The sequence below is a fragment of the Helianthus annuus genome, chromosome 5, assembly GCF_002127325.2.
Source record: "Helianthus annuus cultivar XRQ/B chromosome 5, HanXRQr2.0-SUNRISE, whole genome shotgun sequence".
NCBI classification, from domain to species: Eukaryota; Viridiplantae; Streptophyta; class Magnoliopsida; order Asterales; family Asteraceae; genus Helianthus; species Helianthus annuus.
The window spans coordinates 165,897,817-165,969,905 of NC_035437.2; the positions used below are offsets into that span (position 1 = coordinate 165,897,817).

Below are 72,089 nucleotides of genomic sequence, written 5' to 3' on the forward strand. Positions count from 1 at the left end.
ATTGAGCATGAATATGTGTTAGAATCATCATATGGAACATGTGTTGTGTATGATTTTGATTAATTTCATGTTTAGAAGTAAAACCCATTTGGGATGATGAAGGGAGTGAATCACCATGTCCAATAATTGTGTAAATTGTGATTTAGTATGTTGTATGTGATGAATTATTTTAGATAAGTTGATTAGGACATGAATTAAATGGATGTGTAGTTGAATTTGATGAATGAAGAATACAACATGGAGGATCATGCATGAATGGGTTGTACATTGTACTAAGATAGTGGTACGCACAGCAAGTGTTTGATGAAATGCCTAGGTGAGCTTAATAGAGGAAATTGTATGTAAGTAAAAGATGAATATATGTGGGATGTGAAAATGATGTATTTGATAGTAAACTAACATGAGAAGTGTGTTTGGATATTGTTCGTGTGGATATTATGTTGAAATGATGTTGGGTTAGCTTAGTATGGGTTAAAGCGTTAGTTGTGAAAATATGAGAATGCTAGCGTGGGTGGAATGGATTATGTATGTATATGTGTATATGTATACAAGTAAGTGATCATGTAGTTGTAGATGTCATACAATATGAGGTTATGTCGTAAGTTATATGTTAAACCGTTGACTTCTGGAAGTCAATTATGCGTCTACATATAAGAAGCATGACTTGAATTGTTGTCGTACAGGTAGGTTCATAGGAAGTCGTATGGTACGTGTTATGTTAATACGCATTATTTGAGATGACATGATGAATTACGTTAGTTTGAAAGGATATGAAATTGATTATATGTCTCATGCTTGTTAGTTGTGACTAAAGGAAGTCAAATGTGAAATATGCGGTTGATATGATCATTAACATGTACAATGATGTATGCTAATGAAAATGTAATTTGGTGACATGAAAGTATAGGAGTCATGTCAAGACGGACTCAAGCATGAAAGGCTAACGGGTCAAGAGGAGGCAAGGAATCGGATACGAACCCGGATGCACAAGGTAAGTGATTTCCGTAATCACTTCGTAGTACAAGTAAGTAATAAAGTGTTGTAATGAATTAAATATGATGTTTGAGGTCAAATATGTGTTAAAGTCTTTCGTCGTAAATGATGGGTTTAAGGTTGACCAAAATGCCCATGATGGGTATTTTGGGGTAAACGAACTTAAAAGTGGTTTAGAAGCAAGTTATTCGATTAGAGTAATGTTTTGGACAAGTATGGAAGTGGGGATGATGGTTTGGTCAGTCATAGACCAATTAATGCGCGAATACCCTTAACGGGTCAAATAGTTAGAAAATAGTTAAGTCGAATGTATGTAAGTTAAGGATTTCCGTAATCCGGAGGTAAGATTTTAAGTTCATATGATAGAATGTGAATTTACAAGCATGTAGGAAGAAACGGGAGGTCAAACGGGTAAACGGTTCAAAAGTTACGTGCGTTTTAGTGCGTACGGACGACGAAACGAACCTGCAGAAAACTGCAAAAACTAGAGGGCGTCGCCGACGGGTAGGGGGCCTAAATGTGGGATCCTAAAGAATATGTAGTAATATGGTACCCAAGGGTGGGATCCTAAAGAATATGTAGTAATATGGTACCCAAGGGTGGGATCCTAAAGAATATGTAGTAATATGGTACCCAAAGGTGGGATCCTAAAGAATATGTAGTAATATGGTACCCAAAGGTGGGATCCTAAAGAATATGTAGTAATATGGTACCCAAAGGTGGGATCCTAAAGAATATGTAGTAATATGGTACCCAAAGGTGGGATCCTAAAGAATATGTAGTAATATGGTACCCAAAGGTGGGATCCTAAAGAATATGTAGTAATATGGTACCCAAAGGTGGGATCCTAAAGAATATGTAGTAATATGGTACCCAAAGGTGGGATCCTAAAGAATATGTAGTAATATGGTACCCAAAGGTGGGATCCTAAAGAATATGTAGTAATATGGTACCCAAAGGTGGGATCCTAAAGAATATGTAGTAATATGGTACCCAAGGGTGGGATCCTAAAGAATATGTAGTAATATGGTACCCAAGGGTGGGATCCTAAAGAATATGTAGTAATATGGTACCCAAGGGTGGGATCCTAAAGAATATGTAGTAATATGGTACCCAAAGGTGGGATCCTAAAGAATATGTAGTAATATGGTACCCAAAGGTGGGATCCTAAAGAATATGTAGTAATATGGTACCCAAAGGTGGGATCCTAAAGAATATGTAGTAATATGGTACCCAAGGGTGGGATCCTAAAGAATATGTAGTAATATGGTACCTAAATGTGGGATTCTAAGTTAAGAATTTCCTTAAGTAGATACATATGAAGGTATGTATGTATGTATGTATGTGTGAATATAAGTGGTATGTATGAATGAATGTATGTATGTATGTATGTAGGTATGCACGTATGTAGGAACGTACGTATGAATGTAGGTACGTAGGTTTGTAAGTAGTTATGTGTGAACGGATGCACATATGTAAGTATGTATGAAAGTATATACGCATGTATTCAATGAAATTGAGTATTGACGATAATAATAGTGTGCCTTGTGAACGAAGTGTAACGCAGGTACAATGAGAAAGTCTCACCACGGAATGTACGATCAGATGGAAAGCTGGGATGTAAAGAATTAACGGAACAAGAAGTAAACGTGAATAAATCTTGTATGTTTATAATGCGTACTAATGTTATGAATTTAATGTGGTGAGCGCAGGTAGTACGAGTCATGAGGATCATCAAGGAACAGAGATCGAGGATCGAGTCACTAGTGAGATTGTACGGGAATGTTGATGTATATAATGTAGTAAACATAAGCTATGTTTTTACTTAGTAAATAAGTCGATTGATGGATTTATGTGAAAGAGTTATGTTAAAGTTAATTTTTAAATAAGTTAAGGTGTTTATAATGAAAGAAAGTTTATGGCTTGAACTTCCGCTGCGACTTTTAGTCAAATACGTATTAGGGTCTTACAAGTTGGTATCAGAGCCCTGGTTTGAGGGAATCAAGTACGAGAAGGTAGGTACTTGAACTCAAACCTATGTGCTCTTGTGATAAGGAACCTGTACAATCCATGACTCGATCAAGATCCAAAGGTAGAAATGGAATGAAAACGTGTATGTATGTATTCATATGAAGAAGCTAACGGTTTGCTATGTGCAAGGTAAGCTTAAAAGTTTGGAGAGGATGATCCGTGAATGCAGTCTAAGGTGGATGCTAAGGCAGGCAAGGATGCGAATGGACAGACGGACCCCAGGTACACAATGTTGACATGTATGGGTACCGTTGTTAAAAGAAAAAGGAAGAAGTCTCCTTGGGAGGGTAAGTACTAAACGGAAGACAACAATATTGTCTTGGTAAAATTGTAAAAATGTAGCACGAACTGAGACCCACTAATGCGGACATAAGGCGATGATTACCTGAAGGCACGGAATTAGTATGTGAATTGCGCACCTGGCCAGTACGCAAGAAGCATATGACGTTCGTGAGACCGTGGTAATTATCGCAGGTATATCTGTAGAATTGGGTAGCAGGTGGGCGTGCGGGTGAAGTGGGTAGTAAGGCTCTCGGGAAATTGAGAGTACTATGTAGGAATGAAATGCAGAAAATGATATGTTTGAATCTGTGAGACGGATTCAGCACATGTAATGAATGAAAGATGTGAATGGGTAATGTAAATGAAATGTTTGAATCCGCGAAAAGGATTCAAAGCACGAAAGGAAGAAAATGTATGAATAGTATGTGTGGAACCGCTAGACGGATTCGAAACATGAAAGCAATGAAAGGCATGAATGTGACGTTTGAGTTCGCGGGACGGATTTAAAATATAAAAAGGGATGAAATTAATCCACATCACAATGTGTCGACAGTTTGACCATGGTTGTGTCAAACGAGTCATACGGGTAAATGTAAAGTAATAAACAAAAGAATGATCGTAATGGGCATGCAAACCTAAATTTTAAAGCGAAAGAAAGAAGTTCGAACAAGTTATGTGTTAAATATGTTAGTAATGGACTCTTAGGAGTCATAATGAATGACGGGCTACGACCTGGACAATGATTTAAATACGAACAGGTAAGTTTTGTTAAGAATACCGAAATGATGTAATGAATGTCTATGCAAGTAAGCATGAATGGAAAGAAGTACGAAGAGTACCTCAATACATCTATGGTAAGTAAGAAATGACAGCCTGACCTGGAAAGGGTCAAACTGCAAAGGTTGATGAAATGAGGAACCAGAATAAAAGAATTGCATGTAAGGAATGAAATGCGGAATGTGTTAAAGTTTGTACGTAGGACGTTGAAAAAGGAAATATAGGTGAGTAATCACCTAGTATAATGAATGCTTGAATGAAATGTGCTAACCGCAAAAATTGTAGATTATAATGTTAGGAACTCTTGATGTGATGAAACCAAACGAATTGGTGGAAGGATGTGCACGGGCGAAAGCGCATTACGCGGATGAATGGAATCTAGCCTGGTATGACTAGTACTCGTGAAGAATGCGGATCGATCTGGGTTGCAGATCGTCGATGGATGATATGAGATGAGGTCAGTAAAAAGTTTAACTTATGTTAGATAAGTATGAATTGGTTAATTGGGTACGACCTACGAAATGAATGATTGAATGGGTATGGTATAATATGGGAAGTTTGATTTTTTTTATTTTATTTTAGCTGACTATAGAAGAGTAGAATGAGCTAACTATGGAGTTAAGCATGTAGGTGTAACTATGAAGTAGTAGTTTTGTTGAGATAACAAAACAAGGACTGAATGCTATATGATGTATATGAATAGAATGTAAATCTTAAAAGATGAGATGGAGACATTAAGTCTTTTATAATCGGGTCAATGAAATGAGGATGGTAGGTGAAAGTATGGTATGAAAAGTATAGACTTGTTAGAAAGAAGTCGGTAAGGTGAATAATATATGAGTAAAGAATGGATAGTTTACCTATTATTATGATGTACCTATCAAATTAAGCATAGAAGAGGTATGTGTAAATGATGAATTTAGATCGCATAGTCAACAAGATGATATGAAATTTGAAATAAACAGGAAGGAATGTTATTATTAGGATGTTAGAATTGTTTCAAGCGAACAAAATATATGGCACATGATATACGAATATTATAATGATGAATGAACCTTTAGTTAAGAAGTATGTTAGAAGCTAGCATTTTTAGTGAAAGCGACACTAATAATAGCTCTGGGGCGGGTTCTTGAAGATATAAGATTGTCAATGAGATGGGCTGGTGGTCGTGTCGATGAACTGAAAGACAAGGTGATTAGTATCAAACGAAAGTGAGGAAGGTAACTAGTGTTCGATGGAAAATGAGAAAGGTTTCGGGGACGAAACCTCATTTAAGGGGGGTAGACTTGTAACACCCCAAAAACCCGAATTTTTATATTCGTTAAATGTTATAATATGGCACATCAAGAAATAAATAACTAGGTTATTTAACCTAGTTAAAAGTATGGTAGAAGCAATTAAAGGATGAGTGTTGTGCCAATTATGAATAAGAGAGAACATGAGGGACTAAGATTGCCAAACTTGAATCTGAGTTTAATTAAAACAAAAAAAAATCTCAGACACACTAGGTGTGTGCGTGAGATCGATCAGGAGGAGGAGGAAATGGGTGTAAACCCTAGTTCACAAGCAAGCTTCAAATTGACAAGGAGATTAGGCTCAAATCCGATGCATGAACTCGTTTTCTTGACAATCTATCCCTCGCAAGCATGTGGTAAGTTGTAATTTGTGATTTAATAATCTTGCTATGAAGTGGGTTATGATCAATCCACGAAATTGTATGAGATTGAGCATGAATATGTGTTAGAATCATCATATGGAACATGTGTTGTGTATGATTTTGATTAATTTCATGTTTAGAAGTAAAACCCATTTGGGATGATGAAGGGAGTGAATCACCATGTCCAATAATTGTGTAAATTGTGATTTAGTATGTTGTATGTGATGAATTATTTTAGATAAGTTGATTAGGACATGAATTAAATGGATGTGTAGTTGAATTTGATGAATGAAGAATACAACATGGAGGATCATGCATGAATGGGTTGTACATTGTACTAAGATAGTGGTACGCACACCAAGTGTTTGATGAAATGCCTAGGTGAGCTTAATAGAGGAAATTGTATGTAAGTAAAAGATGAATATATGTGGGATGTGAAAATGATGTATTTGATAGTAAACTAACATGAGAAGTGTGTTTGGATATTGTTCGTGTGGATATTATGTTGAAATGATGTTGGGTTAGCTTAGTATGGGTTAAAGCGTTAGTTGTGAAAATATGAGAATGCTAGCGTGGGTGGAATGGATTATGTATGTATATGTGTATATGTATACAAGTAAGTGATCATGTAGTTGTAGATGTCATACAATATGAGGTTATGTCGTAAGTTATATGTTAAACCGTTGACTTCTGGAAGTCAATTATGCGTCTACATATAAGAAGCATGACTTGAATTGTTGTCGTACAGGTAGGTTCATAGGAAGTCGTATGGTACGTGTTATGTTAATACGCATTATTTGAGATGACATGATGAATTACGTTAGTTTGAAAGGATATGAAATTGATTATATGTCTCATGCTTGTTAGTTGTGACTAAAGGAAGTCAAATGTGAAATATGCGGTTGATATGATCATTAACATGTACAATGATGTATGCTAATGAAAATGTAATTTGGTGACATGAAAGTATAGGAGTCATGTCAAGACGGACTCAAGCATGAAAGGCTAACGGGTCAAGAGGAGGCAAGGAATCGGATACGAACCCGGATGCACAAGGTAAGTGATTTCCGTAATCACTTCGTAGTACAAGTAAGTAATAAAGTGTTGTAATGAATTAAATATGATGTTTGAGGTCAAATATGTGTTAAAGTCTTTCGTCGTAAATGATGGGTTTAAGGTTGACCAAAATGCCCATGATGGGTATTTTGGGGTAAACGAACTTAAAAGTGGTTTAGAAGCAAGTTATTCGATTAGAGTAATGTTTTGGACAAGTATGGAAGTGGGGATGATGGTTTGGTCAGTCATAGACCAATTAATGCGCGAATACCCTTAACGGGTCAAATAGTTAGAAAATAGTTAAGTCGAATGTATGTAAGTTAAGGATTTCCGTAATCCGGAGGTAAGATTTTAAGTTCATATGATAGAATGTGAATTTACAAGCATGTAGGAAGAAACGGGAGGTCAAACGGGTAAACGGTTCAAAAGTTACGTGCGTTTTAGTGCGTACGGACGACGAAACGAACCTGCAGAAAACTGCAAAAACTAGAGGGCGTCGCCGACGGGTAGGGGGCCTAAATGTGGGATCCTAAAGAATATGTAGTAATATGGTACCCAAGGGTGGGATCCTAAAGAATATGTAGTAATATGGTACCCAAGGGTGGGATCCTAAAGAATATGTAGTAATATGGTACCCAAAGGTGGGATCCTAAAGAATATGTAGTAATATGGTACCCAAAGGTGGGATCCTAAAGAATATGTAGTAATATGGTACCCAAAGGTGGGATCCTAAAGAATATGTAGTAATATGGTACCCAAAGGTGGGATCCTAAAGAATATGTAGTAATATGGTACCCAAAGGTGGGATCCTAAAGAATATGTAGTAATATGGTACCCAAAGGTGGGATCCTAAAGAATATGTAGTAATATGGTACCCAAAGGTGGGATCCTAAAGAATATGTAGTAATATGGTACCCAAAGGTGGGATCCTAAAGAATATGTAGTAATATGGTACCCAAGGGTGGGATCCTAAAGAATATGTAGTAATATGGTACCCAAGGGTGGGATCCTAAAGAATATGTAGTAATATGGTACCCAAAGGTGGGATCCTAAAGAATATGTAGTAATATGGTACCCAAAGGTGGGATCCTAAAGAATATGTAGTAATATGGTACCCAAAGGTGGGATCCTAAAGAATATGTAGTAATATGGTACCCAAAGGTGGGATCCTAAAGAATATGTAGTAATATGGTACCCAAGGGTGGGATCCTAAAGAATATGTAGTAATATGGTACCTAAATGTGGGATTCTAAGTTAAGAATTTCCTTAAGTAGATACATATGAAGGTATGTATGTATGTATGTATGTGTGAATATAAGTGGTATGTATGAATGAATGTATGTATGTATGTATGTAGGTATGCACGTATGTAGGAACGTACGTATGAATGTAGGTACGTAGGTTTGTAAGTAGTTATGTGTGAACGGATGCACATATGTAAGTATGTATGAAAGTATATACGCATGTATTCAATGAAATTGAGTATTGACGATAATAATAGTGTGCCTTGTGAACGAAGTGTAACGCAGGTACAATGAGAAAGTCTCACCACGGAATGTACGATCAGATGGAAAGCTGGGATGTAAAGAATTAACGGAACAAGAAGTAAACGTGAATAAATCTTGTATGTTTATAATGCGTACTAATGTTATGAATTTAATGTGGTGAGCGCAGGTAGTACGAGTCATGAGGATCATCAAGGAACAGAGATCGAGGATCGAGTCACTAGTGAGATTGTACGGGAACGTTGATGTATATAATGTAGTAAACATAAGCTATGTTTTTACTTAGTAAATAAGTCGATTGATGGATTTATGTGAAAGAGTTATGTTAAAGTTAATTTTTAAATAAGTTAAGGTGTTTATAATGAAAGAAAGTTTATGGCTTGAACTTCCGCTGCGACTTTTAGTCAAATACGTATTAGGGTCTTACAAAAAGAATCTTTTGTAAGAATTTGTACTGGGAAGTTTAGTCCCAAAGAAATGAATGACAAACGGACAAATAACTTGTCCCCTTTTGACAAAGATGGCAGGCATTATATCTAGGCAAACGTACCTAGAAATATCATAAGCCTAAACAACAAACAAACATACGTGTACAAGGTATATCAAACATACCAAAAGCCCGGCCGTGGGGCAAAATAGGGTCTAGCTAACCCAAAAGAAACGGACAAATAAGCCAAAAACATAATCTCACATTATAAGCTTGTCCAGCGATTGGCCTCGAACAGACAATCCTGGTTTGACGAACAAACCATAAGTACGATACACTTCTGTAAACAAATTACAAAAAAAAAGTTCCTCTTTATTTATTTACTTGCAAAATATGTACACAAAGGGAAGCCTTACTGACTTTGGCAAAGACCACTAACATACAAGGCAACAAACATAACAAACTTAACAAAAAAAAAAAAAGACCAAAGCATAGCTTCCTGCAAAACAGCCCAAAGATCCTCAGGGAAGCACCAACTTGATCCTCGGCCAAGGTCCTTGCAGCACGGAAAGACACAACAAGGAAACAAGCAAAAGACAAGATAGCAGCATACAGCCATAGGTTATACGATTAAATATCTAGAAGAACCCCAACACAAAGGTTCTTCTTCCAAAATACCAAGAGTCTAAAGTATCCCAGAGTAAGCAAGATTATCCAGATTACAACCATATCGAAAGATGCTAATGTTCAGAAACTACTGGGGATCACCCTCAGACAAAGATGGTGGACACGAAGGACCGGCGGAGGAAAACAGGGCTTTCAATTCATTAATTGATATCATGGGATGCTCCAGGATCTTCTTAAGAATGGCCGGGGTCTCACTCCCAAACTCCTTGTCCAGCTTGGATAGTCTCTTCTTTGCTTTGGAGTTGTAAAGCGGAGTCTCTTTTCTGCCCAGACCCTGAGCAGAGTAAATATAGCCATCCTTCAGCCCAGCCTGATAGCCAACATCCCGGTACGCCCTATACACTTCCTCCAAACCACTTTTAAATTCCTCTGACTGAGAAACGGCAATAAGGAAGGCCCCGAAACCTTCAGTAATTAACCAGTGTTTCTCCTTAGCCAACTGCTGGTTATCATCAGAGGTTATCCCATAGTTGGCATACATAGTATTCAATTGCTCCTGGGAAACGGAGCCAACTTCCTTCAGATGTTTTAACTCAGTAACCAACTCTTTTTTCTCCTCCACCAACGCCGCCATCTCCTTTTCCCAAGCTTGTTCCTTTCGCTCCAATAAGGCTCCAGCCCCCTGGGAAAGAAACATCATAAAAGCCCAAAAAACAGTTGGAAAATAAAACAAAAAAAAAAGAGAGGGGGGGGGGGGGGAGAAGCTATGTACCTTCTCCTTCCGCAACTTTCTCTTAGCCTCGACCACTCGGCATCTAAGTTCGACAGCAACCAACTGGGAGGTCTTGAGCTCGCCCTTGAGTCTTTCATTCGCCCTCCTTAAATCGTCAATCCGCTGCAGCATGCCAGCACCCCTGAAAAAGCTCTCACAAAGAGACATGCTATACTGATCCTCAAAAAGATCATCCCTCAAAGCAGAATTCACGAACTTATGGGAGGGAGGAACATCATGACTAAGAAAGTCCCTAGCAGCCTCAGGAGATCCTATCACCTAAGAATGAGTTACTTTCCATTTAGGGACGTAGGTGAAAGGGATAGCATCAGCAAACAGAGGAGCCAAAGGGGACCGATAAGCAGGACCCTCAGGTTGAGTGGGTTTACTGGTCCCCGTAGCATGAAGAGGTGAGAGTTCAAAGGCTGAGGAAAAACGAGCCATGTCTACTTCTGGAGTCTTATCCCGAACACGGAAAGAGGAGGGACCAATGGGGATCTCTATGGGATCATGAGAACTCCCCTGCACAAAAAGAAAAAGAACATAAAAAACAAAACGAAGGTAGGGCAAATAGGTAAGAGGAAAAAGGAACTCACCAACAAAGGTGCACTCACAAGACTTAAAGACCTCAGGTGTTTGGACAAAGAACCCTTGACCCCAACAAGGGGAAGATCGGAAGCAGCCTTCGATGAAGGAGGGGGTTTCTGTCCACTGGCGCTCCGGAGCCTTTGCCGGATATCACGAGGGATAGGGGCTGGCTCGGGACTTACAGCTTTCCTCTTACGAACTAAACGAACCTCCAGAGCTCCATCATCACTTTGATCAGAATGCTTAACAGGGGCGGGATCAGGGGAACTCTCCTCCCTATCAGAGGAGGTTCCCTCACCCCCCTCCATAGCAACGGAGCCCCCCGCCTGGGCAGACCCCCCGGTAACCTGCATCCCTACACTCCGGTTTAAACCCGGATCAACCTCATCACCAACCACAAACTTGACGTCCTTAGAATCTCCCTGAAGCAATCTCCACAAAGTCAACTCTGCATAAGGAAAACGCTAAAGATGACTACACGAATGCCAAGGCACAAAGGTAAATAACAGCAAATCCGGAATAAAAAGATACCTTTTTTTTGCCGAAAAAGGCCTGAGACGAACTGGGTAGGAAGGGCTCAATCCCCCCATGGCCAAGATCCCCTCGGAAAAAGTAAAAGCCCTCGTTGGGTTTTCATACATGCGTTTCCACTGAATGGTCTCGGTAGCAGACAAGGTGGGAACAACATCTTCAATAACGGCCTCAGCATCTCTTGGCAATGGAGACTCTGACATCATGGCAGCAGAGACAAAAATGAACCTACTCTTCCAATCCTTCGGGTAAGTGGAGGTTGGCATAAAGGAGTAACAGGGTTTCGACACACTATTCTGTCGCTTGGGAAAAGTAAACCAATCTTCGTCAAAGATTAGTTTATAGAACATGCAGAACAAAGGGACAGAGGGCTCGCCAGAAACGGCTGCACAAGACAACTCAAAGTGTACCACTCTCATAAACCCCGAGGGATGCAATTGAGAGAAATGAACCCCGAAGTGGTGAAGCAAAGCAACTTTGAAAGATGAAATAGGATACCGGACTCCGCAAAAGGAAAACGCCAATGTATAGAGAGGAATTCTGTCCGGCGTACACTCAGCCGGTTCGTTGGGGCCCGGTAAGGTGGGAGAAAACCGCTCGGGAATGTTGTATGTCTCGATAAAAGACTTTAAGTCCTTCGCTGTCAAAACCGATCTAATTGCAGAACGACCGGAACGACTCATATTTAGAAAAGAAGCGGTGCTCGGAGAAGTGTGGGGGAAAGAAAGAAAAAAGCAGAGGAAATGGGGAAGAAATTTTGAAAGAAATGGGGATATTTAAAAAGAAGTAACTGAAAAAGTGAGTAACCGTCACATCACACGTCCTTTCGAAATTCAAAAAGGGAACACGTGTATTTAAGAGGTTAAACCCCCGCCACTAGTTTCCGGCGGAATGATGGGTTTCATGAAAAGAAGGGATAATTAATGGTTGGCCAGAAACGGGCCTACACTCGTAACTCAAGTTAATTAAACTCCCTCTTGAACAGTTACGATTCAGCCCCGGATCATGAGCCTTGGGTCTCAGAACCAGTGACTAAAGATGACTTGACGACGGGCCAATGGGAAAGCCCATTTTACCCGCTTTGGGCTATCTCTGTAGGCCCAACAGGAAATAAGCCCATCGGTGGCTTACCTTGCCCACTAAGGCTCTCCCTTTACAAAACGAGCGGGAAACTAGAACCAGAGAGGACAGGCCACATTTAATGCTCGATTGGAAAAGGATCTTTGGCTAGAAGTCGTACTTCCCAACCGGAAACAATTAATGAAGCTGTCATCTTACCGTTGGGGGTCAGACACGTGTCTGAGCCCCCTGAAGACTCCTAAGATCTGTTGGATTACCTTAAACAAAATATCTCACATGCAGGATAGGGTCATATGCTTATATAAGAAGAAGAAAACGGTAATGAGGGGCATCTGAGGTATCACATTAAAGGCTATCTCATTTATTCCGACAAATATTCTATTACATTAAACACACACATATATTTATTGGATTCACACCTTAGAGGAAACATTCTGGTGATCACACTCATCGGAATAGGCTCCTCTCACTCTTCGGCAAGTTTACTTATTCTCACGCCGGAGCTTGATCACGAATCCCTCTCCGGGGCCCTCCATGACGAGGCTAACGGTTTGTTCTTTTGTAGCAACGAAGATAGGGATATCTTGACGTCAGCGAAGATCCATTGAACGTCAGCCGAGATTTGGGTATTCGACAGTAATGATTGGGACTATGACCATTAAAGTGGCAAAAAAACGTTGGACGAAACCTAACTCAAACACTATATAATAATAAATATTATATATCTGTTAAAAATAAATATTGTATATAACTAAATGGCCTTAAATGTAACATAAATATTTTGCACATGTATAAGCCTCCGTAACATATTAAATCTAGTTTAGAAGAGTAAGGGGTTGTTTGTTTACCTCTTAATGAGCTCTTAATGGTTCAGACCTCTTACTGGTTTCGTACTTAATGGTTCAGACTGTTTGTTTCGGGAGTAGAAGTTTCAGACATTTGCCTCTGAATGGTTAAGCATTATACTGAGTCTAAATGGTTAATACCTCTAATCTGAATTGGTCAGACATTTTCATCTGAACGGTTAAGCATTATACCGGCTCTTAATGGTTCATACCTCTTACTGATTCAACACTTAATAGTTCAGAACTCTTACTAGTTCAACACTTAATCATTTAGAAGTTGCCAAAAAGCCCCTGGGTGTATTTTATATTTGTAAAAATCAAAATAAGTGTTCAGTTTTCTATTGAAAAAACAAAAAAAAAAGATTCACACGCCCACTTATGTTGACTCATAATTTATATACATAGTTTATTTTATATTTTACTCTATAATTTAATATATTCTGAAAATAAAGATTAAAATAAGTGTACAGTTTTTTATTTTAAAAAATAGATTGACATGCCGATTTACGTTGACAGATAATTTATATACATAATTTATTTTATTTTTTTACTCAATTAAATATTATGAAAATCATATCCTAAGTCTAGAAATGATAATCCAGGTTAACAAATTTTTTTTAACAGCAAATTTGGATCACTGACGGACCACTAGAATATTATCGTGTCATCAGCGAAACCATCCGATCATATCCATCTCCACTAGGCACAATGCCTACACACTGATTTAGGAGGAAACCCAATAAATATGGGAAAAACCCCCTTGTGGGAATCAAACTCAGGACCTATTGGTTCCAAAATCTTATCCCACCCCCAAAATGTCACTAGACTATAAAGCCATGGGCATAACACATTAAACTGATGAATGACACATGTCTTACGTATTTATTCATGTAAAAAAACATTAACCCTAATCTGAATACAACTGAATCCATGTAACCCAAACACATCCCGGGTACTTATCTAAAAGAGTCAAATTGGTTTAACGAATTGTAATAGTGATGTAACAAATGGTTATAAACAATTTCACGGATTAAACTCAAAATTATAAATTTTCATTTTTTAAAAATTTAAGCTGATTGATGATTCAACTCGTGTAATTAAACGGGTAACAAATCCATCACATGTTTGTTAAACATGATAAAAATATCAAATCCTACGTAATTATTCTTTTATCACCATAGTGGGGTCCGTTTGATGTGGCTGGGAACACAACACTTAGTTGGTGATTTTAAGGGTGCGCACATGGCGATTCGATTCGGTTTTAAGCCATAACCATAACTATAACCAAACCCAAACTTTCGATACGGTTTAGTTTTGAACCGACATATGAACCAAGTAAAAATTAAAACTAAACAGGCCAAAGGACCCATCGACACTACTAAACAAAGCCGCAAAGAAACTTTGTTGAGTTACCTACTCTATTTACAAGGGTTTTCCTTGGCAATGCTTATTCACTTTAGCGACGTGGAACAAAATGTATTTGACAGTTCTAGCTAGGGGTGCAAACGAGCCGAGCCGAGCCCGAGCTTGACCAGGCTCGAGCTCGAGCTCGATTAACTTATGAGAGCTCGGGCTCGAGCTCGGCTCGATTCGGGCTTTGTTTTCAAGGCTCGAGCTCGGCTCATTTGTATTTTCTCAAGCTCGAGCTCGGCTCGGGCTCGGCTCGTTTATTATCTATTAATTAATATATTAAATAAAAATAATATAAATAATAGACTTTTTAGGCTCGCGAGCTCGATAAGTGAAGCTCGGGCTGGGGCTCGTTTACTAAATAAGCTTATTTTTAGGTTCGAGGTGGACTTGTAAACAAGTTTGAATAAGCCCGGCTCGTTTACACTAAGGCTCGATAAGGCTCGGCGAGCCTAACGAGCTTCACATGCGAGGCTCGAGCTCGGGCTCGATAAACAAACGAGCTTTATTTTAGGCTCAAGCTCGGCTCGGGCTCGATAAGGCTCGGCTCTTTTCGAGCTTTTTCTCGAGTCGATCTCGAGTAGCTCGCGAGCCGCTTGGCTCGTTTGCACCTCTAGGTCTAGCTTTATAAACTCTAATATATAGGTTAAGTAGAATGATAGAAGGGTAATTTCACCCTCATTTAAAGACACGAAACTCCCTTAAGTGTCTGAAAATTGTGATAAAGTTACTTTTTCCCCTAATGAGTTGATTCATAAAGTAGTATAAATATAAGAAACTAACACCCTTATCCTTATCTTCACCTCACTTCAATTAAATTTTTTAACGGTAGCTGTTAGGACGGAACCAAATTACAACAGAGAGACAGATAAATGGGTAACAAACTACGCTAAAACCCCCTTTTTTAAATGAAAAAGAAAACTGTTCCTATTGAAAGAAAACAAATACATTTAAGAAATACATTCAGTATTGTTGAGTTACTGTGCACGACCCGCTGAACGGTTAAATAGTTAAATGTTAACAAATACATTTAAGAATAAACCTGCACAAACATGAAACATATATTTAATCATTTCGAAAGAAAAAACATATAAATTTTATTTTCTATACAATTTAATTAATGTGATGGAATCAATTCACCTTCTTTATAAATGTCATATTTATGAAGTTTCACACCAATCTGATCTACTGGGCCATGCGGCCCAGATTACAACACAAAGTATATACGGTGCATGTTAGCAACTCCTACATCCAGATCACGTTAGCCAAAACACACACCGATACACATCGACATCGTCAATTCGTCATTACGTAAGGTGGACTCTTCTTTCGGGTTTTCGATAATTCTATTGGCCCGGTCAAATCATTGAACAAAAATCCAATCTTTTCTTCTTCTTTAAAACCCCTTCAATTTTCAAGATTCTTATTCTTCTTGAAGCAATGGCGAAAATAGGGTTATTTGATCTTGAAAAACACTTTTCTTTCTATGGGGCGTATCATAGCAACCCAGTGAATATCTTTATCCATATGTTGTTTGTTTGGCCCATTTTGTTCACATCTCTTGTGATTCTGTATTTCACACCCACTTTGGTTCATGTTTCTTTACCAAACAACTTGGTTTTGAACTATGGGTTCTTGTTTACTCTGATTTATGCTGGGTTTTATGTCTGTTTGGATGTGAAAGCTGGTTCTTTAGCTGGTTTGATGTGCTTTGTTTGTTGGGTGTTTGGGAGTTTTCTTGCTCAGCATTTGGGATTCTCTCTTGCTTGGAAGGTAAAAGTTTGTATTTTTGGTGTTCTTTGATTTGCTTATTGTTCAGGTTATTGTGAATTTGAGGTTTTTAAATAGGATTGAAGCTTATTTAGGTGAAGTTTTAATTTGGGTCAGTTATAGTTATGTGTTTTTTTTAATATATTATTATGCATTTTTCTTGAAAGTTCATATTTGTGGTGTTCTTTTCATTGATTATCAGCTTATTGTGAATTTGAGGTTTTTTAAATAGGATTGAAGGTTATTTAGCTGAACTGTTAATTTGGGTCAATCATAGTTATGTGTTTTTATTCTTGAAAAAAAAATCATAATTTTGGTGTTTTTTATTGATTATTAATTTATTATGCAATTTATTGTGAATTTGAGTTTTTTAAATAGGATTGAAGCTTATTTAAGTGAAGTTTCAATTTGGGTCAATTTTAGTTGTGTGTTTTTTTTATATATATTATTATGCAGTTTTTCTTGAAAAGTTCATATTTTTGGTGTTCTTTGATTTGATTATTATTCAGTTTATGGTGAATTTGAGGTATTTTAAATAGGATTGAAGGTTATTTAGGTGAACTGTTAATTTGGGTCAATCATAGTTATGTGTTTTTTACTATATTATTATGCAGTTTCTCTTGAAAAAAATCATAATTTTGGTGTTTTTTTATTGATTATTAATTTATTATATGCAATTTATTGTGAATTTGAGTTTTTTAAATAGGATTGAAGCTTATTTAAGTGAAGTTTCAATTTGGGTCAATTTTAGTTATGTGTTTTTTTTAATATATTATTATGCAGTTTTTCTTGAAAAGTTCATATTTTTGGTGTTCTTTAATTTGATATTAATTCAGTTTATGGTGAATTTGAGGTTTTTAAATAGGATTGAAGGTTATTTAGGTGAACTTTTATTTTGGGTCAGTTATAGTTATGTTTTTTTTTTTTTTTTGAAAAGTGAACTTCATTAAAACACACTTTCGACAATGTATTTTTACGCAGTTTTTCTTGAATTTGAGGTTTATAAGTAGGATTAAAGATCATTTAGTTTAAGACTCAAGTATCAGGTTGGTTTTTGTTGAAATCCAGTTTTGAGGTCAACTATGATGTTTCTTTTGCTATTTTTCGGTCAAAGTAGAATGAGTTGTGTTGTGTTGTGTTGACTGGAGGAAGATGATGATTGATAACAATTATAATGGGTCAAGAAATAGGGCTGGAGATTAGGTGTAAAGTTAGGAAAAGTTTGGTTTTTTTAATCACACGTTTATCTCACTAATTAGTTCTATTACCGTGTGTGGTCCACTGATTACGTCTCAACAAATAGTTGTTTAGTCAAATTTTAAAGAAATGCATACGCCTATCTTAGTAGTAAAAAGCGCGCCTCGGGTGAACAGGCGACACACGCCTCAATCAGGGTTGTGATGGATATCGATGAGATGAAATGTGGGTTGGGTGGATTGAAGAGGTCATTTATAGCATGGGTTGATATGGGCCGGGCTGGGTTGACCCGCAAATACTTTTCTGTTCACTTCTTATAACTTTTGTAAGTAAATAACGCGTCAATTACTACTTAACAAACATTGTAGATGATTTTGTTGCATATTGTGTTCAAATTATCACCATATAGTTTTACCCTTGCATTGTGTATTATCAGGTTGTCCTGGCTGCTCAGTTATTCTGTTGGACGGGACAATTCATAGGACATGGCGTATTTGAGGTAATTTTACGCCATTTTAAAACACTTATATTCTGTTGTCTCGTTCACGTTTTAATAATCGAGTTTATTTCCTTTTTGATTAGAAACGTGCACCTGCTTTGTTGGATAATCTCACACAAGCCTTCTTGATGGCTCCTTTCTTCGTGTTGCTAGAGGTAGTTCCATTGCGCCTTTCACACACACACACACACACACAGTGGCGGATCTAGAAAATTCGCATAGGGGTAACGTTTAAAAAAAGGGGTAACGAAATGGAAAAAACGTCAAATTTTTCCAAAATTTACACTACCGTCGGAGCGTTACCGGAACGTCAAGGGGGCAACGGAGGTTACCCCTTGTAACACTATAGGTCCGCCCCTACACACATATATTAGAGCGAGAAATCATTTAATCTCTTATAATCATAGATTTTTCATTTAGTTTTCAATAGCAAATAACAAATGAATGGTTTAGATTGGTTTTTGTGAGTTCTCGTATTAACTGTGATTCTGTATTACACCCTCTACAATATATATGTGTGTATTCGTGTCGAAGCTTAGTGGTGGCAAGATTGGTCTGGATTAAAATGGGTACCGGTCAAAAAGGGTCATTTTTAGTACAGGTTAAGAGGGTCGTAGCCGGGTTGACTGGCAAACACTTTTTGTTTCTTCTGTTAATTGTGTTTACAAACACAATATTATTACGATAATAATCTAACCTTGGGAACGAATTAAGAAGACGTATACTTAGTATAAACTTTGCTCGTTTGACCCGTTTTAGATAATTAATATCCCAAATCAACACATCCACACTTAAAGCTATTCTCTTATATTGTAATTATTGTCGTTGATGATCACAGGCACTTCAAATGGCATTCGGTTATGAACCATACCCAGGTTTTCATGCTCGTGTTAAAGCTAAAGTAGACGCCAACATCAAAGAATGGAAGGAAAGTAAGCAGAAGAAAAATTTGTAAAATACAAGTCAAATGTCACAATGTAACCTACTTAACGTGTTAGATTCGTGTCACAACTTTTACTATGGAAAACAAAATAAATTAATTGTGTTGGTGCAAATAGCGGTTTTTTGTTTTTCTCGAATTTACATTTGGCACCCAATGACAAATCTGTCGAGTTCAAAACGGTCTTTCATGGTACACCAATGAAACTGTTACCGGGGCTTGGCTTTTTAACTTTGTTAGCCGCCATTGATCTTCTAATTCTTGATACTTGGTTCCAATCTTCTAAACTTGCATAAGTATTAGCAAGAAGAACATAATCACTGCTATGATCGGGGTCCACCTCGAGAAGATGTCGTCTTACATTCTCGGCTAATTCGATGTTTCCGTGCATATGGCAACCGGCCAATAGTGTTCTCAAGACAATCGCATTGCATTTCATCGGCATATTTTTGATCAAGTTGTAGGCCTCGATTACCAATCCTCCTCGAGATAACATGTCTACCATGCACCCGTAGTGTTTTATTGTCGGTTCGATGTTGTGTTCGTTGGTCATTCTGTTAAAATACTGTCTTCCTTCTTCAATCATTCCTCCATGGCTACACGCGGTTAGGACTCCCAGAAAGGTAACGTCGTCAGGGGGTACGCGTTTTTTGTTTATCATTGATGAAAATAAGGACAACGCGTCTTGAACATGACCATGTGTCGCAAGCCCTAATATCATTGTGTTCCATGTTACTATGTTTCTATCATTCATCTTATCGAAAATTCTCCGTGCTTCTTGAATCTCTCCACATCTTGTGTACATATGAATAAGCGAATTAACAATCGATACATCTTTCATCAAGAACCTTTCATCGACAATCGAATGAATCCACCTCCCGAGCTCTAACGCTCCCAACGCAGCACAAGCCGACAACGCCACGACCAATGTAGCATCATCGGGTCTTATACCCGCATCTTGCATACGCGAAAACAAATCCAAAGCCTCTTTATGTTTCCCACAACAAACATGACAATCAATGATAGTATTCCAACCAACCAAGTCCGGCTCAGGCATTTCATCGAACAACTGGCGCGCAACAAAAACGTCTTTCAACATTCCATACATATGAACCAACGTATTCCTCACAAAAACATGACACTCAAACCCAAGTTTCACCACACTACAATGCACTTGTTTCCCCAACAAAACTGACCCAGATTGCCCACTAGCTTTAAGCAAAAAAGAAAGAGTAAAATTGTCTACAATGTGTCCATTTTCAAGCATCATCTTATAGTAACAAAACACTTTATCCACCTTATTAATCCTCCCAAACCCTCTAATCATAGTGTTCCAAAGAAACCCATCTGGGTTCGCAATCTTTTCGAAAACCGAAACCGCATAATCCATCAAACACTCATCTGATACAGCGCAAAAGACTATAACTTTCCCCACAACAAACAGGTTCTGAGTGAACCCAGATCGAATAACATGAGCATGAAGTTGTTGTACATCTGTTTTAGTGTAAGATTTCTTGAAAAGAGAAAGAAGGGCTTGCTCTTTCTTTAAGTAGCTTCTGTCATGTGGGGTTGAAGAAAAATGGTGAAATAGATTAGGGTTTGGTAAAGATTGGGTAAAAGATGCAACAAGTTTCCATTTTGATGATGGTTTGATGAGGTTTAAGTAGTTATTTGCCATACCCACAAATGGATTACAGTTATGATTTGAAAGTTTGTTGATTTGGGAGAGGTTAGTTACATCATGTTTGATGGAACGAAGCTTTGTCGTTTTGTATAACAGAAAAGAAATGGTGTGATGACAGCAGAAATCGAAAAGATTTGAATAAGAGAGAACTTGATTCTAAAGAATAAATAGCAAGATTTTATGCATAATTTTAACTAGTTATTTGCCATACCCACAAACAATGTTGTCTTTTACATCGATTGAAACTATAATAAAAACTACAGATACTAATTCCAATAATACTGATAATCGACGTTATTTGATCTGTTACGACACGACCCGGTTCCACATGGGTTGGTCTCGATTAAAGAGCCTCTCTATTCTTCTAGATAGAGGTAATGCTTGTTTATAACAAGTAAATGAACAATTTTTTCAATATGGTAGACGATATAGAGGCTATCTCGTTTCTTTAGGTGAAGAATAGATCTAAATTCTATTCCTTATCGGAATTGCATTAATTATGTTATTAATAGTAGTAAGGCCTTGGGGTATACTTTAACCCTTCTTAGGCCATGGGGTATGGGGCTTGGGTTGGGGGAAAATACCCAAGGCACCATCCCGGGTGGGCTTGGGTTTGGGGCGTGGCCCTTGGGGCTTGGGTTTCAAGCCGGGCGTGGGGCGGGGGAGCAAGGTGACATGGCGGTTGCTGAGTGGCCCATTCAAAGTAGCCGTTGGGGGCTAGTTTTTTTTTTTTTTTTTTTTTTTTAAAATCTTTTTTCCTTTATATATACTTACCACATTTAACATTTTTCTCACACAATATCAAAGACATAAAACACAATATTACCATGAGTTCTTCAAGTTATAGTGAATCGTCATCATCATCTGACGATGGTGCGGAAATATTTCTACAAACGATCGCGGCGGTGGTGAAAGCTATCGTGGAAGACGAAGACGATGAGGAAGAGACTCAACAACCTAAACGGAGGAGAAGGTACATCGCTCGTGAACGGCACACCGCTAACGATTTGTTGGTAAGCGATTACTTCTCAGCGGAACCTAAGTATGATGAAAAAATGTTTAGGCGTCGTTTTCGTATGAGTAGAAACTTATTTTTAAGAATATCTAGATATCTTGAGGAGAAATATGCTTATTTCCAACAAAAACCTGATGTAACCTGGCAATTAGGATTTAGTACGTGGCAAAAGGTCACGGCCGCACTTAGGCAGTTAGTGTACGGCAATAGTTCGGACATTATGGATGACTATTTAAAAATGTCTGCACGTGTAGCTAGAGAAACTCTTCACAACTTTTGTTCGTGTATTCTAGAACTTTATAGGAAAAGATATTTGAGAAAGCCCTCCTTCAGTGACATGCAACAAATATTGGAACATCATGCTAATTATCATGGGCTACCCGGGATGCTAGGTAGTTTAGATTGTATGAAATGGCCCTGGGAACTTTGTCCTACCCAATGGCAAGGCGCTCACACTAGTGGATTTCACGGGGTGCCAGCCATCATGCTTGAAGCGGTTGCGTCCCAAGATCTTTGGATATGGCATGCGTTCTTCGGTATGCCAGGTTCACATAATGATATTACCATCATAAACCACTCACATCTTTTCAATGATCGAGTAAATAGTATAGGACCCAAAGGAACTTTCTTTTTAAACGGGATTGAGTACATGTACGGGTACTACCTAGTTGATGGGATTTACCCAGAGTGGGGGTTTTCGTAAAATCGTTCACAAGACACGGTACCTCAGATCCAACGAGATTAAAGTTTAACAGGGTCCAGATGGCTGCACGTAAAGACGTCAAGCGAGCATTCGGTGTTTTGAAGAAAAGGTGGCGAATATTGGCAATGCCTTGTCGACTATGGGACAAGGATCAAATTGGAAACGTGATGTACACATGTATCATTCTTCACAACATGATTTTGGAGGATGAAGGTAGAGCGGTCGTAACCTACTATGATGATGATGACCCCCAACCAGGTAACGTAACAGACGAAGATAAAGCGGCAAATGAATTTTTAATAAAGTCAAGGGATATACATCAGAACCTTCGAGTTGATTTGGTGGAACATGTTTCAACGATTCCTGGGTTCGAAACCGACGAAGACGACGAAGAATGATTGTTTTTTATTTTGATAATTATTATGTATGTTTATGTATTTTAAAAAAAAATATGTATGTTTATTTTTTATGTAGTTATAAATATAAATATATATTAAAAAAATTGTTGATGTGGCTATGCCACCCGCCCAGCCACGCCTAACCCAAGCCCCAACCATACCCCATGAAAACTTGGCTTTGGGTTGAGAATATTCAAGATCCACGTGTCACCAAATGCCCAACCCAAACCCCAACCCAAGCCCCACCATACCCCATGGTCTTAACTCCATCTAGGTGCCACATCATCCGCTTTTCCCCATTTAACTCTACCATCGTCGTCGTCGTCCTCCTCCTCCTCCTCCTCCTCCTCCTCCTCCCAATAAATCCCACAAATAGTAAAGCAAAGATAGGGTCTAAGGAGGGTAAGATCAGTGGCGGATCTAGAAAAAATCCAAAGGGGCAACGTTTCTATAAAAAGGGGCAATGAAATCGAAAAAACGTCAAATTTTTTCAAAATTTACACTAATTTTACACTACCGTCGGAGCACCAAAAACGGAGGTTGCCCCTTGTTCTATGCTAGGTCCGCCCCTAGGTAAGATGTAGACAACCTTACCTCCACCCCGTAGGAATAGAGAGGCTGCTTCCACTGAGACCCCTGGCTCGATCTACCTAACCTCTATGAGATGGTTTAATTCCGTTAACTCAACCTAACTGTATTTTGTTAGTGATTTTTGGTTTCAAATAGGGGAAACAATTAATTCAATCTGTTAACATGTTAACAAATAACCTCTTTAACGCCCTTAACACAAGGAGAAAGTGGTGGGTAACACTGGTTAACATGTCACGTCATCTTTAACGTCTCAAATGTTAGAGTATACCTCATCAAATCTTAATTAAAAAAAAACAAAAGGTTGTTTACACAGGAAGGAAGTTAACGAACACTTAATTTTCTTATTTGAACGGCATGTACATTTAATTACATTTAGCTTTGTAGAAGTGGTGCATTTAACGTCAACTTTTTTCCTTTTATATAGTCTCTTTAACATTGTCAAGATTCTTGAAAACATGACAAGGGACAAACCAATGGCAAAAATAGGGTTATTTGATCTTGAAAAACACTTTTCTTTCTATGGGGCGTATCATAGCAACCCAGTGAATATCTTTATCCATATGTTGTTTGTTTGGCCCATTTTGTTCATGTTATGGTTCTATTCGAGATGAACCGGATCTCCAAGAAAACACAAGGAAGAAGAGAATATGAGATAACTTTTTCTGATGATCCATTAACGAAAATCAAAGGGAATTTAAATACATCAACTTGGAAATGCAAATATGGTAAATGGAAAAATACTTTCAAAATAAACAAGGAAATAAACTACTTTCAAGGATAGCCACTTAAAAGTCCAATGATTCCTCTCCATAAATATTGCCGTGAGTGCATGTCTTTCTAAATTGAGATAGCAATTTCCATATTATTATCTTCTATTAGTTGAGAAAACGAATGGGCTTGCTGATGACACGCTTGGGTCGAGACTGCATGGTTGGGCCAGTGTCACTTACATGGGTCGTAACATTATCCCGCCCTTCGAAAACGGCCTTGCCCTCAAGGCCGGAACCATCGTCTAACTGCACTGTAGCTATAAAATCTGGGGGTAAGGGAGTGAATTCTGACTGCCAGTCTCCTTTGCAAGCACGTAACAACGAAACATGAAATACTGGGTGGATACGGGAGCCCGGTGGTAACGCCAAACGATATGCAACTTTCCCGATACGTTCAATGATCATGAAAGGACCATAGTAACGACGACTTAACTTTTCGACACCCCGATAAGCTACCGACTGCTGCCGATACATGCGTAAACGAAGCAACACTAAATCACCGGCCGAAAATTCTTTGTCCTGGCGGTGTTTATTAGCTTGATCTGCCATCCGTTGTCGGGTTATTTGCAGCGTGGATTTTAGCAGGTCCAGTACTCTTTGGTGTTCAAGTAAGGTTTCTTCGATCGTGGTGGCTCTATTTTTGTCGAGCGTATAGTGGGGTAAAGAAGGTGGCGGTCGCCCATAAAGTGCTTGGAACGGGGTCATGTCGATGGCACTATGGTGGCTCGTGTTATACCAAAATTCAGCCAGGTATAAGTATTTGGTCCAACGGTTTGGTTCATCGCATGCGAAGCATCTTAAGTAACTCTCCAATGTACGGTTAACCACTTCGGTTTGGCCGTCCGTTTGAGGATGGTATGCACTAGAATGCAAGAGAGTAGTACCCACGGAGTTGAATAATTCTTTCCAGAACTTGCTTACAAAGACGGGGTCGCGGTCTGAGAGTATGCTTTTAGGGAGACCGTGTAACTTATAAATTTGATCAAGGAATATGGTGGCAAGGGAGGTGGCTGTGTAGTTTGGCCGTAACGAAATGAAATGTGCGAACTTGGTGAGCCGATCAACGATGACCCAAATGGCGGTTTTTCCGTTTGATGGGGGTAAGTTGGTGATGAAGTCCATGGATATTTCCTCCCAAACTTGGTTAGGAATGGGCAAAGGTTGGAGCAGACCATAAGGTTTTTGTGTAGAATACTTGGTTTGTTGACACACCTTGCAATTATTAATATACTGTGTGACCTCATCTCTAAGGTTAGACCAATAAAAGGAACATTTAATCCTCTTGATAGTAGCTGTAATACCTGAGTGTCCCCCGACTTTGCTGGAGTGGAACTCATGTAGTAGCTTGAGCCGTAGGGAAGGGATGATTGGAATGAAAAGCTTAGCATCACGATAAATCAACCCGTCATGCAACTGTTGATTCGGGTGTTGGTCCGGAGATTCCGCAATTTGCCGAATCATGTCTCGACCTTCTTTGGTAGTTGTATAGTAGTCTCTGAGTTCATGTAACCACGGAAAATAGGGTGCAGACAGTGTGAGCAGTTGTGGATCGGTTACTCGACTTAATGCATCTGCCACATGGTTTTCTTTACCCGGTTTGTAATAGATTTCAAAATCATACCCGATCAGTTTGCTTGCCCATTTGTGTTGTTCTGGTGTTTGGATAACTTGCGTCAAGAGATGCCGTAAGCTACGTTGGTCGGTAAAAACACGAAATCGGCGACCCAATAAATAATGTCGCCATTTTTTTATGGCTTCGGTGATGGCATATAACTCACGGATATAAGCCGAAGCGGCTTTCATTTTTGGACTGAGCTTCTTGCTGAAGAAGGCGATAGGCTTGTCTTGTTGAGATAAAACCGCACCGATGCCATAATCTGATGCATCTGTGGTCACATCAAAAACAAAGGTAAAATTAGGCAATGTTAGTGTAGGTAATTTTACCATTGCCTGTTTGAGTTTCTCAAATGCAACTTGAGCTGCTGCAGACCACAAAAACTTTTGATTGCCCTTTAGTAGATCTGTAAGTGGGCCGGCAATATGAGAGTAGCTCTTCACAAACCGTCGGTAATACCCTGTCAAACCGAGGAACCCGCGAAGGGTTGTTTGTGATGTAGGCGTTGGCCATTTTTGAATGGCGACAATTTTTTCAGTGTCGGTGGAAACACCTAATTGGGATATGACATGACCAAGATAATTGATTTCTGCGACTCCAAACACACATTTAGATAATTTAGCATAGAATTGATGGGTTGCAAGGGTTTGGAAGACCTGGTGAAGATGTGCAACATGTTCCGACTCCGATTTGCTATAAACAAGTATGTCGTCAAAGAAGACTAATACAAACCGGCGAAGAACATCACTAAAAATATCGTTCATTGCAGCTTGGAACGTGGAAGGAGCATTCGATAACCCGAATGGCATAACAAGGAACTCGTAGTGACCATCGGTAGTGCGAAAAGCCGTTTTTTGCGTATCCTCTGGCGCCACTCGAATCTGGTGATACCCGGCTCTTAAATCCAGTTTAGAAAATATTTTAGCACCATGTAATTCATCGAGGAGCTCATCCACAGTTGGTATAGGAAATCGGTCCCGGATGGTGAGGGCGTTTAGCGCTCGATAGTCAACACAAAAACGCCAAGTGCCATCTTTTTTGCGGACTAATAATACGGGGGATGAATATGGGCTTGTGCTTGGTTTAATGATCCCTTCCGACAACATATCCTTGATGAGATTAGACATGATCTCCTTTTGGTAGTAAGGGTAGCGGTACGGACGAACGTTAACGGGTTGGCTGTTGGGATGTAGATGTATGTGGTGGTCGTGTTGGCGAGGTGGGGGCAAGATGGACGGGGTCTGGAATACATGGGAAAAAGTTTGGAGTAGGGTTTGGATGTTTGGGTTGGGGTGTGGAGGGGTGATTAGAGTGGGTGTGTCAGGTTCGTGTTGAAAAATTAGGGTGTGCATGGATGCGATGGCATCCTTGTGGAGAAGATGGTGTATGTTAGTGGAGCTTGCGGGAGACGATATAGGTTCACCGGTGAGTGTAATACTATTTCCCTGGTGTGTAAAGGAGATCGATGGGACCGAGAAGTCTGCCATAATTTTACCCAAGGAACTCAACCAAGCCATTCCCAAAACTATGTCAGCCCCTTCTATGGGAAGAACGAATAACGGGATGTGAAAAGGATGTTTGGCTAGAATCAATGTAACCTCAGGACAAAAGCCTGCACAACTTATTAACTCACCATTTCCTATCATTACTGAAAAGGGTTGGATAGGATTCACCAGGAGGTTTAGGAAAGATGCCACCCGTGGTTGTACAATATTATGAGTGCTCCCCGAATCAATTAAGATAGATACTGAATGACCCGCAATAAGGCCCGTGACCCGTAACGCCTTTGGCGATGCCACACCGAGTAAAGCGGCAGGTGACAACGAAAGGAATTGTTTGTGAATTATAGTGTCCGATTGAGATTGAGTCGGTTGCTCCGTCTGTGGAAGTTGATCTTCACTGAAATCAATCAGCGGCGGTGGTTCATAAGGTTCGTCATTGTCAACTATGAGATGAAATTGAGGAGGATTGCATCGGTGACCGCGGTGATACTTCTCTGGACAACGAAAACACAACCCGGCGGCTTTTCGTTGTTGAAGGGCTTCATGAGATAACCGGTTAAAGGGCAAGGTTTGGTTGGTGATTGTGGGTGTCGGTAATATTGGTGGTGTGGAGGTGTTTGTAGTGGATGGTTTGGGAGTAGTGGTGGGTGGGATTGGTGGAAGGGAAACAGTAGGTGTTGCACGAAAAGGAGGGTTTAGTTTAGGACGATATTGGATGTCACCAAGCTTGTCGTCAACCAATTTTGCTAACCCAACAGCTTGGGCAAGAGATTGGGGTTTATGGATGGCTAATTCTTTTTGAATATCCTTGCGGAGGCCCGACAAGAAACAATTGAGCAATGCGTCCGGTGGAAGGCCAACGACACAATTACTTAGCCGTTCGAACTCCGTAATATAAGCGGTGACTGTGGAGGTTTGGCAAAGCTTGAAAAGAGCGGCCTGGTGGTTTTCATATGAAGATGGACCAAATCGGATTTCAAGCATACGGGTGAATTCATCCCAGGTGGTTAGGAGTTTGTTGTTGTGTAGGTATATATACCAACTAAGTGCCTCTCCGGACATGCTAAAAGATGCTATGGTTAGCCGTTGTGAGGGATCGGTCTTGTAAAAAGCAAAGTACTGCTCAGCTTGGAACAACCAATCCAGTGGGTTTGTGCCGTCAAATGTCGACAGAATCAGTTTGGGGGGTCGTATTTCGAGGTTGTTTTCTGGTAGGGGTGGTTTCGAAGAAGATGGCTTAGAATCTGTTTTGGTTAGGGCTGCAATCAAGAGAGTTGTTTGCTCAGCTTGAGCTGCGATTTGGGTTGTGAGAGCATCAATCTTTAGAGAATTTTCTTTGGAACTGGATGAGAGTGCTTCAGCCAAGGCGGCGATGGACTCTTCCATGGTTGGATTTTCACGACGCGGAGGCATTGACGTACGTGAATGAAAGCACCAATGTTATGGTTCTATTCGAGATGAACCGGATCTCCAAGAAAACACAAGGAAGAAGAGAATATGAGATAACTTTTTCTGATGATCCATTAACGAAAATCAAAGGGAATTTAAATACATCAACTTGGAAATGCAAATATGGTAAATGGAAAAATACTTTCAAAATAAACAAGGAAATAAACTACTTTCAAGGATAGCCACTTAAAAGTCCAATGATTCCTCTCCATAAATATTGCCGTGAGTGCATGTCTTTCTAAATTGAGATAGCAATTTCCATATTATTATCTTCTATTAGTTGAGAAAACGAATGGGCTTGCTGATGACACGCTTGGGTCGAGACTGCATGGTTGGGCCAGTGTCACTTACATGGGTCGTAACAGTTCACATCTCTTGTGATTCTGTATTTCACACCCACTTTGGTTCATGTTTCTTTACCAAACAACTTGGTTTTGAACTATGGGTTCTTGTTTACTCTGATTTATGCTGGGTTTTATGTCTGTTTGGATGTGAAAGCTGGTTCTTTAGCTGGTTTGATGTGCTTTGTTTGTTGGGTGTTTGGGAGTTTTCTTGCTCAGCATTTGGGATTCTCTCTTGCTTGGAAGGTAAAAGTTTATAAAGTTGATGTTCTTTTATTTGATTATCATGCAGTTTATTGTGAATTTGAGGTTTATAAAAGGATTGAAGCTTATTTAGGTGAACTTTCATATTGATCGTCATTCTAGAGTTAAGGTATGTAAGTGAACTAAACATACACAGGAAAGTCGCACTCGTAAAGTAGGGTTTAAGAAGGGTGAGACGAATGCTTACCATACTATGTCTATCCGAGGATATAGTGAGAGACCGCTCCCAAAGAGACCATTGACTCAAAATAACCCTTTTTATATATTAATTCAAGGGAATATTTCTGAGAATGGTAATCAAGTTTTATGAGTGTTCCAATCAGATCACTCATAATATTGAAGTTTATTTTATGTGCTAATCCAGGGCCGTCTCCGAAAATCACAAAAAAAAAAAAAAAAAATTGGCCCTGTTCGAGAAAAAAATTTGGGCCTTATTCGCAAATTTTCATATGATATAAACTCATCAATCATTCAATCAAATATATAAATACTAAAAACCCATAATACTACGATAATTGTTATGAAATAGATAAAACAAATTTGGGCCCTATTCGCAAATCTCCTCACTGTTGTCGTGCTGCGACTGAATCATTGAAAGTCTTAATCACTGCGAAACAGCGAAATTCCCTGATCTGATCGAATGATGATCGACGTTTTGTTTTCAATTTCCCTCGTCCCAATTCCCTGTGCAATATACTATACTGCCTATGACAGTGCGACATTTTGTTTCCTTTCCCTGATCTAGCATACCCTTATTTTTGTTTAGACTAGTCACTTGGGCTTGTTAATTGGGCCATTTTTTTTAAATTTTTAAATAGGCCCTTATTTAAAAAACTTTGGGTCTTTTAGCAGACCCTTATTTATACAAACATCCAGAATTTTTTATATATATAATTTAAAAAAAAAAATCGGGCCCTATATTGATTTGGGCCCTGATCGCAGGCACCTCCTGCACCCCTCTGATAGACGGCCCTGTGCTAATCTTATATAATTTACCTGAATAGCAGGTAAACTATCTTACGTAGCATTTATTTATTTACTCTTTAAGCATTTGCTTAAATTACTAATTAATAAAAAAAGAAAAAATAAATCAAATATTCGAATCACAAAAGCATTGTCGAATATTGGAGTTCCATAATTACAAAAGGCTCACAGTAATAAACATAAACTATTTATATGTCCTATTTATTGGTTTTTTATATGTGTTATGTGGTTTTTTTATATATATCTTTTATGACTTTCATTTGTTTTTTATCGATGTAAATCACGTATTTGTATTTTTTGGTCATATCAAGATTTTTTTTTTCTATTAATACCAAATTCAATTTGTGATTTGGTGATAATACCAATAGAAAATACAGACATCTTTTTATATGAGTTTTGATGTGTTACGGTGATGACTATTTGCCTAAGATAACAACATATGATCTACGATAGGTATTAATACCAAATTCAATTTATGATTTGTTGATATTAGTTTGAACAGTAGTAAAAAGAATCGAATACATAAATAATGAATATAAGGTCCGACGGTGATAACCAATTTGAAGATGAATTCAAATTAAGAAAAACATCATTCTGATGATAAATATTTAAATATGAGTACTGGCCACATTGATTTTATGAATTTATAATATAAAACTACGGCTAAAAAAACATTTTGTATTTATCTGTAATTAGTATATTTGTTGGGGAATTTTTAAGATTGATACATAAGGCACCAGTGGTCTAGTTGAATTTAAAACAAAAAACACATGAGAAGAAAAATTTTGTAAGAATAAAAAGAATAACCAATAAAAAATGCTCCATTTAAATGTGTATTTAATGTAATTAATAAGGGCATATAGGTAAATTTCTAATTCTAATTAATTAGCTAACTAATTAAATTTGTAACTCACTTTTAAATATACTCTTTCAAGATAAAATAATCTATGGTGAAAGACAATTTTCGACATGTGTAGGATAAATTTTAGTATGTGTAGGATAAATTCTTAAAGGTGTATGATAAATTTAGATATGCGTAGCGTAAATTTCGGTAAGTGTAAGATATATATAGGACAAATTTTGAAATATGTAGGATAAAATATTTTTTGCTTTATTAATGAGAGATAACATAATTAATGGGAGGAGTTATAAACTATTTAATGTTTTACCATTATATTCTTTTTTCTCACGTTAAATTTCTTCTTAAATGAACCTTTCTCTAAGTATGAATGGTGATAACGATTTTGGTGAGAAATTCAATTAAAAAAAAAAAGAATTTCTATAAATAAAGAGTTCATTATGATATTTAATCACTAACATATCCTTTTTTAAACTTAAAACAGATGTAAAAAAATGAAATAAAAGGTTTATGTGTATTTAGTTTAAAAGTTAAAGGAGGTGGTATAACCAGTAAAAATAAAAAAATAAGGGTACATTTAGTAGCACCCTTCTTATTTTCTTTTCTGTCAAATTGAATTATGTTGTTTTGGAGAACTTGTTTGCAAACTCTTGGTAATTAGTTTGATTTTACCCTCACTTTGTAAGCCTATGTTAGCATTGACTTTAGGATGATAACAATTAAAGGGTAAAGAAATAGGGCTGTAGATCAGGCATAACCATAGGAATAAATCACACGTTTCATTACGGCATGCATTAATCATAGGGAGACTAGTAAACTAAAGTTAGGTACATCTTTGGTTTTTATTTCCTACAAGCAATCAATTGGTAAAAAGGCTTTTAATTTCTACCTCTGCCCAGATTATATTGTCTTAACCGGGTCTACGCTGATATCAGAGTTTGGTTAACGGCGTTCCTTGGGAAACCATACCACCCACTGCCAGTGACAGGGGCTTGCGCCGTCACAAGAAAGAATCTCTTTGGCGTAACGCACGGTGGACTAAAACCCAGGGTGGCTCAGGCTCGAACTCTTGACCTAAGGTTTGGGAGAACGAGCCTTCATTACTTATATCCACCAAATATGACACTAGTGGGGAGGAGAACCAAGTCTTTCCAACCACTAGACCGTAAGTGATGGATAATTTCTAGCAGGGATGGCAAGATGTAGGTTAGGCGGGTTGATGGAGGCCATGACTAGGGGTGTTCAAAAAAATCCGAATCCAAAACCGAATCCGAAATATCCGAAAACCCGTATCCGAAATATCCGAAATTTCGGATATCCGAATTTTCGGATATCCGAAAATCGGATAATCCGAAAGTTCGGATTCGGATTCGGATGTTAATTCTAAAAATTTTCGGATATTCGGATTATCCGAATCCGAAACTTAAAGAACAAAAAAAAAATAGAAATATGTTAATGCATGTATTATATGCATTACGGCCCAATGGCCCATTATCCATTTTAGCTTTAGGATACTGGATGCATTAAGTCATTAAGCCTAAAATATGACAGTACGCACATATTGAAAAATTAGGGGTTCTTGTTTAGTGTTCACACCATAACAGTGGTCGCCTTCTCCCACTTTCGATCTCACCTTTGTTCCACATTCCATCTCCGGTCAATGCCTCTTTCTCCGTCGATAAAGTATAAATCTGATTGATTTCTCCGATCGAACACCGCTCTTCATCATCTGTCTTGGTTTCTCCGGTCACGCCGCTCTCCGTCATCTGTCTTGGTTTCTCCGGTCTCCGTCATCGGACGCCTCTCTCCGTCATCTGTCATCTGTCTTGGATTGTTTTAAATATGTGGTGGTGTTTTGAAACTTTGAACTTTTTAAGCTTTGATTTTATTATCAATTTGTTGAATGTTTTAGATATTATAAACTCGAAAAATTGGATACAAAACATGTTTAGTTTTCATCTAATTAGTAAACAGATTTTTTGTTTTTTTTTTAAGTTCGGATATCCGTTTTGATATCCGAACCCGAATCCGAAATTTCGGATATCCGAAATTTCGGATTCGGGTTCGGATGTCAATATTCACTATCCGAAATTTTCGGATATCCGATTTTCGGATATCCGAAAACCGGATTATCCGATGTTGAACACCCCTAGCCATGACAGGTTGGGTTGACTCGCAAACACTTTTACATTTATTAATTTTAACTTTTACAAGTTAATAACGTGTCAATTTCTATTAATAAACATAATTATTATAAGGCTAATTTAAATATTTGAATATAACGTTTTAGGTTGATGTGTGCATTAAATATAGAATTTGCCTATTTTTCGATAACCTTTCGAGTTAACCCATTTGACTCGTTTGAAATAAAACTAACTTAAGTAGATAAATCCATAAGTAAATTAGCAGAAATTTTCACCTCTAGTCATTCAAGATTTCAAGGTGCTTTGTGTGAATTTGTATTGCATTTTGGCCGTATGTTTGGCCAAAAGTGACTGAGTGAGAAAGGATGCAATCATGGTTGGATTTTGGAGCTAATTAATTTAGTTGATTTTGTTGCATAAATATGTGTTAAATAAATCACCAAAGTGTTTGAAACTTGCACCTTGTATCATCAGGTTGTCGTAGCTGCTCAATTATTCTGCTACACGGGACTATTCATAGGACATGGCGTATTTGAGGTAATTTTATGTCACGTAACACCTATATTTTGTATTTTTATAGCATTATTTGTTTTTAACAAAAAATGGTCCCAAAATTTCTTCAACTTATAAACATAGAGGAAGATCTAAAGGAGTTTACAAAGTTAAACTTGAATTTCTAAAATCCCAAACACAATTCAAAACAAGTTGGGTGTAAGTTAATATTTAACACATATAACTCAAGTTTAAACACAAATGAATTTCTCAATCCAATCCCATCTCTCCTAATTTTCCAATCCAAGTGTTTTACCTGAAATTATACACACACATACAATTAACTAAATGGGCACATAAGATTAAATCCGATAAACTAGCAAAAAACACTTGAACATGTTTATTATGATTGATGTTTTGGGTTTGAGGCTCCTTGCTTGGGCTTGGTAAAAGTTTAGAAGATTTGGTCCCATTTTGATCCATAGTTGTTTTCTTGTGTCTAATATATATAGGATTCGGTTCAAATGAAAACCACTATGAGTTATGAGAACCGTGAGAACTTTTTGATACCGTGTGAGTTGGGCCAAATTTTTTTTGCACAAACGTAAATGAAAATATTATAAACACATTTTTAAAAAAAATGGTCGAGGCGTTAGTTTGACTGATGCAAGTTTTTTTTACGCGTTGTTGTAAATTTTTACAGTTGATAACTATTTTTTTTATCAGGGCGTAAAAAAAACTTGCATCAGTCAAAACTAATGACTCGACAATTTTTTTATGTTTTTTTTTTCACAGGTGTGTTTATAATGTTTTCATCTACGTTTGTGCAAAAAAAATTTGGCCTAACTTACGAGTGATCAAAAAGTTCTCACGGTTCTCACAACTCGTAGTGGTTCTCATTTTAACACATCCCTATATATATATATATATATATATATATATATATATATATAGAGAGAGAGAGAGAGAGAGAGAGAAGATCATGCGAGAACCACCTCTTATTGTGAGAACCGCGAGAACCAATGTGAACACACCAAAAATGCCTAAAAATAGCTAAAAATCACATAAAAATTTTTTTTTTGATTTTTTTAATATTTTTTAGGTTAAAATCGCTACTTTTCGAATCAAAAAAAAAAAAATTTTTTTTTTTAATTTTTTTTTTTTTAAAAAAATTTTTTTTTTTTTTTTTGCTTCGAAAAGTAGCGATTTTAACCTAAAAAATATTAAAAAAATCAAAAAAAATTTTTTAGATTTTTTTTTTGATTTTTTTAGATTTTTTTTAGATTTTTTTAGGTTTTTTGGGGGTTTAGTTTTTAGCATTTTAGCTTGGGTGGGGGGGGGGGGGGTTAGGTTTTTGGGGGTGGGGGAGGGGGGTTTAGGTTTTTTTGGGGGGGGGGGGTGGGGGTTAGGTTTTTTTTAGTTTTTTTTAGGTTTTTTTAGGTTTTTTTTAGCTTGGGGGGGGGGGGGGTTTAGGTTTTTTTTTGGGGGGGTGGTTAGGTTTTTTTTTGGGGGGGGGGGGTTTAGGTTTTTTGGGGGGGGGGGGTGGGGGTTAGGTTTTTTTAGGTTTTTTTAGGTTTTTTTAGCTTGGGGGGGGGTTAGGTTTTGGGGGGGGGGGGGGTTAGGTTTTTTTGGGTGGGGGGGGGGGGTGGGGGGTTTAGGTTTTTGGGGGGAGGGGGGGTTGGGGGTTAGGTTTTTTTAGGTTTTTTTTTAGGTTTTTTAGCTATTTTAGGTTGTGTTCACATTGGTTCTCAAGGTTCTCACAATAAGGGTGGTTCTCGCATGAGCTCCTCCCTATATATATATATATATATATATGGGAAGGTTCAAATGAAAACCACTAGTTATTGTGAAAACTAATTAAAAAAAGCCAAAAAAACATACAAAATTTTTTTTTTAATTTTTTTTTGCAATCAAAATTTCGCAGGTTTTTTAATATAAAAAAAAATTTTCAAAAAAAAAAAAAAATTTTTGTGTAGTGCACATGTGTAATACTGCACATATGTATGTGTACTACACATGTGCACTACACAAATTTTTTTTTTTTGAAATAAAGTTTTTTTTATATATAAAAACTAGCGATTTTTATAAAAAAAAATTGAAAAAAAAAATTTTTGTGTGTTTTTTAGGCTTTTTTTAGTTAGTTTTCGAGTTTTCACAATAAAAGTGGTTTTCATTTGAACCATCCCCTATATATATATATATATATATATATATATATATAGGGTTGGGATCATGAGTGAACAACATCCTTGTTTGTGAACAGAGTGAACTAATCTCAGCCATCCATTAGTTTTTTAATTAAAAGGATAGGATTGTAATTTTACCTTTAATTTTCATAAATTAGATTTAAATCATTTTGTTTTAATTCTTGATTTCAGTTACATGTTTCCTATTTAAATCATTTTGTTTGAATTCTTGATTTCAGTTACATGTTTCCTATTTTGTAGAGATTATACATTTTCTCATGACATATTTACATATATGTACTTTTTAATTTACATATGTATGTATGTGTATAAACAAGATATACATATGTGTATAAAACAGTTTGGCTGAATAAAAACTGTGTATAAAATATACACAAATAGAACTAATAAATGGTTTATACACATATGTATTTGTATTGGATACTCAAAGTACACATATGTATTATTCAAATTACATATATATGCATGTGTATAAAACGGATATACGTATGTGTATAAAACAGGTTGGCTGAATAGTAATTGTGTTTATTTTTAAATTAATAAATTAGTTAATTGGTGAGAGAAATGAAGAGACAGAATGTAATTAAATATTTAATTGGAAAGAGAACTAGTTAATAATTTACACTTATACCCTTTTCATTTATTTTCTACACATAAATAATTAGGAAATTGTCATTATTATAAATCTCAAGATCTCCTAAATCAATTGACAAGATTTGTTCATTTTGTTCACAAAAACAATATGGGTCACTCTTGAACCCTATCCTATATATATATATATATATATATATATATATATATATATATATATATAGGAGTTTCATTTGAGAAGAATTTTCTTGAAAAAAGATAAAAAAAAATTAAGAGTAAATTGCCATAATCATCCCTGAGGTTTAGGTATGTTTGCCAGTTTCATCCAAAATGACTTTTTTTGTGCCAAATAGCCCTTCACCTTTGGTATTCTTTTTTGCCATTTTCATCCAAACCACTAACTTAGTTTACTTTTTCTGTTAAGTTGAATGATATTTGGATGAAACTGGCAAATATAAAACCTCAGGGACGATTTTGGCAATTTACTTAAATTCTTTTTAATTTATTTTATTTAATTAATTTTGTCACATATATATAAAACAGAATATATAAAAAAATAATAGTTTTGTCACATAATTTTTATAAATTTTCATCCAACCACTAACTCGGTTATTTTTTTCTATTAAGGTGAAGGATCTTTTAAATTTTATAAAGTAAGACAAAAATTAATTTCCAATTTTTTTATATACATCAATTTTATAAAAATAAAATCTACTTCAACCTCTAAATGCTTATTTTGTATATTATAATACTTTTATGTCATTTTCTCATTTGCATTTTACTAATAAATGCTTAATTTCGTTCCTAATTAGAAACGTGCACCTGCTTTGTTGGATAACTTTATACAAGCGTACTTGACGGGGCCTTTCTTTGTGTTATTAGAGGTAATTTGTCTGTGTTTTTTGGTATACATATGTGTGTGTGTGTGTGTTAAAGTTTAGAGGGGGCAACACTGATTAGATTAATTGGTACAAGTGAGAATAGGTAACAATCGAAACTCACGGGTGAGCTTCACTCGCAAACACTTCTATGTTTGTTATCTATCATTAAATAAATATTTCTTTGATTTACAAAAATCATATTATTACAATAATGACCTAAACTTGTGTAACAGTTGAAACTCGTGGGTGAGCTTCACTCGCAAACACTTCAATGTTCGTTATTTATATTCAACCCTTTAAAGCTTCTATGTTACATAGTAAATATTGTTATTGATGAATGTAGGTACTTCAAATGACATTTGGTTATGAACCATATTCGAGTTTTAATGACAGTGTTAAAGCTAAAGTGGACGCCAACATTGCAAAGTGGAAGGAAGAGAAGCACAAGAAAAACTTCTAAATTATAAGTCAATGTCACAAAATGTAAATGGTGTTAATATTCTCACAATCCTCAACTCTATCTCTCTTTATATATATACACACACATATATATATATATGTGTGTATATATATATATATATATATATATATATAGAGAGAGAGAGAGAGAGAGAAAGAGATAGAGTGAAAAAGGGTGTGGGAATATTATATAGGTGTGTGGGAATAAGATGATCCAATGTAAAACTTCTGAGTTATGATATTCGTAATAGACTGTAATTTATGACGAAAAACGTAGCCTGCACCTTTGACACGGAAAGAATCATTTAAAATATCAAAACTCATCAAAAAATTATGATTCCAGTGGGGTTTGAAAGCTATTTCATGGAATTACATTTTAGACTCAAGAAACACACGTTTTTTGTTCAGCTTTGCCCACGTTACAGCCGATACAAGTCGACTGTAAATTCTAATCAGGTTCTGTTTGGATTCAGTTTTCAAATAAAACATGTTTATGACACTATAAACCCTATTTTCAACAATCAAACCCCCAACAACATCACATACACGAATTTAGCATCAAGTTTCATCATCAACATCAAACATAATCAAAGCCCTAGCATGCATACATGATCATCAAGTTACTATACTATCAAGAATCATTACATAAACACTAAAATACATGTTTTTAGCAAACCCTAACACGTATAAGATCATGTTTTCATACATCAAGAATCAAAGAAAGATCAAGACTTCAAGTTATACACATGTAAACACATTATAACAACCAAGAGATAATTACCGGAAGCAAGCAAAGAGCCTAGAGACGAAGAAGAAGATCGAACAAGCAAGATTAGGGTTCTTGGTTTTCTTGAAGTCGCTTATAGTGAGAGGAGGGAGAGTGCGTACGTGAATGAGGGGGGCTAGGGTTTGGGTTTTATTTATTTATCTATTTATTTATTTTTAAAACCAACTTTCCATAAATGCATAAATGGTCCCTCAAGTTTCCAAGTTACAAACTTGGGTAGAAAGTTACCAACATAACTTTGTGTGATGACTCTCAAGTCCTTCTAGTTGCAAAGTTAATCAAATTAACTTCGTATCTTTGTTCGTGTGCTACCAACTTGTGTGTTTATAAATTGTAATTAACAGAAAAGGGTTAACAGCGTTAACCTGAAAGTACCGGATGTCACAGTTCAAGCTCAAAAAGATGATGGAATCGACGATATAGGGATTTGTCCCCTATCCAGCAATCAATCCAAAATGGAATACCAGATCTATGCCCTACTACTATAATAATAAGTCTTTAAAGATCCAAGTTTACCTTTGCGAAATCCGCTTGAAATTTGTAAATACACACCTCGAGATAGATGGCTTAATAGGGATTATATGCCATGTTCTTGATCTTTGGTGAATTGCCCAAATCATGTTCCACCAAAGTCTATGCTTTTCTATCTTAAACCACCACCACCACTTCGTTAACATACCCACGTTATCCGCTTTTAAAGGTACAATTCCAAGTCCCCTCTTATCCATTGGAGCCATGACTTTTTCCCTGGCCACCCATGACATTTTCGCACGTTCCTCTGCCCCTCCTCATAAAATTGTCTCCTAATCTTATTTAACCGATCCAATATGCACTCAAGTGTTCGGAATAAGGAAAAATAATATGTCGGTAACGAGTCCGATACGGATTTGATTAAGACTACCTTTCCACCAAAAGAAAAATGCTTTGCCTACCACTATGATAACCGGGATTAAAACATGTCTATGACTGAAGTCCAAGTCTTTGCTAATTCATATTAGCCCCTACTTATAACCAGTGGCGAAGCTTGACATGTTCGACGGGGGGTCGAAAACGTATATACCCAAAAATTTCTATAGAACCGGGGGGTCAAAAACGTATATACCCAAACATTTCTATACGAAAACTACATATATAACACTACTGAGCGAAAAGTTCGGGGGGTCGGGCGCCCCTCCCGGCCCCTTCAAAGCTTCGCCAATGCTTATAACCCGAGATACAAAAATAGAAAAGACCCGTGCTTACCCCCACTCATTCATGCTATGTTCAATACCTCATCCTCCTCTACCCTCACTCCATACAATTTGCTTCTTGACATATTACTTTTAAGCCCGGGCTTTAGATAAAAACCCCTAAGGATTCTACATATATTTTTTACATTTTCTTCCGGCCATTCACCTACGAAAATTACATCATCCATGTATAGCTAACGTGATAAAGTCCATTCCTCGCCTGATATTTGAATCCCATGAAAACCCCCCACAGAGCATGCTTGTTTGACAACACATGAGAGAACACTCATAACTAATATAAATAAGAAAGGGGATAACGAGTCACCTTGTCGAAGCCCACAAAAGCATTGAAACTCACGTGTAGGGCTCCCATTTATGAGAACAGAGGCTGTAGTTATTGCTAGAATACTTGAAATCCAAGTTCTCCAACTTTGGGAAAAGTCCATCAACTCCAAAACCAAATATAGGAAGTCCCATTGAACGGATTCATATGACTTTTCAATTCTGATTTAAAAAATAGCCCATTTTCTTTAGATTTCTTTATCCAAGCCAATACTTCATTCAAAATTAATGGTCCGTCTAAGATGCTTCTTCTAGCTACAAACGCAGGTTGTTCATCCGTGATTAAGGCCCCGATTACCTTTTCAACCTCTCCTCCAGAAATTTTAAGATAACCTTGTTAATAATCCTAATTAGACTTATAGGCCTATAGTCATTTAACGAAATCAAATCCTTTTTTTCAATTACCGCGATGAATGAGGAAGAGCATCCATAATTAACTACCCCATCTGAATGGAAATTATCTAAACAAATTGACGAAGTCGTCTTCCAAATGGTCCCATAATTGCTTGATGAAAGTGAAGTTGAACCCATCAGGTCCTGGTCCAAATCAAACCCAATAGACGAATTACATGATATGGGGCATGCAAATGAAGGCAAATTTTAGCTTTTATGGAGTAGTGTGGGATTAAAATGAATCGGGAACTTATGGAAGCGAGGTTACAAATACTAATGTCCAACTTTTAGAACCTGAAGATGAAAGATCAGAGTTTCGTTGATAAGTTTGCTAGTATGTTATCTGGGTTTGATTCAAAGTCAGCTTCTTTGGGTTCTACGATTGATAAGCCTAAATTGGTCAAGAAGTTTCTGAACGGGCTACCGAGACGATTTATTCACATGGTGGCTTCTAGTGAACATGTAGTTGATCTTAAAACAATTACTTTTGATTATGTTTTTATCATTTAAATCATACGAAGAATGGATAAAAGACGAGGAGACTAAAGAGAACAACCAAGGTAACCTAGTGTTTACAAAAGTCGAGTCCTCACGTAAAACTGGGACCTCGATTCCTATAAAGGGAAAGGAAGAGACTGAGGTAGAGGTCAAAACTAGGATGATGAGAATCAAATGGAAGTCAAAGCCAAGATGGTCAAGATTAAGCGTCAAAGAAGACGAGTCAAATAACTAATGATTGTCAATATGGAAGAAAGGATAGATCACAGTAGGGATGAGCATTTGGTACTGTACCGATCATTTTCAGTATCGGTACCCATTTTTCGAGACTAGTACCGTACCAGTTATTTACCGGTACCTGGTTTTTCAATACCGGTCCGGTACCATGCTCATCCCTAGATCACAGGTTCCGTGTTACCGTTGTGATAAATTGTCACCTCACATCGCTGTATCCTAAGCGTATAAAGAAATGGGAAGAAGCTAACTTAGCTGAAACCGATGATTTGTATCCATCTTTGTTTTGATGAGATGTGATCAAGAAAGGGTTTTCCTCATTAAAGAAGGGGTCATTCCAAAGCGTTTTAAGCCCAAGCCAATGGAGAAAGACAATTGGTATCTCGACAACGGAGCATCGAATTACATAACGGGTTATCAAGCTTGCTTCATTGAACTTAATGAACGTGTCACAAAAAGGGTAAAATTTGGATACGAGTCTTGCATTGATATACTAAGAAAGGGGTCGGTATTATTTGAAGGGAAAAATGGGGGGCAACGCGTGTTGATCGATGTTAACTACGTGCTGAGTCTACAAAGTAATATCTTAAGTCTTGGTCAAGCAACGAAAGGTGGATGTGATATTCACATGAAACACGATTTTCTAACCATTTATGATGTTATAGATAGGCTTATGATGATAGTGATAAGGACCAAGATTCGTTTGTACAAGATCATCCTCAAGATAGCAAGTCTCGGTACACAAGCTAGCCTGACTAGAATGAAGAATTCTATAGGTCAGAATCTTCTCAAGGATCCAAGTTTAATGGAGAAACTCAAAATTCAAAGTCCAAGGAGAATGTTTAAGAAATCAAAGGAAAAGCCAAGCAAGATTCAAACCTAAAGAATGACGAGTAATAATCAAAAGAAGCATGTGTTTGTACAACCTAAATGGAGCCCAAAGAATACAACAAGATATTAAGAAGAACCTTTGGAGAATCAAGACAAAGATGACAAGCTTGCAGACGAAAACCCGCTTATTGTGGTATCAACAATTGGGGGATGATTGTTGGCTCAATTGTTGTTTGGCATGAGCGAGGAGTCTAACCCGATAATTAAATGGGTTTAAAAAAGTCAGAAGTTGGTGAAGTTGGGGGGACCAAATTTGACAATTTGGTTAAGTTTTTTAATTGTGTTATAATTAATATGGTAATGTCCTGGCTAGCAAGGTATGATTATATACCAAGTTAAGATTTGACATTATTAAGAGAGAATAATCGAGTTATGGTTTAAAAGCCTGTAATTAGTTTTTTAGTTATATTTTCTAATTAATATACTGGAGAGTTATTATATTTGTGTTCATGCTCTTGTGTTTACGATTCACTTAGACTTGAAAAACTAAACAAATGATTAAAATAAATAAATTGGTTGTATACACACACATTTTTAGGGTTTTTTTTTTCACTAGAGATGCTCTCCGTTAATTTTTTTTTTTTTTTTTTTTTTTTTTTTTTTTTTATAAATCAACTGTTGGATACATAAATAACACAATAAAGCTAGTATGAATCTAAGTTCTAACATATAGAAATATCAGTGTTTAGTATGTGGGTTATCTCTAAAAAAGTATATGATAAAAGCATTAAGAAATAAGATTAACTTACAGAAGTAACCATTGTATTCCACATTCATGTTTGATAAAAACGTTCGATTATGAGGAAGGATCTCTGTTTACTTTTTATAGTATCATTTGGACAGGGCCTTTATCCAATGTCTTAAATCAGAGTATAGACTACTATTGACACAAAAACATAATTATTATGGGCCGTAGCTTGTGTTCCATGCCTTCTGTTTCGTGTAATTGAGGTCCATTATTCTTCAATTATTCAAACAAATCTTTTTTGTAATTAACTATATATTTATAATAGTATAATTTCTTACACAACAAAATATACATTACTTGGTTATTTCTATCATAATTATTATATATTAGTTTTTTATATCGCGCGTTGCGGCGAAACCGAGCAAATGATAATGTAAAACAAACCTGATTTGAAAATAAAGTATGTTGTTTAGAAAGTCAAACCATTAGAACGATTTAGTTTATTATTGTACCGTTTTATGATACCAAATAAAGACTTTACTTTAAGTATAACCTCGCTTTAACAAAACTTGTAACGGAATGTCAGGGAAAGAAATCAAGCACAACTACGTACTTAAGATTTTAGAAAAAAAATTATAAACGTAACTTATTAAAGAAGTATCAAATTAATCGATAAATTAATATATGTTAAAAAAAGAAAAAAATTATGAAAAAAGGTAAAGGAAATAGATGTTTAAAAAAATATGTTATTAAAAGTAAATATAATAATAAACTATTATAATATATTAAATAATAAAATAATAAAAAACTATATATTATTATAAAAATAAAGTTACTATTCATCGTCCCTCGAAATCAATATATATATATATATATATATATATATATATATAATATATGTTAAAAAAAGAAAAAAAATTATTAAAAAAAGGTAAAGGAAATAGATGTTTAAAAAAAGAAAAATATGTTATTAAAAGTAAATATAATAATAAACTATTATAAAATACTAAATAATAAAATAATAAAAAACTATATATTATTATAAAAATAAAGTTAGTATTCATCGTCCCTCGAAATCAATATATATATATATAATAGTGTAAGGATCAAATACAAATGGGTCTTAACATACAAAATGACCTTAGCATAAGAAGTGAAAAAACTTTTTTTTTATTTATTTTGAATATTTTTCCATCTACTTAAGTATGATTTTTAAATGCAAAATGTAAAAAATTGTGTATTTACTCTAGTAGAGTCATTATGTAATTACTCTACTAGTATAAAACACAATTTTTTTTGTTTTTTTTTTAAATTCTTGGACTAAAATATGTGCTTGAGAAGATTGAAAAAAAAATTAAAAAAAATAAAAATAAAAAATTTCCTCCTTCACTTCTCATGTTAAACCCAATTTGTACGTTCAGACACATTTGTACCGGAACCTAACCCATTATAATATATATATAAATTTAACGATAAATTTCTTATTAAATCCTTATATTTAATATGTAGTTATATATTTATAATAGTATAATATAATTCATACACATAACAAATATATATTACTTAGTTATTGCTATCATAATTATTTTTTAAAATATATTTATTATATAGTTTATATATTTATATAATATAAATTTAAATTTGTTATATTTATATATACTTTAAGCTCGTCTAGGTCTGTGGGCCTTCGGTAGGCAAAGTTCAGGCTCTAGTTTGTTTAAGTTTGTCTTGATTTAAGTTTTTAATGAGTCAATCTCAACTAACTATTGATAAAAGGACCCTACAAGTTTTCACGCCTACTTTGTTCTTAAATCTGGGATTCAGTAAAGAAAAAAAGTTTAATGACAAAAGCATCTTATAACAATTAGTTAAAGCTAAGAAGATTTACGTACATGGGCAAAAATGTTGCAAGAAACCGTTCTGGTCTCCATCTTGATTGTCACAATTAGACATGCCAACGACCACACATGATCATATGTTGGAGGCGATAATTGTTTAAGGAATGTAAGAAATGGCTTTACACTTGCCATGACCAAAAGTTAACAAGCGAATTGTCAAAATAAGAATAAAGGTTTATTCTTTACAACCAAAACAAAAATTAGGTCATCATCGCCTATGTCCACACCCATAATATATGAAAGTGTTATTTTAATATGACACACACACTTTATATGATTTTTTTAACAAATTTTAGTAACATACTAAAAATTAGTAACATTGGAATACTTTATAGTATTGTAATTGATGCATAGGGAGTTTTTCAGTAAACAAAATGTGATTTTACACTTCAAATCTAAAGGTTTTTATCTTTTATATTTTAATCCCTTTGATTGTTTACTTATGACCCAAAGCTTTTTAATTTTCGCAAGTTAACCCAACACTATTTTATTTTCAAATTTGGTCACCAAACTTTTCATCTTTCGTAAGTTTTTCATTTTACATTCCCTTTAAATTTTACGAGTTAACATGTCACAACGTACGTTAGGGCTTCAAAGCTTTTTCCGTTGTTTTTTTCCCATTTGACAGGTCCGTTGCAACACGTCTATTTTCCATTTTGATAGATTCGTAGCAACGTATGGGTCGTAGATTGACTTAGTTATTTTTTTCTACGTTTTTACGTTTCGATCTAATTTTTTCGCATTAACACGCCGCAACGAGCGTGCTTGGTTCAACGTTTTTACGTCTGCTTTTCATTCGGTGTTATTTTTCTTTTCTATTTATTTTATTTTTACGAGTTTTTCTGATGTTGGTGGTCGTAGACAGTGGTGTGACATTGGTGCTACTTGGCACGGTTTTACGAACGTTTTTAACATATTAAGTTTTTTACTGATAATTTGTTTTGATTTTACCCTAGACTTCCTTTACTTACGTGCATATATTTTTATGTACGTGTCGGTATAAATTTGATTTGCTCTACATTTTGACGTAAACTGTTTCCGGAAACGAGTCAGCTCAAATATAACAATGCTTATATAGGTTACATTGAGTTCAATTGGATACGTTGAAACACGTGTTTTCATATGGTTAACGCATGCATAACGTTTGGACTAAGCGATTAAATGTTTATGATGTACCCGTGCTGCAACGCACTTGGGTCTTATTCCTAGTTAGTGTATCAAACTATATGATTTTTTTAACTAATTAGTGTATCAAACACTTGTAACTTATGTATAAACGACATAAATGTCTTTCTATTTAATATACTTGTTTTTTTGGATAATGAGAGTTAATTAAATTCAAATTAGTAAAATTCGAAATCACATCGACTTAGATAGTAATATACTCATACACATATATATATATATATACATATATATATATAGAGAGAGAGAGAGAAATGGGATCAGGAGAAAACGCTCAAAAATGTGAGAACGGTGAGAACGTTTCCTGACCCAACACGTGTCACGCGGCATAGAGAAGGGCGAAGGAGCTTTTTTGTCCTTTCATCTTCTGCTTTTCCAGTTCCGCTTTTCCGAATATTGTTTGAATTTTTGGGGTTTAAGATTTTTGGCATTAACCAAATTCAATAATTAATGGCGTTTAATGATTTCATCTTATTAACATTTTGGCGTTTATTCAAATCGTATGCCATTGTTACCTAGGGGTCAAGAAATCTATTTGAATGGCGTTTTTCAAGGCGTTTTAAACAAGTTGGCTCATTGTTCTATTAACATTTTGGCGTTTGGGTTATCTTGGCGTTTTACAATTGTTGGATTATATTTCAGCCACAGTAAAAAAAATACAAGCGAAGAAAATAAGTTAAAAATCCTAATCGGATCTCTCTTCACAATATTCACTGCCATCAGTCTCTTTGTTCTTTAATAGTACAAGAACTGACACCAAAATATGGCGTTTTATGTAAAACTTAACAAACCCATCGGTTTGATCATTTTGCCTGCTCGTCTGTTGAAGTGGCTTTTTTGTGGATGTTTGGGGACATAGATCTATGACGTGTGGGTGGGTTTTTTCGCTTTTTCTTCATGTTGATCTTCATCTTTATAATCATCCCACTCTTCAGTGTCATTGATCTCTTCTCCTCATCTAAGCCTTCTTCAAGAACAAAAAATACAAAATGCCATATGACTGGCATTAGTATCTTTTTCTTGAATTTTTGTCCATCTCATGCAGCAAAATCTTACTGAGTTACTCGCCTTCGCTAACAATTCATTCAGTGAAACTTGACGAATAACAATACTGAATATCCAAGAAAGCATATTAGCCATCTTTCATTTTTTTTTTTTTGCGTTTTACAGTGAGTGGTATTTAGTAGTATTGGTGTTTGTTTTTTTTTTGTTTGATCAAATGGAAGTTGCTGAGATGTATCATTTTATAGGATCTCTTTTTTGGCGCCTAAGTTAGGCGGTGCGTTATTATAATAAAGTATTCGTCTTTTCAGTTACTGTTTGTAATTATTGTTTTTGACAAGCTTTGTCTCTGAAGTCTGTAACACGTCTCATCTTTCAAGTTTGGCATTTTAGTGTAACACCTCGAAAATTCATGTCCAATATTATATCGACACGTGTCATGGACTTAAAACGTGTAAAGAATTGATTTAGAGGGACTAAAGTTGACAAAAAAAGAATCTACGTGTGTAAAAGGATTCAAAGTGTCAACAATGGATAAATATACCCTCATATAGCCCTACACGACGTTTATACCCTTAAACGAATAATTCATGGATCATACGAAGCTAATTGTGGAAGAAAGTGAGAGATTACAAACTACAGGGGTTAAATGTGTCAACATGTTTAAAGTATACCTCTGAATGACCTTTTAGCAAACCCGAAGCTTTGTAACGATTAATTATGCTCACTAGAATAAGTGATAAAAATTTCACAAGGTTTCAATAAAGTATGAGAAAGTTATGACCATATTCGTATACGAGGGGTTAAAAGCGTCAACGTTGAAATTTAAGGCCTTACGGGTGATCACAAAGTTAACCGGGGACTTAAAAATGTTTGATTATGTCATGGGGCCCTTAAAAGTCAAGTTAAGGGGGTGAAAATGCAATAAACAAAGTTAAAACCATGTTTGGAAGGACCAGGGGCTGAAATGTAATTAGCTGAAACTTGTTTGGCTGGTTACCTACTTGCTAGCGTAGCGCGAGCAACTCCCCCCTTTTCCGTCGCGCTATGCGACGGCCTGTGCTGGGCAGAAATCATGCACACCTGCGAGTTCAGCAAGTTGAACCGACTTAAAAGCCTTGTATTCAATTCTATGGGCTTGTTTGATGGTATATTATGGCCTAGGGACACTTGGGAAGACCAGGAATCATCCCATAGACTTGTTTGTCATGATCTTAGGCAATCAAAGTTACTATATAAGGAGCTCATTGTTGCAAACATTTGATCATTCACTTGAAACTTTCACAAACTCACTTCTGGAGATTACTGGAGCTCAAGCACCTTTCCTAGTGATCATTAGTCGTGCTTAGGACTATTGTAAGTGTACTTAACCTTTCTTAATTCAGTTTTGCTTAGTTTATTAGCTTAATGTCAAACCGTCGTAATTAAGATTTGACTTTGTCATTAATCTTAATTTTTCCAGTCAAATTTCAATTTGAAAGTACCTATGAGTTGGTAATTATGTGGGCAATAAACCCATAAAAGGGCACCCTCTGATTCCCACTCTATCTAGGTCAATTGTCGGGTTAAACTTGATTATAAAAAGTCAACATGAAGCCTATTTTCAAATAAATGCATAATTAGCAATGTAAAGGCTATGCAACCTGTTTTTTCATTAATATAACTTGGTAATTAATGTAAGAACATGTCTAAACATGTTCAACTCGACAATTTTCAGTTTAGGCTCGGTTCGGGACCGAAAGTCGCATAGTTTAACTTCTGCTTTGACTTTCAGTTCTGACCCGTTTGAGCACGATTTAGGAATACCTTAGAGCTTTATTAGGACCAAGTTACCTATAAGTATAACCCTCTGAGATTATACAACTTGGTTCATTAGTTATCCGATTCATATGCATGATTATGTTAAATGCTTAAATGTTGACTATTATGCCCTTTTCACCTTAAAATGAGATTTTTGAAAAAGTAAAAGAGTAGAAACCTTCATTACTGATTTATAAACTTGTCCCTAAAATTTGACATCAGTTTGAGGTCTAGATTAGGAGTTATGCTCATTAGCGTAAATATAAGGTTTGATGGCTACTGATATTTTTAGTAAATATTTGTATTCTAACAGTAAGCAAAAGTTTTAAACTCAGATTCACAGTTTTGACCTTTTTTAGCTTATGTGAAATTACCAAAATGCCCCTACGGTGCATAGTATGGTTATAATTAATAAATTTCACATATATATCATACCCTACTGTCATGACTTATTAAATTAAGTATATTTACTGAATTAATCAGACCTGTAACTCAGATTACTATTTAAGCTCTTTTATAACCTATAAAATGACCAAAATGCCCTTACGGGGCATAGTTTGAGTTTAAAATCATTTTGGGCATAATAGAAGATATCTTACTGATGTCACAACATAATTAAGGCATATTAACTTAGGAAACTTGTATATGACTCTTATGGTTACTCGTTACGCACTTTTCGCGTTCGGATCGGCTTATATAACTAGTTTGCATATATTAGCCGAAACGGGTCAAACCATATCATTTTTGTCTCAAAATCCAGAATGTGTTTAAGTTACCCACATTAAACAAGCATACAAGCTTGTCGGGTCAAAGCCACATTCTAAACCGGTCTTCGCTTAATCATGCGTTTGAACCGTATTCTCCTTTAAAAACTAACCGGTCTAAGCATAGGCTTAATTAAAGACCCGTTAGGATTCTAATAGGTTATTAAAAACCTTCGTTCCAGATTAGGAGCCTAGTAAAAGCTATCTGTACTTGCTGATTTGATATACGGCTGGGATTGAATTTATATTTAGCTCAAGTAAATACTTTTAACTTATTTTCCCTATACGGGCTTGGGGTACGGTATATACAAATACCGCTTGGTCGGGCATTGAATATTTAATCGTATGAATGTTAATTTATTTGATATGACCCGTTTAAATTGTTTTGTTTGCTTAAAACCTTTGGGGGGTTAATGACTATGTCCCGGATATCCTTGGCATCATTCATGAAATGGCCACGACCTAAGCACGGGGTGTAGGCGTACACCTGACCACTGCATATGTAAAAACTGGTAATCCACTTAAAGGAATCAACCTTGTGGGCATTATACCTGTGGTGTGTCTATTAATCCTTAACCCGGTATACAGACCGGGCTACTGAACGTATGAGAAACATGTAATTCTGTTACAAGTATTATATACAAATAATTATCCCAAGTTATAAAAAGTTTTATGCTGTTTGCACTCAAATCAATTTTCTAAAACATTTTCAAAATGAGTAAGTTAAATTGTATTTACCAGTGTAAACTGACGCATTTTCCAAAAAGGCTAAGTGCAGGTACTAGACGAAATAAGCTGGCTACTTCAACTATCTTGTGATACTTAATATTACAATTTATTCAGTTGAAATAAATCTATCTTTTTGCTTCCGCTGTGCATTTATAATTTGTGTTGTTTGACTATGATGATATCAACTACGTCACGATACTCCCCACCGGGCCCATCGGTGACACGTGGAAATATCGGGGTGTGACATTTAAATTCTAATATAATAAATTTTCCATATCTTCAGTTTTTCTGATTTGAAGTTATTGTTTCTAGTTACATTTTCAAGTTTGTTTTTTATTTTTATTTTTTTTGGTTTTTTATAATACTTTTCAAACTAATTTTATTATAGTCTGGGAGTTTTTGGGGGCGTTTAACGAGATGATATCGTTTAAACAAGCATTTTGGTTGTTTTGACGTTTTTATTATATATGGCGTTTTTATTATACAACAATCAACTGAAAAGGAAAATAAAAAAAGAATACATAAAAAAGTTTTTTAATAATACTTGTCCAAAGTAATTTTATGATGGTTTGATAAACGCCAAAGGTGTAAGACATTTGCCTTTTTGGCGTTTTTATTAGATATGGCGTTGTTTATTAAATAACAATCAACTGAAAAAGAAAATTAAACAAAATAAATACTGATTTTCAAATCTTCACTTTAACCAGTCTCTTTCTTCTTTTAAAGCATCTTCACTAGCTGTTTCGACTTTCTTATGAAATCAGCCTCTTTTTCTATAATTTTTGTCCATCTCATGTAGCAAAATGTTATTGAGTTTACACCCTTTCAGCCAAAATGTTATCTTTTTTGGCGTTTTACCGAGAAAAAGAACGCCACAAAATAAACCATCTTAAAACTCTAAATTTTGATCATGCTAAAATCAATAAAGTGTTGCTGTATGGTGTTGGATAACATTGTTAATTCTCAGTTAAGAAAGATAACTGACAATGTTGTCCACACCATACAACTACATTTTATTGACAGCAATATATTTGATAGTTGGGTTTTCTGGCGTTTATCAGTCGAATGGTATATATTAAATATGGCGTTTGGGGTTTTTGTTTGTGTTTTTTAATTGCAGGTCTGAGTTGTTTTATATATAGGATTTTTTTGGCGGTTTTTTTAGGCGGGATTTTACTATAATTAAGTTTGGCGTTTTATATCTAATGACATTTTTAGCAGAATGTTGTGTGATTTTTGTTTTGGCGTTTTATTTTCATGAGATGGCGTTTTGTTTGGAGTAGTCAAAAGACGCTTTTACCCTTAATGAAGCGCGTCCACGTAATAAAATTGATGTTATTTACGAAAATGCCACCGCGCCAATCTAGTCCATAGATTGTTTTGATCGGACGATCGATAAGCGTTCTCACCGTTCTCACACTTTCTATTGTTTTCTCTAAATCCCTACAAAGTATATATACATACAGGGTGGGGTTCGGCTACAAAGTCCATTTAAATGAGAAAACTAGAAAACTAACTAAAAATGCCTAAAAAAAGCTAAAAAACATTTTTTTTAAATTTTTTTCCATACATAAAAAATAGTGATTTTTTTATAAAAAATTGTAAAAAAAAAATTTTGGTATGGTTTTTAGGCTTTTTTAGTTAGTTTTTTGGTTTTCTCATTTAAACTAGTTTTCTCATGATCCATCCCCTAGATAAGGAGAGGAATATATTAAAGAAGCGTGATGACTTTTGGGTCACGACTTAAATTATGACCCGCTTGAGTTAATAATCGGGTGAAAAGCATATAGGCGGGAAAATCAGTGCGAGATTGAACCAAATAGCGACACGTGTACCATAATGGGTTTGTTTTAATTATATATATATATATATATATATATATATATATATATATATATATATATATAGGGTGGGGTTCTAGAGTGAACACTAGTATATTTGTGAACAAATCATGACCATTGATTTAAATCATCAAATCGTAAAATACACTAGTGTATTTTCATCATGAAATCATGGCCATTGATTTAAACTTGTGTATTGATAATCAAGGCTATGATTAATTCACTACTGTTCACTATCAAAGGGGTTGTTCACAAACGAACCTAACCCTATATTATACATATTTATATATATTTGTGTTGAATTTTTTGTTGGGTTTAGTTTGTTGGGTTTATGGTTTAATTTTTAGATATTAGCTTTTAGGGTTTAGTTTTAGTATTTAGTTATTAGCTTTTAGGCGTTACCCATTATGGTTTAGCTTTTACAGTTTAGCTTTTAGGATATATCTTTTTTGGGTTTAGGGTTTACTTCCTATGGTTTAGGGATTAGAGTTTAGTAATGGTTAGAATTTTCTCGAGTTTTCTTATGATCCCTCCCTGTATGTATGTATGTCTAGGGTGGGAGTTGGCTACACATTCCATTTTTCCTACAAAGTGTAAAAGTCATAAAACACCACAATGCCAACCATAAAACACACGCAAAACACACAAATAACAAAGTGAAAATTACTAAAACGCCATATTTGTGGGTTTTGTGTTGTGTTTTGGATGATAAGGCTTTGATTATCGAATGACTAACATTACTGTGTTTCATGTTGATTATCATGATGTGTTTTATGTTCATAGTTCTACGATAGCGTGTTTGAAGATTTTATGGATTGTTAAGGTTTGGATATTTTGTTTTGGTGATCTTCACTCAGTTATTTGCGGGTTTCGAGTGTGTTTTATGGCTGGAATTATGGTGTTTTATGACGTTGTACACTTTGTAGGAAAAATTAGGGCTGGCAATAGATATGTGTATAAGACATGATTAAACCTGTTTACTGAAAAAGTATACTGTTTCGTTTTTTACCTTTTTAAAATAAATAGAATTAGGGGGTTACGATCTATCATTTCTTCATTTCTTCTTCTTGATACATACAACTGTGTGATTAACATTAGATATAAAGTAGTTAACCAAGTTGTATTCATGTTTAATATTTGTGTTATTCGCATCGTCAGAGAGCTGTTAAACCCGATAAGACACAATTTGCCTGCCCTAGGAAAAATGGACTTTGTAGCCGAACCCCACCCTGTATGTATATATATATAGAGAAAAGTTAAAATGAGAACTAGGTTGAGTTGTGAAAACGTGATAACTTTTTGAAATACATTTTTTTTGAAGAAAAAAAAGTTTGACGAGTTTTTTTAAGTAACTTTTTCAAAGAAACTTAATTATCGTATATGACTTTTTACGTTGGTGTAAAACAAATTTACATCTACGGTAACGTCCGTCACCAACTTTTTGCTCCCATTTATATCAGTGTGAATAAACTTACATGTCGAATAAATGTCGCCCGTCACTTTTTTTAATTTTTTTCACTTTTGTCTTAGTTAGATGTTAATATATGTTTGTGCAAAATTTGGTTGAAAAACTCACATTGGAAGTAGGAGTTCTCGCAACTTTGGGGAGTACTCATCAGAACTTAATCCAATATATATATATAGTGGAAGTGTAATGTACAATATGCCTTATCGTACGAGTGTACGAGATTTGAAGTTCGCACGTTATAAACTTCATAACTAGAAACTCGCATGTTGTAAAATTTTAAAAACTCGCATTATGCCTTATCGTACGAGCGTACGAGATTTGAAGTTCGCACATTATAAACTTCATAACTAAAGACTCGCATGTTGTAAAATTTAAAAACGCGCAAGTTGAAAAAACAAAAAAGTCGCATGTTGAAACATGAAAAAAATCGCATGTATAAAAAATCGCATGGTGAAAATGAATTCCGCATGTATATATAATAGTTATGATATTAGTTGAATTATATTGGGTACGTTTGATTTGGTTATATGTATCTATATGATAGATAATAATAGTTACTAATATTAATAATAATACAAATATCATTGGTAGTGGGTTGAGCTAGATGAGTGTCCCCCTCCTATTTGGTTATATTGGGTTAAATGAGGTGACAAAATCATATTTGGTAGCGATGAAATATTTTCCCAAATACTCATACTCATACCCATTTTGAATATTCAGTACATGTATCGGTACAAAGTTTTAATTGATTTTGGTCTTCAACACTCTCGCTATCGGTACCATTTCAAATGGTACTTGTACCAAATTAAGGTATAAAATTTCAAAAGTAGTTTTTGAACACATATCTTAAGTATCGTGCATATCGTATGGTACTCGTATTCATTTTACCTATTTAGTACCCGTATGAATATTAAAAAATAAAAAGAAACGAAGTGGTACCAAAGCGGGTACCGTACCGAAATATTGGTGCCAATACCCGTACTCATACTGGTACCTTACCGTACTCATACTGGTACCTTACCAATATATTTGATACAATATTCGATATCCAGTTTTGTTTGGATTTAGTATCGGTATTTTCTTTACGGATACAAATTTTATACCAATCTCTTCCATGAGAGTACTTGTGAGTTGCTAGGTCCCCTCCACCGTAATGATATAATTGATAATAACAACTACTAATGGTATCGTGTGCTAATTTGTTGCTTAAGTAAATGGGAAATATAGTTGGGGATTGAATGTGTTTAAGATTCCACGTGGCATGACATCAAATTTTGTTCGATTAGTTGAGGGTTACTATCTTGGTTCATTCATTTCACCCCCACACACGTGCAAATGGACAACTTGTCATACTAATAATTCACCCGAATAGTATATGAATGAATTTGAAATAGTCCCTTCATAGTCTAGACTTATAGTTTTTCCAATGAGAATAATATTTTTTTCGTTCGGTCAGAATTTTAGTTTTAACATACTAAGGTTAGATTTGAAATAAAAATAAACACAAAAATAGGTAGAACAGCTAATAAGGTAAATAAAATATAGAAAGGGGGACATTTTCGATTCGAATACGTGAACTAAAGTTTATCTAATTAGTTTATAGACACGTGATATACAGATAGTTTCAAGAACAAATATTTTGATAGGGTCGTATTATTGGCACACCTTAGGAAATTAAATCGACACCTTTAATACGCATCGTATAGGCCTATATGATGCGTATTAAGGTTGATTCAAACTTCTAGGTCAGTCAAAGGCTAAAAATGTCCCCTTATAAAAAAGTAATACACATCGTATAGGCCTATACGATGCGTATTGAAGGTGTCGATTTAATTTTCCAAGGTAGCTTTCTGTCATGCAGGCGAAGAATTAGCACTTTGGACATTTGTTGGTCTTAAAACATCTAGGAAAATCTAAATTTCATGTTAGAATATTCGACGCGGAAGATGTGATTAAGGTAAGCGTGCCGTAAAGTTGCATCTTTTAGAGAGAGACCTTTAAATTGCAGGGGTGTGACTGTTCAAACAATATGAATGCACGCAACGAATTTGACAACTGTGACAGCTTATTAAAAGTTACTCAGGCTCATGTCAACCGCACTGGTAACAAACTGGTACTGCTCGTGGTCTTCTTTCATGTTTCCCAGACAACACCTACACCTGTCAGTCTGGCAAGTCTTTTACTTTATTTAATACGCATCGTATAGGGCCTATACGATGCATATTGAATTGGAAAAGTGTGCAGATAGATGAGCCGGTGTGTCGATAGAATTCCGCTTTTGATATCCCATATTTTGTCAGCAAGAAGACAAAAACTTATAGTATAGGGGATAGTGTGTAACATGGTGTCATATATAAACACCTCTCTTGTAAACCCTAAAGGAGAATTCCTTTTCAATTGAATACAAGACCCCTGTTTTCTCATACCGTATGACATGGTATCAGAGCAGAGTTTATGATCCTTGAAAACTTTGTTCGTCAATCTCAAACCAGCAAGATCAAAACAAATTTCGTTCAAAAATCGAATCTCAAAAATCGTTCAAAACCAAAACCAGATCAATCGCTCAACCAAACTTTGTTCATCAATACTATTGCTCATCCAAAAACCAGATCATTGCTTACCAACGGTGTCGTTGCTGAGAGATCCGACTTCATTGAAACACCATTGCTGATCCAAAAACCAGATCAATCGCTCAAAACATCAACCGCTGCAAACCCTTGTATCCCTACGAACCCTTCAACCCATTGTTCGTCGCTCACCCTCACACTTCCATGAACCCTTGTGTCCCTACGAACCCTTCAACCCATTGTTCGTCACGAACCCTACCCATTGTTCGCCGTGAACCTTAGCTCACGAACACTTAGTCTTTGCAACTCTCAACCACGAACTCTCAATCCTATGAACAGTTAGTGTTCGTCAACGTTCAACCTTCCATCCCCTACGAGTCTACGAACCCTTTCAAGGCACCCTGTTTTTGTTTGAAGAGTCATTTATTTTCGCCTTGGTATTTTCTTTGACCTTGACCGTAGTCTAAGGCTACATTCGTTTCCTTTCGGACAAATTTTCTGACTTTATGACTTCTTACGTCATTTATGCGTCGGTTTATCTTATGCTCACCATTATCCAATTTACATACATTCGTATTTGTTTATGTCCCATTACCGGGCTCATTATTATTTTTTTTTTGCTTTTAACGCTACCATTGTCCCGCTTGCGTTTACTCATGCCGTCCGGCATGATATTATATTCGACCCGTTCAACTTTAAAATAGTTGAACATAATTTATTCAAAATTTGTATTTACATTATCTTGTCGTCTTTTAGTTATGACTAAAAACCCGAGTCTTTTAACTTTCCATCCGAGTTCCCGTTTCTCGGTCTACGCATGTGTTTAATTCTTACCCATCATCCGGGTGTTTTACCGAAGTCATTATTATTGCAACCCTCTCGGTACGCATTATGACCTCGCTTCATTTTTATATTCCGACTTTGTCCTCAAGTTTGACGTTTACAAAAACGGCCCGTTAAGAGGCATATTTGCATTTTCCAGGTTCGAGTGTAAGTACACTCCCTCCAAATGCATATCCTAATCATTTTACATGTTTGCATTCTTCGGGTTCGAGTGTAAGTACACCCCTCCCAGTGCATACCTTAATCGTTCTACATGTTTGCATTCTCCGGGTTCGAGTGTAAGTACACCCCCTCCCAGTGCATACCTTAATCGTTTTACATGTTTGCATTCTCCGGGTTCGAGTGTAAGTACACCCCCTCCCAGTGCATACCTTAATCGTTTTACATGTTTGCATTCTCCGGATTCGAGTGTAAATACACCCCCTCCCAGTGCATACCTTAATCATTTTACATGTTTGCATTCTCCGAGTTCGAGTATAAGTACACCCTGTCACACCCTGGCTTTGCGGAAGCGTGGTTAATTTGGTGTGACTTCTTAATACCATAGCTTAATCATAACAAGCTATATGAATTAAAAATATGCAAGATCATCCATTGAAAATAAAAATATTAAACATTGTCTTAACGGGTTAACACCCAACAACCGTAACTTTGTCTAAACATTACAAATGCAAACTTAAAGTAAACATGGTTCAGGGAGTGTGACTTGTCCAGGAAAGAGTCACAAGTCTCGAACCCTGGATGACCTCGGGCCTAATGCAGCGGAAAACAAGCCATACCGCGCCAGATCATTAGTTTCCTGAAATACATGTAAGTTGAAAAATTAACAATAATGTTGAGCGAGTTCATGCGAAAGTGAGTATATAAACCTTTATCTTTATCAAAAACCTGGTATGTAGCAAATAAGGAAAAAGAGATCACCAATGGTTTGCAAGGCCATTGATATGTGTGAAGTGCAAGTAGGGATGACTCAAACCTAGCGGATTTATGCGTCGGGCACTAAGTCACCCCGAGGTCCGTTCAGCTGGACCTGGGGCTGGGCTCGCTACACCCAGATAGATCTACCGCTCCTGTCCCTCGGTCCTACCATGAGGATTAACGGCCTCAAGTTTCCGCCTACCCACTCACATGATCTAAGTAACAAACCTCCTTACGCTAACCATACCATGTATAAACATATTCATAATCATTGTAACATGTATTTCACCCCCGCAGTTTATAAAACTGAAAACAGTTGAGAGAAAAGGGGGACATGAACTCACAGTCAGTGCGTAGCTAAATCAAGCACTCCAAATGTCCGAAAGCTGTGTAACGACCTACATGTGCTAATTCTATTAGACGGATGGCCGTGCTTTAGCTTTATAGTTTAATTCTCGGGAAACAGTTAGACAACTGTTCCTTGTACATATTTGGTAGTAAATCTCCTTCCCAAGGATGGGGGAATTAATACATGTGCGTTTATATTATTAAGTCTCACTTAATATATTTTATTTCTCATTCCAAAATATAATTATTTTTCTCAAAAATAATATATTTTCTCTTCGAATAATACTTTCCAAGATAATACGTTGACAATATCCGCGTTTATGAATATTTCCGTATAAAGCGTAAGTTACGTTTTGGCGATTTAGTGGTAATAGTAATTACCGTTGTAACTTATATGTTTGTCGTGTAGGCGTTGGTATTATTTTGGGTTCGACAAAGTTTGTAAATATTATTTTTACTCTAAAAATAATATTTATATATTTTCACAAAATAATCATAAACAGTGTGGTGAAAAATATATTTATCGAATAAATATTTACCACGTTTAGTTTTTGTGAAAATCCCACCTCCGATTATTTAATAAATAAAGTCATGGCGAAGTATATTTTGAGAACATTTCAAAGTAGTTTAACACTTGTAAATAATTCTAAGTGTTAGATTTTTAGAAAAATTTCGTCAGAGTTTCCCCTGTAACTGGAGGTGGCCACGCTTTCAAGCGTATCATTTTCTTTTACAAAATCATTTCAACAATTTATTTAATCAACCAATCAAGTTCCGATACTTCAAACCAGTTTCAATACATTAAACTTGTAGACTAGTATGTAAAATCGCATTATTACATGAACTTGTAATTTTTCCGAAAGTCATAGTGTAGATCACCTTATATTTAGTGGATCTATGTATAAAATAGTTTAGTCTTGTAAAAACCCCTTTTTTTGGAACAAATCATTCTTTACAACTTCCCGACAATTTTTATAAAAATTGTTACTTTGTCGGATCTTTCGTTTCACAAGTGTTTATACACTTGTAGTTTGTAAAAATCATATTTGTTAACATGTCATCCAACTTTTAAAAACATGATTTTTCTCGACACTTGGTTCTACGAATATACCACTTGTACATACGTAGATCGGCTCGTTTTAAATACTATTTTACAAGTCAAAATACTTTTACACAAGTTCATGCTTCTCGTGTGGTGGAGTTTCACCTTTTAACCCTTGTACCAATAGAAACAAGCTTATGTCAAGATTCGGGATCTTAACAAAGTCGGGTTAAACGATGATAAGAGCCACCACATCGTAGATCGGGCCTCAATAATCAACATATTCGAATACTACGACTTTTACACGCGTTATAAGCTTTTAACCAACAATATTCGAGTTTTAGTAGCCTTTAAAGATTCAAAACGCATGATTCCAAATTTTAACCGTTAAAAATCATATTAACCACTTTAGATACGATCAAGAGCGAGTTTTAAACATTATACCTCTAGCTCGGGGCTAGGGAAGAATCTAGTCGAAAATGGCGTGGATAAAAGCAAATGAACGAGGTCCTTCAACTTCCGCTTGCTTCAAGCTTCCTTATACGTGACCCGAATGCCTTGTATGTGCTTGGAATGGCCAAACAAGAACCGAAAGGTGGATGGTTGTGGGTGGGGGGTTACGGCCGAGAAGGGAGCAAGAGGGAGAGAGTAGAAAATGTTGGGTGTTGGTGAAATGGTGACAAGTCTTGTGTGGTGGAGGGTATTTATAGAAAAATCAAGCTCCTTCGTCCATCGGTTTTATGTCGTCTAGATATCCACGATATCAAATAAAATATCAAAAAGGTGTACTCCCCTTGTCCCATCATGTTGGCCGATTCCATTAGGGGGGGGGTATCCGGTTGGATCTCGATTGTTCAGTTAGAGCTCAGTTACATTAAGTTGGTTACTTTTAGAGATTAACCCCGTTAGTTGTTTGATGCGTTATAAAGCGGGTGTTAGGGTAATCAGGGACCCTAACTGGCTCAGAAAAAGACTAAAAATATTTCTGGCAATATTTTTATGTTCCGGGTATAGTCCGGTTGTTCGGTTGGATAATAATCCGTTAAAGTGCTTAAGTAATCCTTTAAGCGTCGTAAATAATATTTTTAGCGACACAATTTATTCTGCAAAGTGTCAGGAATATTTCCTCATGTTTTGGCACTTTATTAGTTAGCTAGAAGCTAGTATGTTGATAAAAGTGCCGTGTTTCGTGCTTAGAGTACGTTTTAGGCACATCCAATCTCTGTATCTTATTCCTAGAAACGCATTTATACAACCCTTGTATCCCTACACAAACTATGGGTGTAGTAAAATATTTCTGGCTCATTCAGGCCTTTAGAGGCAGTGTTTGCCTGATGCTGGCTATATCAGCATGTTCAATAGGTTATCCGTCCAAATGCTACTGTGCTTTTGTGCATCATGTTTGTCACTAGAGTTCAGTAAGTAATAATGTAGTGACGGAAAAATCAAAGTATGATGCAGATATGTACAAGTATCAACAATCAAGTAGCAGTTTATCAGAAATCTCAGTTAAGCACAGTAATTAGGCAACAATTAATAGTTAATTAAGTCGTACGGATACCTGGTTTAGTGAGGGTTGTCACATTCTCCCCCCGTTAAATAAATTTCGTCCCGAAATTTTAAATTCTGCTTGTAGAAGCAGGGTTCTCAGGAAATAAGTGGGGGTATTTCTCTTTCATTCGGTCTTCACGCTCCCAGGTGAACTCAGGACCATGTCTAGCATTCTAGCGAACTTTGACGAGCTTGACACTGCTCCGGCGGGTCTTGTTAACTTTCCAATCCGTGACCTCGACAGGTTCTTCAACGAAGTGGAGTGTGTCATCAACATGAATTTCGTCGGTAGGAATGGCAACGTTAACTTGAGTTGGACTTCTCTTCAGATTGGATACATGAAATGTATCGTGAACATTATTCAGTTCGGCAGGTAGATCCAACTTGTATGCTACAGTCCCAATTCTTTCCAAAACCTTGAAAGGACCAATGTAGCGTGGATTCAACTTCCCACGTTTCCCAAATCGTGCCACACCCTTCCAGGGTGATACCTTCAACAAAACCATATCCCCAACCTCAAACTCCTGAGGTTTCCTTTTCAGATCTGCGTAGGTCTTCTGACGGTCACGAGCCGCACTAATGCGATCTCGGATTTGCGCGATCTTATCTGTAGTTTCCTGAACTACATCGGGACCTACCAATTGTCTATCACCTGCGTCAGACCAACAGAGCGACGACCTGCACTTGCGCCCATATAAAGCTTCGAATGGCGCGGCACCAATACTGGTGTGGTAGCTGTTGTTGTATGAAAATTCAACCAGGGGTAAATGCTTATCCCAGCTACCGCCTAAATCCATCACACATGCTCTCAGCATGTCCTCCAACGTCTGAATCGTCCGCTCACTTTGCCCGTCGGTCTGCGGGTGAAAAGCAGTGCTCATATTCAGCTTTGAGCCAAAAGCTTCCTGGAAGGATTGCCATATCCTCGATACGAACCTCCCATCTCTATCAGAAATAATCGAGAGAGGTACTCCATGGCGTGTAACAATCTCTCTCATGTAGATTTCAGCCAATTTGCTTGTATTATCCTTCTCGCGGATAGGTAAGAAGTGTGCTGACTTCGTTAAGCGATCCACTATCACCCAGATAGTGTCATGGCCTTTTGGCGTTCTTGGCAACTTCGTAATAAAATCCATGGAGATTTCTTCCCACTTCCACTGGGGAATTTTTGGTTGCTGCAGAAGTCCCGAAGGCTTCTGGTATTCCACCTTAACTTTGGCGCAAGTTAAACATTTGCTCACGTAAATAGCAACATCGCCCTTCATCCTAGGCCACCAGTAATAATCTTTAAGATCCTGGTACATCTTATCCGCTCCAGGGTGGATAGAGTACCGCAACTTGTGAGCTTCATCAAAGATAATCTCTCTTAAACCACCAAACAGAGGAACCCAAATCCTTTTCTCAAAACACAACGTTCCTTCCCTGTTTGGCACCAATATCTTCTCCATCCCACGGAGATATTCTTCCTCAAGGTTTCCCTCCTTGAGAGCTTCCTTCTGTGCTGCACGAACGCGCGAGGAAAGGTCGGTTTGAATTATCATCTCCATAGCCCTAACCCTTATGGGCTTGATTCTCTCTTTACGACTTAGGGCATCAGCGACCACATTCGCCTTCCCTGGATGATACTTGATCTCGCAGTCGTAATCGTTCAACAACTCTGCCCATCGCCTTTGCCTCATGTTCAACTCCTTCTGGTTGAATATATGCTGGAGGCTCTTGTGATCTGTGAAGATTGTACACTTTGTACCGTAAAGGTAGTGTCTCCAGATCTTCAAGGCGAAAACCACTGCACCAAGCTCCAAATCATGTGTGATATAGTTCTTTTCATGCACCTTCAGTTGGCGTGATGCGTAGGCTATAACCTTTTGACGTTGCATCAACACACAACCCAATCCTTGACGCGATGCGTCGCAGTATACCACGAAATCATCAGTACCTTCTGGTAGAGCTAATATTGGCGCGTTGCAAAGCTTATCTTTCAATACCTGAAATGCTTCCTCCTGTTTGATTCCCCAATCAAACTTCTTGTCCTTCTGCGTGAGGAGTGTCAACGGTTGAGCGATCTTTGAAAAGTTCTCGATGAACCTTCGATAATAGCCAGCCAAACCCAAGAATTGCCGAATCTCAGTTGGCGTCTTTGGCATTTCCCAATCTTTGATCGCCTCGATCTTGGTTGGGTCCACGTGGATTCCATCTCCGTTTACCACGTGCCCAAGGAATTGCACTTCCCTTAGCCAAAACTCGCACTTAGAGAATTTGGCGTACAGCTGCTCTTTCTTTAGTAGCTCCAGAATGGCTCTAAGATGCTGCTCGTGCTCAGCCTTTGTCTTTGAATAAATCAAAATATCATCGATGAATACAATCACGAACTTATCCAAGTACGGCTTACAAACTCGGTTCATCAGATCCATGAACACAGCAGGTGCGTTTGTCAAACCAAACGGCATAACGAGAAACTCGTAGTGTCCATATCGAGTTCTGAAGGCTGTCTTCGGGATACTCTCCTCCTGTATCCGTAGCTGATGGTATCCAGATCGAAGATCGATCTTTGAATAGAAGCTTGAACCTTGAAGTTGGTCGAATAGATCATCGATTCTTGGCAGGGGATACCTATTCTTGATCGTCAGCTTGTTCAACTCTCTGTAATCAATGCACATACGGAAACTACCGTGCTTCTTCTTCACAAACAAAACTGGAGCTCCCCAAGGCGAGAAGCTTGGTCGGATAAAACCCTTGTCTAACAACTCTTGATGTTGTGTCGACAGCTCTTGCATCTCAGACGGAGCAAGTCTGTAGGGTGCCTTAGCCACAGGCGCGGCGCCTGGAACTAAGTCGATGCGAAACTCCACTTGCCTTTGAGGTGGCAAGCCATGCAAGTCTTCTGGAAAGACTTCTGGGTATTCCCTCACGACAGGGATGTCTTCGATCTTCGGCTCAGCAGCCTTCTTATCTACAATGTGTGCTAGAAAAGCAACACATCCTTTCCGCAAACACTTCCTTGCTTTCAGGCAGCTAATCATCCTTAACGGCGTCTCACGCTTCTCCCCATGAACAACAATGGTCTCACCATCATCGGTCGGGATACGAACAATCTTCTCGTGACAAACTATCTCTGCTTTGTTACTCGATAACCAATCCATCCCTACTACCACGTCGAAGCTTCCCAACTGGACTGGTAGTAGATCGAGAGCAAACTCACGCTCTCCCAGTTCGATTACGCAACCTCGAATCACCTCGTTAGCTTCTACTAACTTCCCATTTGCTAATTCGATCGAGTATGGAATATCTAACTTACTAGCGGCTAAACCAAGCATGTTTCTAAATTCTAGCGATACGAAGCTATAATCGGCACCAGTATCAAATAAAACGGATGCATAGCGTTGGTTTACAGGGAACGTACCAATGACAACATTGGGATCCTGGCGCGCTTCCCTGGCTTCCATGTTAAATACTCTTCCACGTGCCTGGTTTAATTCTGGGCAATTCCTCGTGAAATGCCCTTGATCTCCACAGTTGAAACATCCGGGCCTCTGCCCATTTCCACCATTGTTTCCAGCTTGATGGTTTCCCTGGTTCCGATTCATGGCGCCTGTTTGGTTAGCATTGTTGGCACGGTTCCCATCACCTCCCTGGTTTCCTTGTGGGCGGTTCCCATTACCACCACGGTTATTCCTATTCCCAGATCCTCCCTGGCCTCCCCGGCCAGCACTAGCCCAACAAAAATCCTTCGTATGACCAGTCTTCCCACATGATTCACAAACTCTTAAGCTGCAACGACCAGAGTGATGTCGTTGGCATGAGTTGCACTTGGGTTGTGCACCCATGTATCCCTTCCCTTTCTTTTTTACTACCAGCTGTATCTTGAGCTGGCGCATTCGATTCCCCTTTCTTAACCACCATCCCGGTGCCCTGCTTGAAATTCGAAAACTTTCGCTTGTTTCCACCTGACGACTCCACATGAGTCTCTTTCTTCTTCGGCTCGACTTCATCGAACTTGTTCAACCGAATTGCCTCCTCGGTGAGAGCCACACTCAAATCAATGGCTTCAGTGATAGTTGCTGGTTTGGTAGAAGTCACCATGCTGATTATTTGAGGAGCCAATCCCCAAATGAAGCGTTCAATTCTCTTGAACTCCGGTGTAACCATGTAGGGTACCACATGCGACAAATCGTGGAACCTCTGAACATACTCAGCTATCTTGGGACCTTCCATCTTCAGGTGCCAGAATTCGGTCTCTAACCTCTGGATTTCAGCGCGAGAACAGTACTTCTTGCGCATAAGTTCTTTCAACTCAGTCCACGTCAGTGCGTAAGCTGCAGCTTCGCCAAGTGTTTGGACCTGTAGATTCCACCAGGATAGGGCTCCATCCACAAATAGCCCTGAGATGTAAGTGACTTGTTGATCTAGCGCGCATTTGCTCATGCGAAGTACGGACTCGGTTTTCTCAGCCCAGCGGACGAAAGCAACAGCACCACCTGTGCCATCGAAGTTTATGGGCTTGCAGTCCAAGAATTGTTTGTAGGTACACCCATGCGGTGGATTGTTGTTGTTGCTCGTGTTGCCAGAGTTGCTTCCGCTCGTTCCTCCCTGAGAGGCAACATATTGAGCAATAGCAGCAGCAATAACTTGCTGTAGTTCGTCCTGAGTAGTAGGCATTGGCTGAGGTTGTCGTCGTGGCGCCATCTTCTAAAGATGTGTACGTTGGTCAGGCCATAATAAAGCGTACGTATATAGTAATAATAATAGCACATAACATCTCATGTTATCAATATATCGCACACAACATCCCATGTCCCAACATCCCATGTCGCAAATATCATACATACAACATCCCATGTCCCAACATCCCATGTTGCAAATATCATACATACAACATCCCAAGTCCCAACATCCCATGTTGCAAATATCATACATACAACATCCCATGTCCCAACATCCCATGTTGCAAAAATATAAATAGGAAATCAAGTGCATCAGATCTGGTGAGAATACCGCGATTGCTACATATATTGAGACCATAAAGTGTAGTAAGTGTGTCATACAACCATCAATCAAATAGGGGCTATATCACCCCTGTACAAAACTATATCATATCAGTATCACATACATCAGGTACATCAAATAGGTATCAACAAAAGTCAGAAATCATCAGATGGTCTCCAAAAGGCTGTGCAGTCACAATCGCTGTCGTCTCACCATCGTCTACCACTATGGCACCGATGAGCTCTAAGCGGATGGGGGTGGAGGAGGGGGAAAGTGAGTGTAGAGTAAGCGGCGTAGATGAAGCCAATCCTCCTCCATCGCCTGCTGAGTGCGAATAACAGAAGCGATCTGCTGCTCCATAGTCGAAAGTCGGGCAGCAAAGTCCGGGGGTAATGATCGAAAAGGCTGAAAGGATGAAGATGTCTGACCATGATATGGACCTAGTGATAACTGAGCTCTCTCGAGCTCCTGGAGTCGCTGCGTATGGGACTCATGCTGATGGACAAAGGACATCAAGACGTCCTCTATGGTATGCCCCATATGGAATGGATGATATGGATCAGTGGGTGGCATCGGAGAGGAAGATGACCAAAGCAGTGGCGTGCTGGTGGGATTGAATGGTGCTACATGAACAGAAGATGGAACAGGTGTCATCTGAGGCATGAAAGGCATAGGCATCGGTATGTGCCCAAAAGGGTGGGCTGAAGAGCCCTCTCCAGGCCCCGCTGGAGGTACAAACGGTGGGATCTGAAACGAAAAATCAGTATGATGTGCATCAGTGTGATGTGGTGGAAATGGTGGAACATCCTCGTCAGCAGGTAACCAACCGTGCTGAGCCTCCTCATCGGGTGGATCCATATGCTCTGCAAACAGAGCGTGCTCAGGCTCGAGGGGTACAGGGTCAAACGGAGCAATGACAGGATCAACGGGTGCAACATGCTCAACTGGGTGGTCAACAGGGATATCAGCAATCAAAGGGGGATCAACAAAAGGTGGATCAACAACAGGATCATCAGCTATAGCATGATCATCAGCAATCAAAGGAACATCACCAACAGGTGGGTCAGCCAAAACGGGCTCAACAGGAACGTCAGCATGTACCAAGTCATGCTCATGCACAGGATCGAGAGCAGCTGCCTGCTCTGGGGCCAAGGCAGGCTCTGGGTCATCAAAAGCCATATCAAAATCAAACTCTGGATCAAAGGGATCGATAGGATCAATGGGATCAACAGGGTCCTCCATATGCTGGTCCATAGGAATATACTCAATATCGCGGTCAGGATCAAATCCTGGGGGAAAAACGGGATCAGAATCCTCAATGTCGTCGTGCTCGAACACAAAGCTCGGGATGGGTGCGGCAGAAGATGCCTGATCGGGGTCCGAGTCATGTACAAAATGCTGCGTGCTCACCTCGTGAGACGGTACAGATGCCACAGACTCAAAGGAGTCTGGGACTGGCAAATGGGCGGGCGAGTCCTCAACGGGAGCACCAGCGATCATCAAAAGATCGCCAGCGGGAAGAGGGGCTGCATCAGGAATCTCATCCTCGTAAGGCTCGTCCTCAAAGAGATCAATGTCGCCGTCAGCCTCGGCGTCGGGTAGCAAGTCGTATGCTGGATACGAAGCAAGGGGTATGGGAGCTGGAATCGCTACCAGGGGAAGATACTCAGCAGGTGGGTCATCGATATGCTCATCAGCGCCATCGGGCAGAGCGAAGGGCTGGAAGTCATCATCATCGGTGCTGGTGAAATCGGAGGTATGCACCTCGTGCTCTGAAGACACAATGTCGTCCGATACTATGGGTAAAGGTCCGGTGGTATCTGAATCACATACGCATAAACATGTCGCATGCCACGGGTGATTCATAATGTCAGTAACACAATCACAAACATGCACAAATAATCAGTAAATCAGGTATTCACACAAGTTACCAAGTAATAATCACATAATCCTCCTAGTCCCACTAGCCTCCCAGCCTCCCAGACTGTCCTTCCTAGTCCCACTAGCCAACTTTCCCAGCCTCCCAGACTGACTCACTAGTCCCACTAGCAAACTTTCCCAGCCTCCCAGACTGACTCCCTAGTCCCACTAGCAAACTTTCCCAGCCTCCCAGACTGACTCCCTAGTCCCACTAGACAACTACCTCGATCCATTAGATCGAGCCTCGGCCTCCCAGACCGAGCCTCAGTCTCCCAGACCGAGCCTCAGCCTCCCAGACTGAGCCTAAAAATAATAAATAAAATATGCTCAACATTTGTTTATAAAAACGTTTTGGATCTGGACTTAAGTGGTATGCAGTAAAAATGTTTTCGTGAGAGCCCTAGTGATCATAGTCTAGACTCGAGAAGGAATCCTAGTTCGCTATGATCAGAGCTCTGATACCAAGCTGTCACACCCTGGCTTTGCGGAAGCGTGGTTAATTTGGTGTGACTTCTTAATACCATAGCTTAATCATAACAAGCTATATGAATTAAAAATATGCAAGATCATCCATTGAAAATAAAAATATTAAACATTGTCTTAACGGGTTAACACCCAACAACCATAACTTTGTCTAAACATTACAAATGAAAACTTAAAGTAAACATGGTTCAGGGACTGTGACTTGTCCAGGAAAGAGTCACAAGTCTCGAACCCTGGATGACCTCGGGCCTAATGCAGCGGAAAACAAGCCATACCGCGCCAGATCATTAGTTTCCTGAAATACATGTAAGTTGAAAAATCAACAATAATGTTGAGCGAGTTCATGCGAAAGTGAGTATATAAACCTTTATCTTTATCAAAAACCTGGTATGTAGCAAATAAGGAAAAAGAGATCACCAATGTTTTGCAAGGCCATTGATATGTGTGAAGTGCAAGTAGGGATGACTCAAACCTAGCGGATTTATGCGTCGGGCACTAAGTCACCCCGAGGTCCGTTCAGCTGGACCTGGGGCTGGGCTCGCTACACCCAGATAGATCTACCGCTCCTGTCCCTCGGTCCTACCATGAGGATTAACGGCCTCAAGTTTCCGCCTACCCACTCACATGATCTAAGTAACAAACCTCCTTACGCTAACCATACCATGTATAAACATATTCATAATCATTGTAACATGTATTTCACCCCCGCAGTTTATAAAACTGAAAACAGTTGAGAGAAAAGGGGGACATGAACTCACAGTCAGTGCGTAGCTAAATCAAGCACTCCAAATGTCCGAAAGCTGTGTAACGACCTACATGTGCTAATTCTATTAGACGGATGGCCGTGCTTTAGCTTTATAGTTTAATTCTCGGGAAACAGTTAGACAACTGTTCCTTGTACATATTTGGTAGTAAATCTCCTTCCCAAGGATGGGGGAATTAATACATGTGCGTTTATATTATTAAGTCTCACTTAATATATTTTATTTCTCATTCCAAAATATAATTATTTTTCTCAAAAATAATATATTTTCTCTTCGAATAATACTTTCCAAGATAATACGTTGACAATATCCGCGTTTATGAATATTTCCGTATAAAGCGTAAGTTACGTTTTGGCGATTTAGTGGTAATAGTAATTACCGTTGTAACTTATATGTTTGTCGTGTAGGCGTTGGTATTATTTTGGGTTCGACAAAGTTTGTAAATATTATTTTTACTCTAAAAATAATATTTATATATTTTCACAAAATAATCATAAACAGTGTGGTGAAAAATATATTTATCGAATAAATATTTACCACGTTTAGTTTTTGTGAAAATCCCACCTCCGATTATTTAATAAATAAAGTCATGGCGAAGTATATTTTGAGAACATTTCAAAGTAGTTTAACACTTGTAAATAATTCTAAGTGTTAGATTTTTAGAAAAATTTCGCCAGAGTTTCCCCTGTAACTGGAGGTGGCCACGCTTTCAAGCGTATCATTTTCTTTTACAAAATCATTTCAACAATTTCTTTAATCAACCAATCAAGTTCCGATACTTCAAACCAGTTTCAATACATTAAACTTGTAGACTAGTATGTAAAATCGCATTATTACATGAACTTGTAATTTTTCCGAAAGTCATAGTGTAGATCACCTTATATTTAGTGGATCTATGTATAAAATAGTTTAGTCTTGTAAAAACCCCGTCTTTGGAACAAATCATTCTTTACAACTTCCCGACAATTTTTATAAAAAATGTTACTTTGTCGGATCTTTCGTTTCACAAGTGTTTTTACACTTGTAGTTTGTAAAAATCATATTTGTTAACATGTCATCCAACTTTTAAAAACATGATTTTTCTCGACACTTGGTTCTACGAATATACCACTTGTACATACGTAGATCGGCTCGTTTTAAATACTATTTTACAAGTCAAAATACTTTTACACAAGTTCATGCTTCTCGTGTGGTGGAGTTTCACCTTTTAACCCTTGTACCAATAGAAACAAGCTTATGTCAAGATTCGGGATCTTAACAAAGTCGGGTTAAACGATGATAAGAGCCACCACATCGTAGATCGGGCCTCAATAATCAACATATTCGAATACTACGACTTTTACACGCGTTATAAGCTTTTAACCAACAATATTCGAGTTTTAGTAGCCTTTAAAGATTCAAAACGCATGATTCCAACTTTTAACCGTTAAAAATCATATTAACCACTTTAGATACGATCAAGAGCGAGTTTTAAACATTATACCTCTAGCTCGGGGCTAGGGAAGAATCTAGTCGAAAATGGCGTGGATAAAAGCAAATGAACGAGGTCCTTCAACTTCCGCTTGCTTCAAGCTTCCTTATACGTGACCCGAATGCCTTGTATGTGCTTGGAATGGCCAAACAAGAACCGAAAGGTGGATGGTTGTGGGTGGGGGGTTACGTCCGAGAAGGGAGCAAGAGGGAGAGAGTAGAAAATGTTGGGTGTTGGTGAAATGGTGACAAGTCTTGTGTGGTGGAGGGTATTTATAGAAAAATCAAGCTCCTTCGTCCATCGGTTTTATGTCGTCTAGATATCCACGATATCAAATAAAATATCAAAAAGGTGTACTCCCCTTGTCCCATCATGTTGGCCGATTCCATTAGGGGGGGGGGGTATCCGGTTGGATCTCGATTGTTCAGTTAGAGCTCAGTTACATTAAGTTGGTTACTTTTAGAGATTAACCCCGTTAGTTGTTTGATGCGTTATAAAGCGGGTGTTAGGGTAATCAGGGACCCTAACTGGCTCAGAAAAAGACTAAAAATATTTCTGGCAATATTTTTATGTTCTGGGTATAGTCCGGTTGTTCGGTTGGATAATAATCCGTTAAAGTGCTTAAGTAATCCTTTAAGCGTCGTAAATAATATTTTTAGCGACACAATTTATTCTGCAAAGTGTCAGGAATATTTCCTCATGTTTTGGCACTTTATTAGTTAGCTAGAAGCTAGTATGTTGATAAAAGTGCTGTGTTTCGTGCTTAGAGTACGTTTTAGGCACATCCAATCTCTGTATCTTATTCCTAGAAACGCATTTATACAACCCTTGTATCCCTACACACACTATGGGTGTAGTAAAATATTTCTGGCTCATTCAGACCTTTAGAGGCAGTGTTTGCCTGATGCTGGCTATATCAGCATGTTCAATAGGTTATCCGTCCAAATGCTACTGTGCTTTTGTGCATCATGTTTGTCACTAGAGTTCAGTAAGTAATAATGTAGTGACGGAAAAATCAAAGTATGATGCAGATATGTACAAGTATCAACAATCAAGTAGCAGTTTATCAGAAATCTCAGTTAAGCACAGTAATTAGGCAACAATTAATAGTTAATTAAGTCGTACGGATACCTGGTTTAGTGAGGGTTGTCACACACCCCCTCCCAGTGCATACCTTAATCGTTTTCCATGTTTGCATTCTCCAGGTTCGACTGTAGGTACACCCCCTCCAAGTGCGTACTTTAATCATATTTACATGTTTCTTTGTCCCTTCTCTCGGGCTCATTATCCTAATATAATACGCTTCCGTCACTCGGCTGTGCGTTTACGTTATTATCAAATATTTTGCTTATCTGATTCATTTGGGTACTTTTTAATTTGTCCCACTCTCCCCGTCCTTACTACATTGGATGTAAGCATGTCCATCATAAAAAGTTCATGGTACCACGTGCTCACCACTTACTTGGCCAGAGTAAGCGATCAATACCTGGTATACATGACCTTTTTAAAATCTT

The 72,089-nt window shown here is 37.3% G+C and overlaps 2 protein-coding genes across 5 annotated transcripts; one reads left to right on the forward strand and one right to left on the reverse strand.

Moving 5' to 3' along the window:
- The first annotated feature begins 15,770 nt into the window (after positions 1–15,770).
- Positions 15,771–38,025, forward strand: LOC110941799 (2-hydroxy-palmitic acid dioxygenase mpo1). Of its 4 annotated transcripts, XM_022183465.2 has the most exons (6): positions 15,774–16,035; positions 23,866–23,962; positions 29,080–29,301; positions 33,781–33,843; positions 37,409–37,480; positions 37,821–38,021. In XM_022183465.2, exons 1-6 carry the CDS (start codon positions 16,022–16,024, stop codon positions 37,935–37,937), a joined length of 585 nt encoding a protein of 194 aa, XP_022039157.1. In that variant the 5' UTR covers positions 15,774–16,021; the 3' UTR covers positions 37,938–38,021. The 4 variants fall into 4 exon arrangements, with proteins under 4 accessions (XP_035846259.1, XP_022039157.1, XP_035846260.1 ...); XM_035990366.1 differs by lacking the exon at positions 23,866–23,962 and having other exon boundaries at positions 15,771–16,137; positions 29,085–29,301; positions 37,821–38,025; XM_035990367.1 differs by lacking the exon at positions 37,409–37,480 and having other exon boundaries at positions 15,776–16,035; positions 37,821–38,018.
- Positions 18,983–20,768, reverse strand: LOC110941797 (pentatricopeptide repeat-containing protein At4g21065-like). The gene has a single exon (XM_022183463.2). The coding sequence runs from the start codon at positions 20,663–20,665 to the stop codon at positions 19,175–19,177; it is 1,491 nt and encodes a 496-aa protein (XP_022039155.1). The 5' UTR covers positions 20,666–20,768; the 3' UTR covers positions 18,983–19,174.
- Positions 38,026–72,089: the final 34,064 nt, after the last annotated feature.

Bases quoted from the DNA above. Each gene is read 5' to 3' on its own strand.
- LOC110941797 (XM_022183463.2), bottom strand. From the start codon at position 20,665: ATGGCAAATAACTACTTAAACCTCATCAAACCATCATCAAAATGGAAA.
- LOC110941799 (XM_035990366.1), top strand. From the start codon at position 16,022: ATGGCGAAAATAGGGTTATTTGATCTTGAAAAACACTTTTCTTTCTAT. The intron at 16,138-29,084 runs ATCTCTTGTGAT...GTAACAGTTCAC, and splicing joins GTTTGGCCCATTTTGTTCAC to ATCTCTTGTGATTCTGTATT. The intron at 37,481-37,820 runs GTAATTTGTCTG...TGATGAATGTAG, and splicing joins CTTTCTTTGTGTTATTAGAG to GTACTTCAAATGACATTTGG.